General features: G+C 39.1%; 1 long non-coding RNA gene across 1 annotated transcript; it reads right to left on the bottom strand.

Moving 5' to 3' along the window:
* Positions 1-41,977: 41,977 nt before the first annotated feature.
* On the bottom strand, positions 41,978-42,849 carry LOC142173803 (uncharacterized). Its single transcript, XR_012703158.1, has 2 exons — positions 42,682-42,849; positions 41,978-42,301 (listed from the first exon to the last, which is right to left on the bottom strand). It is a non-coding gene; the product is annotated as an uncharacterized LOC142173803 (long non-coding RNA).
* Positions 42,850-72,089: the final 29,240 nt, after the last annotated feature.

Below are 72,089 nucleotides of genomic sequence, written 5' to 3'. Positions count from 1 at the left end.
TCAGTCAATACAAATTATAGGAATCGGTTCCATATGCAAATACAAATTTTCCAACAAAATCCAAAATTGCACTCAAAAATCGCCTGTGGGGCCCGCATCTCGGAACCCGACAAAAGTTAAAAAATATGAATGCACATACATTCAACCACGAGTCCAACCATACCAAATTTTCCAAATTTTGACATCAACTCGACCACCAAATCTTAAATTCTTATTTTGAAATCCCTTGACCCAAATCCTCTAATTTCTCCTCAAAAATACGTAATCTAGTCGAAATACTCAATGATAATCCAATATTATTGACTAACAATGATCACAAGTAACTTACCTCAAGAATCCCCTCAAAAATCACCAACCCCGAGCTCAAAATATTAAAATGAAACCAAAATCGCAAACCCTTGTTTTTAAACATTCTGCCCAGGCTTTTCGCACATGTGGAACCGCTATGCAGTACATTCTCCGATTATGCGGAAATCACTTAAATCCCCAAGGCCCGCATCTGCACTCCAGGTTTCCGCACCTGCATTGTTGCTTCTGCGACCTTCTATCCGCTTCTACGGAAACAAGCCTCTCCCTCCACTCAGCATCTGCGGAGCCCCACTCGCACTTGCGGGCTCGCAGATGTTGTTAATCCCTCGCACCTGCGCCCTGCACATGCCATCTCAGCTCCGCTTCTACGTAAATCCATCTACATCTGCGGCATCACACATGTGGCCAACCCCTAGCGGGTGCGATCACATCAGAAGAGCTCCAGCTTCAGCATTGCTCTAAGTCCCATTTTCGATCTGTTAACCATCCGGAATTAACCCGAGGCCCCCGAGACCTCAACAAAATATACCACAACAAGTCCTTAAATAGTATGCGAACTTAGTCGAGGCCTCAAATCACATAAAACAACGCTGAAACCATGAAACATACCCCATTTCAAACTTAATGAAACTAAGAAATTCCATCTTCTACATTCAATGCCGAAACCAATCAAATCAAGTCCGATAGATCTCAAATTTTGCACACAAGTCATAAATGATATAATGAACCTATTCCAAATTTCACAATCAGATTCCAACCACGATATCCAAAAGCCAACTTTCCGGTCAAACTTCCTAACTTAAATTTCTATTTTAACCATTTCAAGCCTAATTTAACTACCGACTTTCAAATAATTTTTCGGACATACTCCTAAGTTCGAAATCACCATACAGAGCTACTGGAATTATCAAAACTCTAATCTGGGGTCATTTACATATAAGACAACATCCGGTCAACTATTTTAACTTAAGCTTTAAACCTTGGAACTAAGTGTTCCAATTCATTCCAAAACCTACGGGTCCCAAACCAATTACCCCAGAAAGTCACATTATAATTGTAAAGCACAAATTGAGTGGTAAATGGGAAAATGGAGTTGTAATACTCAAAATGACCAATCAGGTCATTACAACACTCTTCCGTTGATTCCTCGGTGGAGTCATACATGACCTTTTAAAATGATATTTAGTTCAAATAATTATGATGATAATGCCGAAAAATGAAATTTCCCTAGTCTTTAGTTGTATCTAAGATGAGTAATGAATATCTATGCCTTGTGGATAGTGCAACAACTATAATGACCCAACCGATTATTTAGAGTTTTAGCATTTACAACTATGATGTGAGACCTTGAGTAGGTTCATATAATATTTTAGGACTTGTACGTATATTAGATTCGGGTTTGGGTCTCGGGTAGCCTGGGATTGATTCACCGCTTCTAGTCGAAAGTTAGAATTTTGAATTTACGAAAGTTTGAGGTTTTTGGTTTGATGCTTGATTCTTGGTATTGATATTGTTTTAAATTTTTCTAGCCTTTGGATTAGATTTTGTACGATATGCAAACTTATTAAGATGATTGGACGGGGTTCCTTGGGCACGATTGAGTTTTGGTATGGTTTCGAATCATTTTGAGCTAAGTTGAACTTTTGAAGTGTGGTGCAGTTGTGCCTGCGATGCTGATGTCACAGATGCGGAGGTTGCACTACAGACAGGGGTGCACATCTGCGAAAATGCCTGGCAGATTGTTTTAAGATGAGATTTAACTCACTTTCATTATTTTTAAACTTTGGAGATCGAAAAATGTAATTTTATAGAGGATTTCTCCCAAAACATGAGAGTAAGTTATAGTAACTTGGTTTTCGTTATATATCTTGATTTCCTGTGGGTTGTTTCACATAAATTATGGAATTTACAGAATAAAATTTGTGATTTTCGTCTATAAGTTAGGAGAATATATTTTGAGGTTTTGAGAAATGATTTGGACTTAGATTTAGAAATCAATTACACATTTAGACTTTCAGGTTATGGGTCGATATGGTTCGACCTTGGACTTAGGTTTTGACCATATGAGCCTGAGTTAACTTTTATTAACTTTTTGGGATTTCTTCAAAGATCGCAACTTTATTGATTGTGATTGCTTCTTTTAGAATTATTTGACTTCCGTGAATGATATTTGGTTAGGTTTTAGAAACTTAGAGGTCAAAAACAAAGGAAAAGATGTGATTTGGGATTGAAAACTAGTTCAAATAAGGTAAGTATCCTGCTTAACCTCAACTTGAGGGAATATTTTCTAAAATAAAACTATATGCTACATTCTATGTGTTTAGGGGGTGACATATATGTGAGGTGATGAGCGTATACATAGTCACTAAGGTTGTATAATGCTCAGGGTAGGTTTTAGGCTTCATTATGCCTTGTTTTTGTTACATCCTTTAGTTGTGAAATGCTTTAATTGTTTGTATGACTATTTGAGCTTTCTTATTCATGTTAGAGATCATGTCTAGGCTTTTATAATTTATTTGGATATGATGGCTTTACATTTTGGAGCTATAATCATACGTTGTACGCATTCATACATCACGCGTAGATGTCATTTTTTAGCACAAGCATACATCCCTGCATCGTTATTTCTCTATCCATGTGCATCATACATGTTTATCTCATATTTACAAGAATACATCCTTGCACATGGTTTTCTTATTTGATTCTTTTCATATGCTTAATTGTTATTATGTGACTTGGGGGGAATGGCTGGTTTTGTTTCAGGAAGGTTTTGGATTAAATTGGGAATACCTAGTTCCTTGTTTGGAAGCTTAAGTTATGAGAGTTGACAAAGGTTTGACTTTTGTGAAAATGACCCCGTAATGGTATTTTGATGATTCCAAAAGGTTCTTATTGTGATTTTGGACTTAGGCATATATCTGGAATTAAATTCGGAGGTTCCTAGAAAGATTTGGTTCTTTTGCGGAAAGTTGATAATTTGAAGGTTTAGAAAATGTATAAGTTTGATCAAGGGTTGACTTTGTGGCTATCGGGTTTGGATTGTTATTCCGGAACTTGGAATATTTTTGTTTGTTTCATTATGAACTTGTGTGCAAAGTTTAGTGTTATTCCAAGTTGGTTTGGAAGGAATCGAACTCTTGGTTGTGAATACTAAAGTTCTTGAGTTTCATAACTTGCATGATGCGTTTTGGTGTTGGATTCATTGTATTATATATTATTTTGATTTTTCGAGCATAAGAGCGAGTTCATATGATGTATATGTACTTGTGTGGATGATTGGCTGGGGCTCGAGTGAGTTTCAGAATGATGTTGGAGTATTTTGGTTAGCTTTAGGTATTGCTGGTGCTGCAGAGCTCGCATTTGTGAAAGTCTTCTCGCATTTGCAATGTCCGCATTTGCGGTGGTTTTATTGCATTTGCGATGGGGAGGGGAGGGGGACTGCCTGGGGGACCTTGCAGTTGCGGGGAAGATGGTCGCATTTGCGTTAGTGGGGAGGCAGTCGAGCCTTTGTATTTGGGATAAAGTATGGGGCAGTAGGTCTTTGCAATAGCAAAGTGCTTGGTTGCAATTGCGGAGGTCGAATTTGCGAACCTTAGGTCACAAATGCGATATCTGCAAGCTCGTTTATAGCAGGTTATTTCGGGACTTAGTCTTAATGTATCACATTTTGAGCCCTAGACTTGGTGGGGGGGCAATTTTTGAAGGAAATTTTCACGCATAGTTATTGGGTAAGTGATTTTCTCTTGATTTTGATAATATAACTTGATTCCTTATGGATTCTTATACCAAAATCACGGAGTTTGAAAGGAATTTTGGGGATATTTAGCTATGTTTTGAAAAATAAATATTAGGGATTTGAGAGTAGATTTGGTCTCAATTTTGAAAACTAATCATATGTTTGGATTCATTAAGTTATGGGTATTCGAGATCTACCCCTCCACTCGGGTTTTGACCGTGCAGGTTCAGGGTTCACTTTTTTGTCTTTTCGTGAACTGGGTAAATATTGGGTCCTTATTATTTGGAATTGATTTCTTTGAATTTTTTATATTATTGGGTCATTATTTGCTAGATTTGGGCCGGACGTAGGTAAACTTTGAAGGAGGCATTTTGAAGTATTGTATTAGCTTGTTTGAGGTAAGTATCTTACCTAATATTGTGTGGGGAATACCCTTTAGCATTTGACCTTAATTCCCTATTTGTGTTATGTGAGAAATGTCGTGTACACAAGGTGACAAGCGAGTATATGGTGTATGTGTGGTTTATGACCGGATTAGACCTTTAGGCTATTAATATGCCTTAATTTGGGGACTTATTCTATATGAAACATGCTTAATTACTTTGTGCCTACGTGAACATGATCATTACAATTGAATTAGTCATAGCACTGCTTTATATGTTGAACACCCTTCCGCATCCTTACTATGTTCATGTCCTTGTTCACCTTATTGATAAATTATGAGCTTATACCTTTGATGAAGTTTTGGTAGTACTGTATTTTTGATAATTGTGGCACATGTGGATATGTTGAGCGGATTGATTGGGGGTGTCAGCACGAGGTATTTGTAGTGCGATTATGTCTATTTTTGTGCGAGTGGGGTGAAATAAGTGTGGCATTTTTCTCGAGTTTCCCATGTGATAAAATAAGGGTGGTGATACGCGTATGTGGCGAAATAAGGGAGGCATTTTATTGTTATATTGACATGCGGCGAAATAAGAGTGGAATTGTTGATGATGTTATTTAATGATTTGGGGGTGTCTTTCTTGATGTTGTTTATGAGTTGAAGCGAGGTTGATGTTTTGATCGCATAATTATTTCTTAGAAGTTTCGTCTGGTATTTTTAATGAGTTGTTAGTTGAATTTGTCATGCCATCATATGCCCCGCTTCTATTTGCTGATTTGTTAACAAAGATGGATTTCTCTATATTGAGTTGATCACATGCTCTACGAGATGGTTGATATTGAGTATCTCATGACTTGAACCTCGTCACTACTTCACAGAGGTTAGTCTTGATACTTACTGAGTACCAAATATGATATACTCATACTACACTTTTACATATTTTTGAGCACATTCAGGTATTGGTGGCAGCGGACCCCTAAGAGTGAGAGCTTGTGTCACGATCAAAATCCCACTATAGGGGTAAATGGTACCTAGTCTATAGGATTAGGTAAGCTTATCACATAACGATATCAATCAGAATATAACAACTTCAAAATTTAATAACAATTGCGAAATACGATAAAACAACAAAACGTGGATACAATAATCAACGTCCCAAAACTCGGTAATACTGAGTCATAAGCTCTACATGGAACATATAACAAATCTCGAAGAGTACAAACCTGTTTGGAATATATAAACAATAGGAAATAAAGTAAAGAGGATGACTTCGAGGCCTGCGAACAGAACATCACGGGTATCTTGATGTCTTTGACATGCCCTAGCACGCCTCTTAATGATCTTCTCGATCCGAAGTTGCTGGATCTGCATAAAGAATGTGCAAAAATATAATATTGGTACACAACATTAGGTACCCAGTAAGTATCAAGACTAACTTAAGTAAAGTAGTGATGAGGGGCAAATCATGATACTCACTAGTCAAATAACCTTTGCAAGATGTCAAAAGAAAATTGACAAAAAAGTGTATAATAAAGTCAAATATCAACAACCTCGTAGAGTGTGTAACAACATCTCAATGTAGAATAACCCATCTTTGCCAACAAAGTATGAAATAACAGTGGGGCATGAGATAGCATGTAAAATTCAACTAACAATTCATAAAAATACAAGACATGGACTTTAATGAAACAAGTATGTGATTAAAATATCAACCTCGCTCCAACACATGAACAACATCAAAGGAACACCCAGAAATATCACATAACATCATCAACAATGCCACTCTTATGTCGCTGCATGCACATAATCAATGAAATGCCTCCCTAATTTTGCCGCATGCACATATCGCCATTGTTATCTCGCCACATGCATATCATAATTAGATGCCTTACTTATGTTTCCGCATGAGCATCTCTCCACCATTATACTCCACACAAAAACAATCAACCCACACAACATGTCCATATGTGCCACAATATCATAAAAGCAACAATACCAAAGGTTTCATCAAATACAAGCTCATACCTTAACAACAAAGTGCACAAGGACTTGATAATAACAAAGAAATGTTGAGGAGTGTTCAACAATTAAAGCATGGAGTCAGATCACGACCCGATCGGGTGGCTAACTCATTAGAGAAATCAACCACAATTACTAATAATACAAATACTACCAATGTAAGAAGGGGAAATCCATAGAAACAACAAGTCACAATCAATGATATTCAAATGCCAAGTTAAACGTAATTTTTGCACGGAGTCCGATCACGACCCCATCAGCTAGGATATCTCATTAGAGAATCAACCACAATTACTATCAATACCAATACCACCGTAATTTTAGCACGGAGTCCGATCAGGACCCGATCGGCTAGGCTATCTCATTAGAGAATCAACCACAATTATTATCAATAATAATTTCCAGCACAATCACCACCATGTGTGCGACATGGTGTCCAATCACGACCCGATCGACTAGGCTGTCTTATTCGAGACATCAACCCTTTTATATCAATCAATCTTATCCCAATTAAGAGGAATAATTTTATCACATCAATCTCATCCCAAATAAGGGGAATAATTCACAAAAATAACATAGGTGCAAATATATTTACCTTATCATCTTTCACATTGTATAAATCTCCACTAGTATTTTCAATCAATAACAACAACAATATTTCTTTGGCTCTTTTGGCCATTCACAAGATTCTGTATTCAAGGCACAGTGGCCATATTTGTTATTCCACACTTTTTTCTCCTCTCATGTATCATCATCATAAATAGCAACATACATATAATATTCCAGAAATCACAACTTTAAGTTCATTAGAAATGAACAATTTAAGCATCATAGATTTCTTTCCGAGAAATGGAGTAAAATGATTGGCAATTGATGAGCAAGTTAAAATCATCAGCAAATAACACACCATTTATTCTTGACACATTTTTTCCCACAAAGGGCAATACATAATTTCCACTCACGAATATGTAAGAACGCAAAACACATTGAAAATACTCACAAACCATAACGTTTGTGAAAACAGTCACATATGAGCATGACTTGAGTTTATAGGATTTTAGGCAATTCTATTTTTGAAGTCAATTCGGAATAGTTGAACTAAGGCTCATTTCATAACCTTTCTCACATCATTTCATTTCATTGGCTCCATTGGCCACAAGTATAACTTTCACTTATATCAATCATTGCATTTCGTACCTATTTCACATCTTTTAATTCCATCAGCACCATTGGCCACAAGTATAACTTTCACTTATATCAATCATCGCATTTCATACTTCTTTCACATCTTTATAGGTTATCAACAGTAAGACATTTCTAATCAAAGCTTTAGGTATACATATGAGCAATTAAGAGTCTTAAGCATATTGAGTTTTCTCACATAATTTGGAATCATAACCTTCATTTGAAACACAACTCAAAGACATAGCATTTTAATACACATATCATTCTTGAACATATTCCCAAAGGATAACATAATGTGTTACAAACACGTTTTAATGTGCTAGCTTGAATATGACCCTAAAACTTCCTATCCAATATATTTGATCACGGGATGATGCTTCTTCTTTGACATGTTTGAACCTTCAACCCCCATAGGTTACTAAAATATGAACAACGAGGTTCGAGATTGGATAGAACTATTCAAAAATCCATCAATGTTTTGAGCACGATATTTCAGGAGGTTATATCCTAAGAGACATGAAGGTTACTACTAATAGTATTGACATGGTTAACCATTGTGATAACTTCATTGATTCGACACATGAGACACAGAGTTGCCTAGTATGCATTGATAATGTAGGGACCATGTTCATGATTCTGAGATTTTAAAAGAAGTGAATCATGAAAAGGACATCAACAATTGTTTCATTCCATTCGTGCCTTATTTGCAATAGTAGGCCTCAAAGAGAGATAACACTTATGTGACACTAGTTGCCTCTTGGAATGTAGGAAAACCCAATTTAACTCGAAATGCGAATATTCTAGCACCCTGAATGCGATATGGATTTCAAGATACACAAAGTTGCACTACGCTCTTAACTGTATTTGACACAAGAAATCTATGCCACAAACCCATGAGGATGAAAAATAAGTTGAACATTTGTGAGATTATTATCATTCTGATAACTTAACCCTTCATGATAGTTGATTCTATATGAGAGTACAAGAGATACAACGAACTTTTCTTTCAAATCAATATGCTCCCATTTTACTAGACGGTGAAAAGGAGTCATGATAATATACACAAAGGAACAAAGTGATTGTTCAAACTATAGGTGCAACATACACCGGAGAGAAATAGAGTGGCTCAAGAAGGACCTCAACACTAGGCGTCTATACATTAGATTTGATACCACATAGGTAAATATTATGGTAGTGCGTGCATAGGCACAAGTGAGCAGATGTTATCCATTTGAATCAAAATGTTCTGTAAGAAATTCATAAGATATGGTCTACTGTTGAGAATTTAGGAAATCAAGTGGGGAGTATTACTCCTAGAGTTATAACTCAATTAAAGGATATAATTATATAGCTCAACCCCACAAGAGGTTGTAAATAAAAGAATTTTTGATATAGTGGATTCACGAATAACGCGTGTTGTTCAAAGAGTAGGTACATGCAGTATTTTGTGATTCAACATCTTGTTAAGACCATGTTTATATGATCTCTTCAATATGGGTGCATACAACAAGTAAACATTATGCGGTGTTCATAACGATATAGCAAGGAGTGACTTACTTAGTAACTTTAGATTAACATGGTAGTACCTTACTTGATGCCCTTCAACTTCAAAACCGTAACTTATTTCAAGAGTCATTCAACACGTCCACAAGTGGTGTTTCTTGCAAATCAAACATTTCGGCTTATTGGTACAAACAACCCTCTTTCGTTTCTTAGGCGCTCTTACCACATGATCCGGTGGCACGATACCATTAATAGGGACAAGTACACTTCCCTTAGAAACTGGTTCTCTCATTCCCTCCTCGTTGACACGAACCCGTCGGTTACTCATATGGAAAATGAGGCATGATGAGGAAATTATCTTCCTACCTTAATCTCTATCGCACGATCAGGAGTATCAAAGAAGTGAGAAATTACTAAATGTCCAAGTAGACTTCTCATTATAGATATGGTCGACAACACAACGATAAGAAGGACTCTACTAGACACTGCTCCGAGACATCCTAGGCCCAGCAAGCCTATTAGATTTTCTTCTACCAAAACTCATCCATGAATAAAGAGGAGATGCACTCCATAAATATAACATTGAAAATATTTTATTAACAACTCCCATTTCATTCCATTAGCTAATTCATTCATAATTTCCAAAGTATTACAAGTTTATAGATATAATGCAAAAATATATTTGCCAAATAGAAACATTTCTAGTACAATTCTCAACATCATACACCACCCACAACCTGTGTACAGAGGCTCTAAATATGACACAAGAATAGTATGGAAGTGCCGGCAAAAAGTCCCTAGCTATACCTCAAGATACAAAGTGTAACATCAAGTGACATCGGTCCCGGAATAGAATAAGGCTCACCAAAACATGTTGAATAGGGAGTAACTGCTAACGAGGACCAAAGTTGCACCGCTAATGAATCACCTACATCCATTGAAGATGCAGCGCCCCCGACAAAAGGGACGTTAGTACATATGGAATAGTACTAGTATGTAAAGCTAATTTTCCTCTTTCAAAATAGAATACCAATGTAAGAAGGGGAAATCCATAGAAACAACAAGTCACAATCAATGATATTCAAATGCCAAGTTAAACGTAATTTTTGCACGGAGTCCGATCACGACCCCATCAGCTAGGATATCTCATTAGAGAATCAACCACAATTACTATCAATACCAATACCACCGTAATTTTAGCACGGAGTCCGATTGGCTAGGTTGTCTTATTTGAAGACATCAACTAAAATATCAATTTCAATTACAATTTCTAGCACAATCACCACCATGTGTGAGACATGGTGTCCGATCACGTCCCGATCGTCTAGGCTGTCTTATTCGAGACGTCAACCCTTTTATATCAATCAATCTTATCCCAATTAAGAGGAATACATTTATCACGTCAATCTTATCCAAATGTATTTACCTCATCATCTTCCACATTGCATAAATCTCCCCTTGGTTTTTTAACCAATAACAACAATAATATTTCCTTGGCTCTTTTGGCCATTCACAAGATTCTTTATTCAAGGCACGGTGGTCATATTTGTTATTCTACACTTTTATTTTTTCCCTCTCATGTATCATCATCATAAATATCTACATATAATATTTCGAAAATCACAACTTTAAGTTCATGAGAAATGAACAATTTAAGCATCGTAGATTTATTTCCGAGAAATGGAGTAAAATGATGGGCAATTGATGCACAAGTTAAAATCATCAGCAAATAACACACCATTTATTCTTGACACATTTTTCCTCACAAAGGGCAATACACAATTTCCACGCACGAATATGTAAGAACGCAAAACACATAGAAAATACTCACAAATCATAACCTTTATTAAAACAGCCACATATGAGCATGACTTGAGTTTATAGGCTTTTAGACAATTCTATTTTCGAAGTCAATTCAGAATAGTTGAATCAAGGCTCATTTCATAACCTTTCTTACATCATTTCATTTCATTGGCTCAATTGGCCACAAGTATCACTTTCACTTATATCAATCATTGCATTTCGTACCTATTTCACATCTTTTAATTCCATTGGCACCATTGCCCACAAGTATAACTTTCACTTATATCAATCATCGCATTTCTTACTTCTTTCACATCTTTATAGGTTATCAACAGTAAGACATTTTCATTCAAGGCTTTTGGTACACATATGAGCAATTAAGAGTCTTAAGCATATTGAGTTTTCTCACACAATTTGGAATCATAACCTTCATTTGAAACACAACTCAAATATATACCCTTTTAATATATATTTTATTCTTGAAAACATTCCCAAAGGATAACATAATGTGTTAGGAACATCCAAAACACGTTTTGAATACTTAATTCTCGACACTTTGCTTATTCGGGACTATCGAATTTATTGGGAACAACTCGGAACATAGAATAAGGAACTTGATACCAACATACTTGAAACTTATGAGAACATCATTGAATTCAAAGAGAGTAGTTTAGTCAACATACCTTGCTTTGATCTTTTCTTAAATTACTACAACATCTCGGAAATTCTAGCAATCCCAATCTATTTTGAGACATAAAAAAATTGAACCATTATTAGGAAGATATTCATGATCTCAACTCATTTGAGCATTTTATCAAACACTAGGTGTGCAAATTTAACTACAAGATTCTTTTATAATATTTCCTTCTCTCCACAACCCAATATTTACTTATTTGAGCTCAACAATCTTCCAACAAACCTTATTAGTACAAGAATGTATAAATAGTACTCTTATTCCCAAGAAACATACTCTCAATCACCCATCTTTTACCCCAAACTCGAAATTGAAGACTAGGGGTTTGAATCTTACCTCTTAGATAAAGATCTTGTGAAATTTCCTTGTTGGATTTCAAAGCTTGGGCAAGGTCTTGATGAACAAACACTTCATCTACTTTCTCTCTCTAGAACACTCTCACTTCTCTCTAAAAAACATTAGATAATTGACCCAAAATAAACCCCAAAACCTATTTATCAAAATGGGGTCGGGTTATGAAAATAGAAAAATTAACCCTCCGAAAGCAGGTCTGCGGTCGCATAATGGACCGCAGAATGACTATGCGGGTTGCAAAATGTTCGCAAAAATTGGTGCCCAAAACTGAGCTATTCTGGTCCATTCTGCAACCAGTTTGCGATCGCAGAAGCACTTTCGCGATCGCATAATTATTCTGCGATCACAGAATTGTGGCAAAATCTCATTTTTCTAGCCTTTGGTAATTGGGTCATAATTTCTTGTAGGAATTTCCAAATGACGAATGGTTTGAAGAGTTGGAAACTAGACACATAGGACTTTCTGTTGAAAGGTAATACACCATATAACTCTTCGTATCAAGTATGCTATTTTGGAGTTAGGTCTTGTGCGAACTCACTTGAAACTTTATCCCATCATAAAATTTTCAACTTGACTTAGCCTTGGGGCTCTAATTTGATCATAAACCATTCTTAATACACATCATACATATATTATCATTATCAATTGATGTCATTCATATAATAGTCCTTTTCTACATATAAAATAATATAATTAGCGCACATCAACTTTCCTAATAGCGCTTAATTACTTCAAATTATTTTTTTCGTGGTGTTACAATTCGCCTGAATAGTGTGCTTGTGTCTATTAAGTCGGATCGAGGCACTTAATTTGCATCACATTTTTGGAGATTCATGCAGCGTGATTTTGGCATACAGGTCAATGTGAGTACGACATTTCATTCTTAGTCGGACGGGTAGTCCAAGAGTACTATTCAGATCATGGAGGACATGTTCTAAGCATGCGTCATTTATTTCAAGGTCCAGTAGGATCTGTTTCTAGCATTAGCAGAGTTCTCCTACAACAAAAACTACTAATCAAGCATCCAGATGGCTCCATATGAGTCCTTATATGGTAGGAGATATCGTTCTTCGATTGGTTTGTTTGAGCCTAGGGAGGCTAGATTATTTGGCTTTTATTTGGTTCGTGATAATTTGGAGAAGGTGAAATTGATTCAGGAGTGGCTTCGTACAATGCAGGCCAGACAAAAGTGTTATGCGGATAGGAAGTCTCATGATGTGGCATTCGTTGTGGGTGATAAGGTTCTACTCAAAATTTCACCAATGAAGGGTGTGATGAGGTTCGGGAAGAAGGACAAGTTAATCACTCAGTACATTGGTCCATTAGAATTGTTGGAGAGAATTAGTGAGGTGGCCTACAGATTTTCTTTGCCACCACCTTATCGGGAGTTCATCCGGTGTTTCATGTTTCCATGCTTCGAAAGTACTATGAGTATCCATCATATATGTTAGATTTCAGCTCAGTGTAGCTGGCCAAGGATTTGACTTATGTTGAGGAGCCGATGTTATTTTGGACAGGGAGGTTCAGAAGCTGAGGTCCAAGAATATTGCATCAGTGAAGGTTCAATGGAGAGGTCAATCGGTTGAGGAGGCGACTTGGGAGACTGAACATGATATGCGGAGTCAATATCCTTATCGACTTTATATCCTAGGTATGATTCTAGACCCATTTGAGGACGAATGTTTATTTAAGAGGGGGATAATGTAAAAATCTGACCGGTCATTTTTTGTATTTTATCCCCCATTTCCCTATTTTATGCTTTCCATATGCTTGATTGTGGTTGTGTGACTTGCGGGGATGCTTGGTTTTGTTTGGGGAACGCTTTGGATTGAATTGGATCACCTAGTTCCTAGTTTGGAAGCTTAAGGTATGAGAGTTTCACCGAGGTTTGACTTTTGTCAAAACCACCCTGGAATGGTGTTTTGATGATTTCAAATGATTTGTGACTTAGGCGTATTCTCGCAATTATGTTTGGAGGTTCCTAAAATAATTTGGCTCTTTTTGCCGAAAGATGGTAATTTGAAGGTTTAGTAATTTTATAAGTTTGACAATGGTTTGAATTTGTGGCTTTCAGGTTCAGTGTTGTTTCGGAACATAGAATAGGTTCGTTTTGTCATTTATAACTTTTTTGCAAAGTTTGGTGTCATTCCGAGTTGGTTTGGTAGGAATCAGATGCTTGGTTTTGAATATTTAAGTTCTTGAGTTTCATAGCTTGCATGAACTGTTTTGGTGCTCAATTCGTGGTTTATACATTATTTTGATGTTCCGAGCATGCGAGCGAGTTTGTATGATATTTATGTACTTGTGTGGATGGTTGGTGTGGGGACCGAGTGTCATGACTCGATACCTACCGTAGGGACCGTGATGGCACCTAGTCTCTAAAACTAGGTCAACCGATCACTTGTCAATATTTACAGTTGTAAAAACATGATAGAATAAAGCATATTTTAATATAAATGTGGACAAAATCTGCAGGGATACCTTGAAGTCTCCAATAAGCACAATGTTTCCCTATCGATAAGCCTGATCCGAAGTACCTAGATCTACACAAAAATATACAAAAGCGTAGTTTGAGTTCACCACAATCGGTACCCAGTAAGTATCAAGACTAACCTTGGTGGAGTAGTGACGAGGTTCTAGTCTTGTGATATTCATTAGTCAAATAACTTGTGCAGTATATCAAAATAACTGACAATAGAATATATAATTGAAAACAATAACAACAATCTCTTTAGAACGCGTGTTAATAACTCAATGTAGAAAAATCCATCTTTGTCAACAAGGCATTAAATAGGAGTGGGGCATGTGATATCATGTCAAATACAACCAATAACTCATAGAAGTGCAATATGGAAACCTTAAGAAATAAGTATATGATCAAAATATCAACAATGTCTCATTACAAAAACAACATAAAAAGTCACCCTAAAAAATATCACATATCATCATCAACAATGCCACCCTTATTTCTCCGCATGTGCACATAACGATGAATTACCTCCCTCATTCTGCCACATGCGCATAATGCCACCCTTATTTTTCCACATGGACAACTCGAGATAACACCACCCTTATTTAGCCTTATGTACAGATCAATAGATACAATTACACAGGTGCCACAATATTACAAAAACAATAACACCGAATTTTCATCAAGATATAAGCTCACATCTAATTAATAAAGTGCACAAGGACATAAAATATCTTAAGAGAGAAGGGGTGTTCAACAAATAAAGCATGACTATGGCTAAGTCAATGTAGTGATCAAGATCAAGTAGTCACAAAGTGATCTCAACATGTTTCATACAAAGATCATTATCAAATTAAGGCATAGGAATAGCCTATGGTCTAATCTGATCAAAATCCATACATAGTACCCGTATATACGCTCGCCACCTCATGTACACATTATTTTTCACATAAAAGAAATAAACAATTAAGGCTAAATCCAAAGGTGAATTCCCCCACATAAGGTTAGGCAAGATACTTACATCAAACAAGCCAAACCAGTACTCTAGAAATCCATTCTTGCGTGAATCAACTTCCTGGAGGCTCAAATCGACCCAAAATAACTTAATAATATCAGTAAAAGCCATAAAAATAACCCCAAACAATAAATATATTATCTTGATTCAAATACGCAAAGTCAACTCAAAAGGTCAATCCAGGCCCGCTCCCCGAAACCTAACAAAACTCATAAATTTTGAATACACATTCGAATATGAATCCAACCATACAAGTTTCATGCAATTCAAACACCAAGTTGGGGTTTGAATCAAGAATTTTTAATTTAGATAAGTATTTGCCAAAATCTCCAATTTCTTCACTTTGATTCATCAATTAATTTCTAAAATTAAGGTTGGAATCATGAATAATAATCAAATCCGAGTAAAAAATACTTACCCTAATCCAAATTGTGAAAATCCCCTCCAAAATAGCCCAGTTTCAAGTTCCCAGTCTCAAAATGTGATAAAATAACTCAAACCCACAAAATAGAGTATTTAATGGATCTGCATAGTTATACACTTCGTGATCACGGGACCACCTTTCTTCATGAACATGAGGACTGATCGCGAACGCAATTCCTTCTAGTGCGGAGCCTACACGAAGGCGGACCACCACACGCGAACGCGAATGTTAAAAGCCTGATGACCCATCTGACCTTCCCTTAATGCGAATGAGACTCCTTAGACGCGAACACGATGACTAATGTTCTAATGTCTCGTCCGGTTGTTTTGAGTGTTTGTCACGCCCCGAACCTAGGAGCGAGACAAGCACCCCGTGCCTCACCTAACCTGGCGTACCAAATTGCGACTAAGGGACTCTGAACACATAATGTCATACTTTGGCCATGGGGCCACCTTGCAAGACAATTTGCGAAGCAAAATATAAAACTGAATGGAAACTAGCACTAACTAAATATCAATATAAAGCTAGGCCGACAAGGCCGTCATAGCTACTACAGCTGACAAACCACCAATTTATACAAACCCAACATACTGCACTAACCAACAGGATATGCCTACAAGCCTCTACTGATAGATGTACTGTGATCGGAATAGGGCCCCGACCTACCCATAACATATATACAGATATACATAAGATGTACACAAAACTCTAGTCCTGGCAACTCCGAAAGACGTGGAGCTTACCGATCAGGCGGAACTCGGAAAACACCTACTGAGGAGGTCTACCCGTCTGTCTGTCTGAACCTGCACGCATGAAATGCAGCGCCCCCAAAAAAGGGACGTCAGTACAAAATAATGTACCGAGTATGTAAGGCAATAAAATAACTGAAATCTGAAAATGAACTGATAATATGATAACTGAAATTAACTGGGAGTCAAAGATGATCTGGAGATATACTTACCTGCTGATACTGACTCAACTCCTTCAATATAGTAAGTAAAATAATTGTACGGCCTTATAAGGCTCGGTATATATAACTGCTCTGCCATAGTAGGCTCGCTTATAGGCGCTCGGCCATACTAGGCTATGTATCTCGACCATGCTGGGCTCGCTCATAGGCGCTCGGCCACAGTAGGCTCGGTATATAACTTTCCATCTGATCAGAGGTTGCCCAATAGGGGCCTGCCCATCGATTATAGCTCGATGGTAATGAAAATACTGTAATACTGTATATATAGGCTTGCTGCTCTCTTGACTGAAAGAAGACAATACTAAAATTGAATATAGAGTCTCGATAAGGAATAATATTGTAACTTATGAGACTAGAATAGTGTGAATAAATTCATGAATATGAACTTCTCTTTTTGTCTCATTACTAACACATGTAGCTACGAGATCATGCCAAAATGAAGGAAGGCTTAGCCTTAACATACCTTATCACAATCTTTTCAATCACCAAGTTGAACTCACCTCTTCGCACCTTAATCTACAAGAATGATAATAATACTATCATTAAGTTACGAAAGGTACAACTATCGCACAACGAACGACAAACCTATTTTGTATTAAAACGGGCAGCATCTCCCCTATAATATGCCCTTCCTCCAACTTCAAGATAACACCAACAATACAAGGACAGAACAATAACAACATATATACATCATTTTCCAGCCCTATATACACCATCAAATACTACAAAATAGCCCAACACACCCCAATCTCTTCGTACACAAAACGACCACCGTAGTAGTGTCAAACGACCCGAAAATGTTATGACGAACGACCATCCAACCACCCTACATTTATATGGTGTTTATAAACCCCCTTCCTCCTCCAAAACTCCACAAAATAGTAATAAAACACGCAGCCCAGCAGCAACACAAAACAGTCCACAAAACAGTCCGCTACAAGTGAATAACTCGAACTCACGGCTTCCGATCACCATCCCGTGAGTTCTTACAAGTATAGAACGACTTACCATGAATTTACAGAAGAAAAAAATGGATGAAAGAGAGCAGTAAACTCACCTTATTTGTTGGATAACTCAGCTCCTATCTTGGTTCTTCAAACTCTAAGTTTTACCTCCAATTGGAACTTGAAAGGGAGAGAAAATCAATTAGGGTTTGTGGGAAATTTTTGGGAGGATTCTTTGCAGAGCTTATGTCTGGTTATTATGCTCTATTTTAAGTCTAATATATGAAGAAAATAGGCCCTTAAAAGGCCTCTTTGGACGACCCGAAATGGCCCATTTTTGGGCTTTCATTTAAGCAAGTAGGTGACACACCTACTTGTCACCTAGCAGCTTGCGCAGTATCGCAAAAATGCACATATCTCTCTACTCCGATGTCGTATTGACAAATGGTTTAATGCGTTGGAAAATAGACTCATAGATCTTTAATTTGATGGGTGGAACACACCATAACTCTAAGTATATTGGGAGAAAATTGCAGTTACATTTGACCCAAAGTTTCAGTAAAACTTATGAATGTAACTTGTGATGACTTTCATCGACTTTTGTTCCACAACTCGCTTGACTTAAAAACATAACACACGGATGTAATACGACTAATATAAATCATAACATAATCTCTTTATCATGTTAATCACCCTAGTCTCACCCCAAAGGTACATGTTATAACATTCTCAACTTGTCGACTTTCGATGAAACATTGTTTTATTTAATTGCTTTAGCTTCTGAACTGTCCAACCCTCTTTGTACTTGTTGTTCATGATCTTCAATATTTGTAACCTCAGAGGTAACATGATTAACTTACTTTATATACTTTTAAATATTATCTCATTTTTTTGTCCTACATTAGTTTGCTTACGACGCATTTTTACATACGAAAATATAGGGTGTAACATCACTCCCCCTTGGGAACATTCGTCCTCGAATGTTTACTCTTGGAGACTTTGGAAACTTTTTCCAGAGTATCCTTCGTACACTAGGTTAAAACCAACCTGCACGTAGCCAGAAACATACTATGCATGCCACACATGGCCAATCTTTATAAATAGCAGCAATTTGCCTCACCGACCGTAAATCATAAATATTGAAAGTGAAAAATAAAAGCTTACCTGATGACCTGCTAGCCTACATAGAGCTATGTTGTAGCGTCCTATCTCGAACCATATCTTCATTTTGAAATAGGTGGGGGTATTTAGACTTCATTTCTTCCTCCGATTCCCACGTCATCTCTTCTACATTCTTGCTCCTCCATAAAACCTTTACGGAAGCTACCTCCTTATTTCGTAGATTGCGGATTTGTCGGTCTAGGATGGCAACTGGAATTTCCTCATATGACAAGTCCTCTGTAATCTGTACATCATCCGTGGGCACCACTCGGGTAGGATCGCCAATGCACTTCCGTAGCATAGATACGTGAAAAACCGGATGGACAGACTCCAATTCTGAGGGCAACTCTAACTCATAAGCTAGTTGGCCCACTCTCCGAATGATCCTATAAGGCCCAATATACCGTGGGCTAAGCTTTCCTTTCTTGCCAAACCTCATCACGCCCTTCATAGGTGATACCTTTAAGAATACCCAGTCATTAATCCTGAACTCTAAGTCTCGTCGCCGCACGTCAGAATATGACTTCTGACGACTCTGAGCTGTCAACAGTTGCTCCCGGATAACCTTTACTTTCTCTATGGCCTGCTGAACCAGGTCTGGCCCATGTAACCCAGATTCTCCAACATCAAACCACCCTATAGGAGATCTGCACTTACGCCCATACAAAGCCTCGTACGGAGCCATCTGGATACTGGAGTGGTAACTGTTATTATATGCAAACTCGATAAGAGGTAGATGTTCATCCCAACTTCTTTTAAAATCCAACACACATACTCGTAACATATCCTCGAGCGTCTGAATTGTGCGCTCGGCTTGTCCATCAGTCTGTGGATGAAAAGCTGTGCTGAGATTCACCTGAGTCCCTAGACCTCTCTGAAATGACCTCCAAAAATGTGCTGTAAACTGAGCCCCACGGTCAGATATAATAGAAACTGCTACTCCGTGTAGCCGCACTATCTCCTTAATATATAACTTTGCATAATCTTCTGCTGTATATGTAGATCTGACCGGTAGGAAGTGAGCTGATTTCGTGAGCCTATCGACTATCACCCATATGGAATCGAACTTACGATTAGAACGAGGTAAACCCATGATAAAGTCCATGTTTATCGCCTCCCATTTCCATGTCGGGATCTCTATAGTCTGCATTAGCCCTCCGGGCTTCTGGTGTTCTACCTTCACTTGCTGGCAACTAGTACATTGGGCGACAAACTCAGCAATGTTCTTCTTCATATCATTCCACCAGTACATATCCTTAATGTCATGATACATCTTCGTCGATCCAGGGTGGATGGAATACCATGAATGATGTGCCTCTGACATAATCCTGTCTCGTAGCCCTGCTACATCTGGAACACACAAACGACCCTTGTATCTGAGAACCCCATCTCCCTTGAGCTCTAACAATGGCTTCTTCTGCTGCGAAACTCGCTCTCTCAACTCGACCAACTCTGGGTCCTCGTACTGCCTTTCCTTGACTTCAGCTATGAGGGATGATTTTGCAGTGTTTTGGATTACAACTCCACCATCCTCAGAATCTACTAACCGAACCCCCAACGAAGCCAATTGATGAATATCTCTAGCTAATTGTCTTTTCTCGGGCTCTACATGTGCTAAGCTACCCATAGATCGGCGACTTAAGGCATCTGCTACAACATTAGCTTTTCCTGGATGGTAGAGAATGTTAACATCGTAATCTTTCAATAACTCAAGCCATCGCCTCTGTCGCAAATTCAACTCTTTCTGCTTGAAAATATATTGTAGGCTTTTATGATCAGTAAATATATCAACATGAACACCATATAAATAATGCCGCCATATCTTAAGTGCATGGACAACTGCAGCTAACTCGAGGTCGTGGGTCGGATAATTCCTCTCGTGCTTCCTCAACTGCCTTGAAGCATATGCAATTACCTTCCCATGTTGCATCAGGACACATCCTAACCCGACACCTGATGCATCACAATACACGGCATAACCCTCTAGACCCTCTGGAAGTGTTAGAACTGGAGCTGAGGTCAACTTGTTCTTAAGCTCTTGGAAACTCCGCTCACAAGCCTCTGTCCATTGAAACTTAGTTTCTTTCTGTGTCAACTTCGTCAATGGTGCCGAAAGGGAAGAAAACCCTCTACGAACCTCCGATAGTATCCTGCTAAGCCTAGAAAGCTACGAACCTCTGTCGGAGTGGTAGGTCTAGGCCAAGATTTCACGGCCTCAATCTTCTGAGTGTCCACCTTTATCCCTTCATCTGATACAATATGCCCCAAGAATGCTACAGACTTCAACCAGAACTCACATTTAGAAAACTTAGCATACAACTTACGATCACGGAGGGTTTGGAGTACCGCTCGCAGGTGGTCCGCATGCTCATCCTCTGAACGGGAATAAACCAGAATATCATCAATAAATACTATCACGAACAGATCTAAAAATGGCCGGAATAGGCTATTCATCAAGTCCATAAATACAGCGGGTGCATTAGTCAACCCGAAGGACATGACAAGGAACTCGAAGTGGCCATATCGGGTCCTGAAGGCTGTCTTCGGAATATCTTTTCCCGAACTCTGACCTGGTGGTACCCCGACCTCAAATCAATCTTGGAAAAGCATCTAGCTCCCTGCAACTGATCAAACAAGTCATCGATCCTTGGAAGTGGATACTTATTCTTAATAGTTACCTTGTTCAACTGCCTATAATCGATACACATCCTCAGCGAGCCGTCTTTCTTCCGCACAAATAGTACCGGTGCACCCCAAGGTGAGGTACTGGGCCTAATGTAACCTTTCTCCAGCTAATCTTTTAACTGCTCCTTCAACTCCTTCAATTCGGCAGGTGCCATTCTATACGGAGGGACGGATATTGGTTGAGTTCCTGGAAGCAAATCGATGCTAAAATCAATCTCTCGCTCTGGAGGAATACCTGGAAGCTCATCTGGAAACACATCTGCATACTCTTTGACTATGGGAATAGACTGAAGTGTAGGTATCTCAGCATCTGCATCTCTAACTCGCACAATATGATAAATGCACCCTTTTGCGATCATTTTCCTCGCCTTCAGATAGGAAATAAACCTACCTCTGGGTGTTGGTGTATTACCTACCCATTCAAGGACTGGCTCACCCGAAAAATGAAATTTGGCTACCTTTGCTCGGCAATCAACTGTGGCATAGCAAGCTGCCAACCAGTCCATGCCCATGATAGCATCAAAGTCCATCATCTCTAGCTCAACTAGGTCAGCTGAGGTCTGACGACTACAAATTGTCACCGTACAACCTCTGTAAACCCGTCTAGCAATAATCGATTCTCCGACCGGTGTAGATACCGCAAAAGGATCACTTAGTATTTCAGGCACTATACCAAACTTCCTCGCGACAAATGGGGTAATATACGATAAAGTAGATCCTGGGTCTATCAAAGCATAAGCATCGTGAGAGCAAATGGTTAATATACCTGTCACAACGTCTGGTGAAGACTCCTGGTCCTGTCGACCCGCTAAAGCATAGATACGGTTCTGATTACCACTTGAACTGGAACCTCTACCTCTGCCTCGACCTCTACCAGCCGAAGACTGAGACTCACGCCTTGAAGGATGCACGGACATAGACGATCCTGTTGCTGAACTCGCTGGTTGTGCCATTCCCCCAGAATCTCTATTTGGGCAATCTCGCATCATATGCCCCGGACGCCCACATGTATAACAAGCATCAGAACCTGCTCGGCATTGACCCAAGTGTCCTCTACCACAGATGTCACACCGCGGAGGAAATGACCATGTCTGCGCAGAACCTCGTTGTCGCTGCAAACCCGACGCCCGTGAGCTCTCACCTGGTCCTGACTGAGTATAGCGGTCATACCCGTAACCCTGTAACTGAGGTGGCGGAGGCCTAGGTGGCCGTCCGAAGTACTGGGTCCTATAACTACCCTGAGATTGCTCCTGAGACCTGGGAAATCTCATCCTCTTACGTTGCCCTTGCTCAGCCCTTTCTGTACCCTGCTGCCGACGCCTACCCCTTTCTATATTCTGGGCGAATGCCTGAATCTGGGAGATATCCATACTATCCTGCAATGCAGCGGTGGCACATGCCTCGGTTAACTCTGGGGCTAACCCTGCTATAAACCTGTGAATCCTGTCCCGCATAGTAGAAACTATGGATGGTGCATATCTGGCCAATGAGTCAAAACGGAGACTATACTCTCGAACACTCATATTACCCTGCTTGAGGGCTAGAAACTGATCGACTCGAGCCTGTCGGATCTCCCGCGGTAAGTACTGGTCAAGGAAAGCATCTGAAAAATTCTCCCAAATAGCTGGAGGTGTATCACGTCCCCTGGACCTCTCCCATCCCTCATACCAAAGGATGGCTATATCTCGGAGTCGAAAAGCTGCTAGCTCAACTGCCTCTTTCTCCGTGGCATGCATAACACGAAAGATCCTGTGAAGCTGATCTATGAAATCCTGCGGGTCCTCCCTCTGATCTGTCCCCGTGAACTCTAGGGGACTCAAAGCAATAAACTCTCGGACCCTTGAACTCCTAGACCCCTCAGAAGTTCCTGCACTAGCTGATGCCCTAGCATGTTGCTGGGTAGCTACCAACTGTGTTAACAAATGCACCGCACTCCTTAAGTCCTGATCTGATGGAAGTGGAGGGGGAACTGGATGTGCGGTTTCCCTAGGAATCTCCGTAGTTGGTGGAGGAGCCGGTAATGGCTGAGTAGGGGTCTCCCCTTGAGCTTCAGACTGGGCCCCATCTACTGGGGGTACCATGTTGGTCCCCTCACCTACTACTGTATCTCTCCTCTGGCTAGCCGTAGTCTTCCTAGTCACCGTCATCTGTGCATGCAAACACCAACACATAAGTTTAATTCAAATTTCCTATAACTCAGTTCTATAGCACGATTTAGATTTCAAAGAAGTGTAACCAACTCCTAAATGCCTTGTAGTTCCTTGCTTATATAATGTGGTGCACAACACATCTATAAACAAGACCCTACTAGACACGGCTTGTAGACTCCCTAGGACAGAACTGCTCTGATACCAAGTTTGTCACGCCCCGAACCTAGGAGCGAGACAAGCACCCCGTGCCTCACCTAACCTGGCGTACCAAATTGCGACTAAGGGACTCTGAACACATAATGTCATACTTTGGCCATGGGGCCACCTTGCAAGACAATTTGCGAAGCAAAATATAAAACTGAATGGAAACTAGCACTAACTAAATATCAATATAAAGCTAGGCCGACAAGGCCGTCATAGCTACTACAGCTGACAAACCACCAATTTATACAAACCCAACATACTGCACTAACCAACAGGATATGCCTACAAGCCTCTACTGATAGATGTACTGTGATCGGAATAGGGCCCCGACCTACCCATAACATATATACAGATATACATAAGATGTACACAAAACTCTAGTCCTGGCAACTCCGAAAGACGTGGAGCTTACCGATCAGGCGGAACTCGGAAAACACCTACTGAGGAGGTCTACCCGTCTGTCTGTCTGAACCTGCACGCATGAAATGCAGCGCCCCCAAAAAGGGACGTCAGTACGAAATAATGTACCGAGTATGTAAGGCAATAAAATAACTGAAATCTGAAAATGAACTGATAATATGATAACTGAAATTAACTGGGAGTCAAAGATGATCTGGAGATATACTTACCTGCTGATACTGACTCAACTCCTTCAATATAGTAAGTAAAATAATTGTACGGCCTTATAAGGCTCGGTATATATAACTGCTCTGCCATAGTAGGCTCGCTTATAGGCGCTCGGCCATACTAGGCTATGTATCTCGACCATGCTGGGCTCGCTCATAGGCGCTCGGCCACAGTAGGCTCGGTATATAACTTTCCATCTGATCAGAGGTTGCCCAATAGGGGCCTGCCCATCGATTATAGCTCGATGGTAATGAAAATACTGTAATACTATATATATATAGGCTTGCTGCTCTCTTGACTGAAAGAAGACAATACTAAAATTGAATATAGAGTCTCGATAAGGAATAATATTGTAACTTATGAGACTAGAATAGTGTGAATAAATTCATGAATATGAACTTCTCTTTTGTCTCATTACTAACACATGTAGCTACGAGATCATGCCAAAATGAAGGAAGGCTTAGCCTTAACATACCTTATCACAATCTTTTCAATCACCAAGTTGAACTCACCTCTTAGCACCTTAATCTACAAGAATGATAATAATACTATTGTTAAGTTACGAAAGGTACAACTATCGCACAACGAACGACAAACCTATTTTGTATTAAAACGGGCAGCATCTCCCCTATAATATGCCCTTCCTCCAACTTCAAGATAACACCAACAATACAAGGACAGAACAATAACAACATATAAACATCATTTTCCAGCCCTATATACACCATCAAATACTACAAAACAGCCCAACACACCCCAATCTCTTCGTACACAAAACGACCACCGTAGTAGTGTCAAACGACCCGAAAATGTTATGACGAACGACCATCCAACCACCCTACATTTATATGGTGTTTATAAACCCCCTTCCTCCTCCAAAACTCCACAAAATAGTAATAAAACACGCAGCCCAGCAGCAACACAAAACAGTCCACAAAACAGTCCGCTACAAGTGAATAACTCGAACTCACGGCTTCCGATCACCATCCCGTGAGTTCTTACAAGTATAGAACGACTTACCATGAATTTACAGAAGAAAAAAATGGATGAAAGAGAGCATTAAACTCACCTTATTTGTTGGATAACTCAGCTCCTATCTTGGTTCTTCAAACTCTAAGTTTTACCTCCAATTGGAACTTGAAAGGGAGAGAAAATCAATTAGGGTTTGTGGGAAATTTTTGGGAGGATTCTTTGCAGAGCTTATGTCTGGTTATTATGCTCTATTTTAAGTCTAATATATGAAGAAAATAGGCCCTTAAAAGGCCTCTTTGGACGACCCGAAATGGCCCATTTTTGGGCTTTCATTTAAGCAAGTAGGTGACACACCTACTTGTCACCTAGCAGCTTGCGCAGTATCGCAAAAATGCACATATCTCTCTACTCCGATGTCGTATTGACAAATGGTTTAATGCGTTGGAAAATAGACTCATAGATCTTTAATTTGATGGGTGGAACAGACCATAACTCTAAGTATATTGGGAGAAAATTGCAGTTACATTTGACCCAAAGTTTCAGTAAAACTTATGAATGTAACTTGTGATGACTTTCATCGACTTTTGTTCCACAACTCGCTTGACTTAAAAACATAACACACGGATGTAATACGACTAATATAAATCATAACATAATCTCTTTATCATGTTAATCACCCTAGTCTCACCCCAAAGGTACATGTTATAACATTCCCAACTTGTCGACTTTCGATGAAACATTGTTTTATTTAATTGCTTTAGCTTCTGAACTGTCCAACCCTCTTTGTACTTGTTGTTCATGATCTTCAATATTTGTAACCTCAGAGGTAACATGATTAACTTACTTTATATACTTTTAAATATTATCTCATTTTTTTGTCCTACATTAGTTTGCTTACGACGCATTTTTACATACGAAAATATAGGGTGTAACAGTGTTGTAGCCCCATTCCCCCATTTACTACGTATTGTATGCTCAATTGTCATTATGTGACTTGTTGGGGTAGTCGGTTTGGTTCAGAGAATGTTTCGGAATGAGTTGAGACACTTAGTCTCAAGGTTGGAAGCTTAAGTTGAAAAGGTTAATCGGATGTTGACTTATGTCTAAATGGCTTCAGAATGGAGTTTGGTTACGATTGCTTCGTTGGATGATTTTAGACTTAGGAGTGTGTCCGGATAGTAATTTTGAGGTTCGTAGTTGATTTTGGCTTGAAATGGCGAAAGTTGGAAAATTAGAAGTTTTAGAAATTGAAATGTTTGACTGAGAGTTGACATTGTACTTACCGGGCTAGGATTTTGGTTCTGAAATTTGGCATAGGTCTATTGTGTCATTTTTGACTTGTGTACAAAATTTAAGGTTAATCGGACTTTATTTGATAGATTTTGGCATCGAATGTAGATGTTAGTAGTATATAAATTCATTAGTCTTGAATTAGGGTAAAATTTGTATTTTTGATGTTGTTTGATGTTATTTGAGGCCTCGATTAAGTTCATATAGTATTTTAGGACTCGTCGGTATTTTTGGTTATTGTCCCCGGGGCATCGGGTTAGCTTTGATGGTTAACAGATCGAATTTGGCTTAAGTGTTATGCTGAGGTGCTACATATCTGGTGTCATCGCACCTGCGTTGGGATTGGCTGCAAGTGCGGAGGTGCATAAGCGGCTAATCTTGCACAGCTGTAAAAAGGAGGAAGGTTGCTGGGGCTCATTGGCGCGGAAAAGTTTTCACAGATGCGGAAAAGTTTTTGCAGATGCGGATGCGCATCGGCGCGAGGTCGACCGCAGAAGCGGAATTGGGTAGGCAGCATGGGAGTCGCAAAAGAGAGGAAAGGTTCACAGATACGGTCCCGTAGGTGCAAAAATGGGACCGCATGTGTGCTTGGTCGGCGGTTATGTGAATTCGCAGAAGCGAGTTTTTCTCCGCAAAAGCGGGAGCGCATGTGCGGAAATGCCTGCTTAGTGTTTAAAATTTGAGGGTTTCGTGATTTTTATCATTTTGGACTTTGTAAACTCGGACTAAGGCGATTCTTGAGAGGGATTTCGAGGGTGTTTCTTGAGGTAAGTCACTCTTGATCAGTTTTATGCAATAATATTGTATGCCCGTTGAATTTTCCACATAATTTATGTGTCTTTGAGGTGAAATTTTGGGAGTTTTGGGCTAGGGATTGGAGAGTTAAATTTGGGGATTTGAGTGATGATTTTGGTGTCAGAATTTGGTAAGGTTGGTATGGTTGGACTTGTGGTTGAATGGGTGTTCAGATTTTGTAACTTTTATTGTATTCCTAGACGTGGCTCGGGGGTTGACTTTTGAGTTGACTTTTGATTAAGAACTTAACATTTTTATATGGAATTGATTCCTATAGCTTGAGTTGATTGTAATTACTTGTGGCTAGATTCGAGGCATTGAGAGGTCGATTCGCCAGGCAAGGCTTGTTGGAATAGAGATTTGTACGATTTGAGGTAAGTAACATTTCTAAACTTGGTTCTGAGGGTATGTATCCCTGAAATTACATGCTGCGTGATTGGTGTTGAGGTTACGCGCATGCTAGGTGACGGGCGTGTGGGCGTGCACCATAGTAATTGTGATTCAGTCAATTTCGTGGAAATATGTGGCTATCTTATCTGAATATTATTACTGTAGCCCATGTGTTAGAGCACTTGAGCTGTAATTTATGTTAGAAATCATATTTAGGCTACGTGCTGGTGCTATTGAGACCCATATTGGTCATTCTTATATGTTGAGTTATTTTCTTAATTGCAGTTATGTAATTAGTTGCATTCATCATTGCATATCATATCTCAATATCTGTTATCATATATTGTCACATCATATATCATTGATTTAGGCTGCCTAGCATGAGTGTTGTGAGCCCGAGAGACTGGAGAGATTGATGACTGAGTGAGGCCAAGGGCCTATTTGTGAGTGATATTTATGGGATCGGGATGCACGCTGCAGAAGACTGTATTGATTCATTCCATGATTGGCTTATTATAGTGCTTGGGCTGGATATTTCCCTCCGGAGTCTGCACACCCACAGTGAGCGTAGTTGGTATTGATTCACGATGTTATCGGACTGCGCACCGTAGCAGGATTTATTAGCATTTGTGGTGGATCTGCCATGTACAGTGCTGAGTGATTGAATGTGATGAGTGAGAATTGAGACACTCAGGTTGAGTACTTTGAGAGTGTGAGTACGCGAGGCTTCCATTGTATTGCATCACATACGATGTGCATATTGGCATGTAGATATATAGGTGTCATATTCTTCATTTCATTCAGACTTGACATATTTTATTTGTTTGAGTTTAATTGTTAAACTTAGAAGCATGTCTACATTCCTATACTGGGACCTGCAAATGATGAGTTCCTATGAGATATTATTGTCATATGTCCTGTAAATTTCTATACTGTTTAATTATGTGTTTGGACCGTATTGTCAGATTCATCACTTCTTTCAGTCCAAATGTTAGGCTTATTACTAATTGAGTTGGATGTACTCATGCTACAACATGCACTACATGTGCAGATTTAGGTGTTTTCGGGCACAAAGGTTGTTGATCTTGGAGTTTTAGCCGTTCAGAGATTATCGAGGTAGCTGCCTTGGCGTCCGCAGACCTTGACTCTCCTCCCCTATCTCTCAGTTTTACTTATCCTATTCTACTTTCTTAGACAATGTATCAGACTATGTTATTATATAGATTCTCAAGTACTCAGTGACAACCTGGTTTTGGGAAATTCTGTATTGAGCTGCGATGCTTTCATTCAGTTTTGTGAGACTTTTACTTACTTAAGCTTATTTTCGCATATTTTAAATTTCAAGATATTCATATGTGTGAGTTGTTGGCTTGTTTAGTATCATGATAGGTTCCATAACGTCATTTGGGATTTTGGGTCATGCCAAGTTGGTATCAGAGCTCAGGTTAAATAGGTCTCACGAGTCATGAGCAGGTTTAGTAGAGTCTTGCGGATCGGAACGCAGACGTCTGTACTTATCTTCGAGAGGCTACCGAACCCTTAGGAACACTTCACATTTTTGTATTCTTGTCGTGCAAATTTGTTGATTTTGTGAACTTAACTTCTGTTATTCTATTCTCTCACAGATGGTGAGGACACGTGCTACTAGATCAGGCGGACAACCAACAGTACCACCAGCTAGGGCCTCGACAGTCCTGGACCGAGGTGCAACTCGTACAGCTGCTAGAGCAGCACCTGGAGATCCATCAGTTGCTCCATCTAAGGAGCAGGTTCCATATGTGGTTTAGCCAGTGGGGACAACTCAGGCACCAGCTATGCCTATTGTGATTTCAGGCCTTCAGTATGCTTTTGCCCAGATATTGACTGTTTGCACTAGCCTTGCTAAGGTGATTTCTGTTCAGGCCGCGCCAACCACTTCTTAGGCCGGGAGAGGTACTCAGACTATTGCCGCCCGTACTCTAGAGCAGGTAGTGCAGGGACTTCAGACATCGAGGGTACTACTAGCCCAGCCAGTTGTAGTTGCTCAGGCCAAGTTGGGTCCCGTTATGAGTGATGAAGAGTAGAAAAGACTAGAGATATTTTGGAGGCTCCAGCCCCCATAATTTAGTGGGACTGAGTTAGAGGATGATCATGACTTCTTTAATAGATGCCAGCGGATTCTTTGCATGACGGGTATTTTGGAGACTATTCGAGTCTCCTTTACTACTTTTTAGATATTAGGGATTGCCTTCAGATGGTGGGAAGCCTATGAGAGGAGCATCCGAGTTAGTGCTGCACAACTTTCATGGCATGAGTTCTCCGTACTCTTCTTGAAGAAGGTTGTTCCACAGACTAGTAGGGAGAAGCTGCACATGCAGTTCAAGCAGCTACGTCAAGGGGGCATGTTTATCACCCAGTATGAGATGAGATTTTCAGAGTTGGTTCCTCACAGATCTGGTTGGTTCCCACAGAGAGGGAGAGTATTAGGAGGTTCAATGATGACCTCGACTATCAGTTGCATTTTGTTATGACTAGGGATAGTGTATCAAGTGCTATATTTGATGAGGTGGTTGATATTGCTCGGCTGCTAGAGTTGGTCTGTAGTCAGGAGTATGAGGATATGGAGGCCAAGAGGCCTCGTGGTTCAGGTGGTTTTAATAGGGTTTCATCTAGGGGTTAGTCCCACCACAGCAGGGGTCGTCCTTATAGGCCTGCTTAGATGGATAGTCCAGTTCATCGTGGCACATTAGCTAGCCATGATTCATACAGTGCTCGACTTAGTCAGTCATCTCTGAGTGCACTCCCAGCTCAGAGTTCATCTCGTGCTCCTTCCATTTAGGGTTCATCTGCACCAGGATCCTCTAGTAGTTATTCTGTTTCTCGGGGTCGGCTTCTGTACTTGCCACCATTTTCTGAGAGGGTTTGTTATGAATGTGGAGAGTTGGGTCATGTGAAGAGTCATTGTCCCCGTCTTTTAGGAGGTCCAGTTCAGTAGAGGAGTCAGGCTGCGACTTTCGCTCTAGTTACTTCACCACCCGCTCAGCCAGCTCGGGGTGGGGCTCAGACAACTTGGAGTCGCCCTAGAGGGGGAGGCCGATCAACTGGAGATCATGCTCGATTCTATGTTATTCCTTCCAGGACAAAGGCTGTTGCTTCAGATACAGTGAGCATAAGTATTGTGTCAGTATTCCACATGGTTTCTTCTATATTATTTGACCTTGGTTCCACTTATTCGTATGTATCACCAGGTTTTGCTCGCTATCTGGATATGCCCCGTGAGTCCATCATTTTATCCATTTATGTGTCTGTGCAACTGGATGATACCATTGTTCTGGACCGTGTCTATCAGTCGTGTGTAGTGACAATTGGGGATTGGAGACGAGAGTTGATCTCTTATTGCTTAGTATGGTCGATTTCGATGTGATTTTGGATACAGATTGGTTGTCTTCATGTCATGTTATTATGGATTGTCACGCTAAGACCCTGACGTTTGCGATACCGGGGTTGCCAAGGATCAAGTGGAGAGGTTCTCTAAATTATTTTCCCAGCAAGGTGATTTCATATTTGAAGGCCCAACAGATGGTTGGGAAGGGGTCTCTATCATATTTGGCCTTTTTGCGGGATGTTGGTGTTGACACCCCTACTATTGTTTCTGTTCTGGTAGTGCGAGACTTTCCGGATGTGTTTTCTGCAGACCTGCCAGGCATTCCACCCAACAGGGATATTGACTTTGGTATTGACTTGGTGTCGGGCACTCAGCCCATTTTTATTCCCAGTATCGTATGATACAAGCTGAGTTGAAGGAATTGAAAGAGCAACTTCAGGAACTTCTTGATAAGGGATTTATTAGGCCTAGTGTGTTGCCTTGGAGTGCATCGGTTTTATTTGTGATGAAGACGGATAATACTATATGGATGTGCATCCACTATAGGCATTTGGACAAAGTTACAATCAAGAACAAGTATCCTTTGCCGAGCATTGATGATTTATTTGACCAACTTCAGGGAGCGAGGGTGTTCTCTTAGATTGGTTTAAGGTCTGGGTATCACCAGTTGAAGATTCGGGACTCGAATATTCTAAAGACGTCATTCAGTACCCGTTATGGTCACTATGAGTTCCTTGTGATGTCTTTTGGGTTGACCAACACCCCAACAACATTCATGCATCTGATGAACAATGTATTTCAGCCATATCTTGATTCGTTTAATATTCATTGATGATATCCTGGTGTACTCACGCAACCAGGAGGAGCATGCCCATAATTTGAGGATTGTACTAGAGTGGCTCAGGGAGAAGAAACTTTATGCCAATTTCTCCAAGTATTAGTTTTGGCTTAGTTCGGTAGCGTTCTTGAGGTGTGTGGTGTCCAGTGAGGGTATTAAGGTGGATCCAAAAAATATAGAGGTAGCTTAGAGTTGGTCTAGACTGTCCTCAACTATTCAGGTTCAGAGCTTTCTCGGCTTGGCCAGTTATTATCAATGCTTTGTGGAGGGTTTCTCGTCCATTACAACTCCTTTGACCAAATTAACCCAGAAGGGTGCTCAATTTAGGTGGCCGGATGAGTGTTAAAAGAGCTTTCAGAAGCTCAAGACTGCCTTGACCACAACTCTAGTTCTAGTTTTCCCTTCAGCTTCTGGCTCTTATACAGTATATTGTGATGTTTCTCGGATTGGTATTAGGTGTGTCTTGATGCAGAAGGGTAGAGTGATTGCTTATGCTTCACGTAAGTTGAAGCCCCATTAGAAGAACTATCATGTTCATGATTTGGAGTATGAAGCCATCTTTTATGAATTGAAGATTTGGACGAATTATCTCTCTACGGTATGTCTTGTGAGGTTTATTTACGGATCATCGAAGTCTCCAGCACTTGTTCAAATAGAAGGATTTAAATTTTAGATAGCGGAGATGGTTGGAGCTGCTAAAGGACTATGTGTTACTATTCTGTATCATCCCGGTAAAGCCAATGTGGTGGCTGATGCCTTGAGTAGGAAGGCGCGGAGTGTGGGTTGCCTTGCAATCATTCCTATTGGTGAGAGACTGCTGGCATAAGATTTTCAGGCCTTGGCCAACTAGTTCATGAGATTGAATGTTTCAGAGCCCAGTCGGGTTCTTGCTTGTGTGGTTTCTTGGTCTTCCTTATATGATCACATCAGAGAGCGCCATTATGATGTTCCTCATTTGCTTGTCCTTATGGAGATGGTTCACCATGCTGATGCCGAGGAGGTTACTATTGGGGATGATAGGGTGTTGAGGATGAAGGGTCGGATTTGTGTGCGTAATGTGTATGGGCTATGTGAGTTGATTCTTGAGGAGGCCCACAGTTAGCGATATTCCATTCATCCGAGTGCTACGAAGATGTACCAGGACTTGAGGCAGCACTATTGGTGGATGAGGATGAAGAAGGATATAATGGGGTTTGTAGCTCGGTGCCTAAACTATCAGTAGGTGAAGTACGAGCATTAGAGACCGGGCAGATTGCTTTAGAGGCTTGAGATTCCGGAATGTAAATGGGAGCGTATCACCATGGTTTTTGTAGTTGGGCTCCCACAAACTTCGAGGAAGTTTGATGTAATTTTGGTGATTGTGGATAGGTTGACCAAGTCCGTGCATTTCATTCCAGTTGGGACTACTTATTCCTCGATACAGTTGGCTGAGATCTACATCCGTGAGATTGTTCGCCTTCACAGTGTGCCGATGTCCATCATTTTGGATCGGAGAACGCAGTTTTTGTGAGTATAGTCTTCCACCGTCATACGGATAGACAGTCCGAGTGCACTAATCAGATATTAGAGGATATGCTAGGCGTTTGTGTCATAGATTTTGGGGACTCTTGGGGTCAGTTTCTGACGCTTGGAGTGTATGCCTACAACAACAGCTAACAATCGAGCATTCAGATGGCTCCGTATAAGGCTTTGTATGGGAGACGATGTCGGTCTCCGGTGGGATGGTTTGTGTCGGGTGAGACTAGGCTATTAGGTACTAACCTGGTTCAGAATGCTTTGGATAAAGTTAAGTTAATTCAGGATCGGCTTTGCACGACGCAATCTAGACAAAAGAGTTGCACCGATCGGAAGGTTCATGATGTTTCTTAGATGGTTGGGGAGAAGGTACTACTCACACATCCATCGAAATTGAACGGGACCACCCAACTTTGCCTCAATTGCAAAATAAATTGCTAAATGAACCATAACATCAAAGAACGTTGGCAAAAATACATGCTCTAATTTAAAAATGGTCACCCATATACTTTTATCTAGTTACTCTTTAGCAGACAAATCCCTAAAGAATAATGACAATTCAACTAATGGATCATATGCATCCTTTGGCAAAATCCCTTTGATGATTAGTGGAAAGATACGTTGGAAAAGAACATGGTGATCATAACTTTTAAGTCCAAAAATCCGGGCTTCCTTAACATTGACACAACGACTAATGCTAGAAGCATAAGCATCAGGAAACTTGACTTCTTTGATGAGCTGATAAAATTGAATCTTCTCCGTTTTAGACATCGTATAGCTTGCTAGAGGAAGTAGGTACTTATTCTCACTTTTTATTGGATGGAGTGATTTTTTTATTTTCATCTCTTGTAAGTCTAATCGAGATTTTAATGTATCCTTTGTTTTTCCTTCAATATCTAATAACGTTCTTACAACACTTTCACTGATGTTTTTCTCTATATGCATCACATCCAAATTATGTCTCAACAATAAAGTCCTCCAATATGGGAGTTCAAAGAATATACTTTTCTTCTTCCAATTGTCACATCTTATGGTATCTCGTTTTCTTTTTCTTGTACTGCCATCGCCTAACCCTTGTGAGTATGTATTAAGTTGTGCAAGCACATCATCTCCACTCAAAGCTTGTGGTGTAAGTCTTTCTTCCTTTGTGTTATCAAAAGAACTTTTATTCCGATGATAGGGATGATTTATTTTCAAAATTCTACGATGACTCATATAGCATTAATTTCGACCATGTTTCAAGTAAATGGAACAAGTATGTATATGACAAATTGGACAAGGTAATTTACCTTTAGTGCTCCAGCCGGATAAAATATCATAAACTGAAAAATCATTAATTGTCCACAACAAAGAAGCACGCAAGCAAACGTTTTGTCTCATAAAAGCATCATAAGTCTCAATTCCACTCTCTCATAAGATTTTTAAATCATCTACCAAGGGTTGGAGATACACATCAATATCCATACTAAGGCCTTTTGGTCCAGGAATAAGCAAGGACAATAAATTATTTGATTGTTTCATGCATAGCCATGAGGGGAGATTATATGGGATCAAGACTACTGGCCACATGCTATAGGCATTACTCATTGAACCAAAAGGATTAAAGCCATCTGAAGCAAGCCCGAGCCTTATATTACGTGGATCTGAAGCAAAACTTGGATGCTTTTCATCAAAATATTTCCACGCCAATGAGTCAGCTGGATGTCGTAAAACTCCATCATCGACACCCTTATTTTTATGCCACCTTATATCTTCAGCGGTACGTTTTGTCATAAACAATCGCTGTAATCTTGGTATTATAGGAAAGTATCTAATAATCTTTCTAGAAATTCCTTTATTTCTCTTATTCAAATTCCCTGAAGCAACATTTTCATCAGTATATTCTCCTTTTTCTCATAATCCATCTTTTCTCGCCACATTTAGGGCATTGCTCAAGATCAGTATATTCCTTTCTATATAAAATACAATTATTAACACATTCATCTATCTTCACATAATCTAAACTCAGGCCTTTAATTATTTTTTGAACTTCATAGATAGAATTCGGAAGCACATTTTTTTCTGGTAAAACATCACTCAGTAATTTCAATAAAGACTCAAATGAGGCATTACTCCAGCCATGCAGACATTTCATTTGAAAAAGACGCATTACAAAAGAGAGTTTGGAGAATTTTTCACAATCAGGATATAGCTTTTGCTCTGCATCTTTTAATAATCTATAGAAAATTTTAGCTTATGTATTAGGCTCTTCGCAATTAGACTCACTATTCTCATCAAACTCATGACTATTAGTGAAAACACCACGATATAAGTCATGCAACATTTCAAAAGTGGAAGCATTATCATTCCCTATATTTGAATCTGTACCAACATTTGTTCCATTATCTGAAGATGAATCTGATTCGCCATGATAAATCCACCTATCATGTGTTGAATCTGTTCCTCGCCTAAGTAAATCTGTCTTTACTTCTTCTCGCGTTTTCCAAAGAACATTGTTACACTTAACACACAGACATTGGATTCTTACACCAACATTAGGATTAGAAAATGCGAAGTACAAAAACTGTTCCACACCATTCAAGTATTGAGGTAACGTCCTATTCTTAATGAGTATCCAGCTCTTATCCGTCATGTACTTACCTACAATAAAATATAAATGTAAAATTATATGTTTAACTTTTTCTCTATTTCTTATTATCTATTGTATCCGGAAAAACTAGAATAGAGAAAGGCTTAGAAACATAAGCCTTTGAGTTGAACTGGAAAGCCAAATCATTAGAGAAAAATTGGATATTATTGGACAATATTAGGCAAACAAAAGGTTCACTTTTAGCTATGTATATTAGGCAAACAGAATTTCGACTTTGAGACTCCTGTTTATTGTGGGAGTCACAGAAGTATTAATGTCTAAGACTGAGTATGTGCTCTTCTTTGGAAAGAAAAATTGCATAAGAGTGCCAAGGTGAATCAATTCAGCTACGATTGGATAATATTTTTCTTTAGCACTTTATTAGATGTAAATCAAGTGTAAGGTAACGAGTTACTGATTTCTAAGATTTTTCTTTTCTGAAAAAGTAAAATAATATAATACTCAGTAAAATAACTCATTCTTCCCAAAGTTGGAAATCATCTACCATTGTAAATCAATTGTACTGCAACCAGACTCTAGTAATAATTCTATGCATCTAATGATTAATCAAAAATTTACTTTACTTTGGATTCAGCGAATATCCATATACATGAATAAAATATTCAAAGAACTAAAATTGGACCGGGGATATAAAGCAAACTTTTTATGAACCAAACAGATCCAATACCAATAACAGCAAGTAATTGATAAACTTCTCATGAAATTGGTATTTAAAACTAGAAGTGTGGAATGATTGACCTTCAATTTAATCTCATACCATGGAATTCTTCGACCAAAACAATATTTCACATAAATTTCTGATTGACGCCATGGTTTATTTCTGTTTCCAATTTCCCCTCACAAGATCGTAGAATTGAATGGTAAGAAACATAAAATTGAACTGATTACATCAAAGGATAAGTTATTCAACATATCTTTTATTTACTTTTTATCTAATGAGAGATATTTATACAATCCAATTGTTTATTAAATTAAAAAGGATAAGTATCTACACTAAGCATAAATTGATAACCTCGAAATGATGGCCTTTGGAAATTGATCAAATTATATGTTTGAAAAATCTCTTTGCAACTTATAGTTTTACCAATCAAATTTTCACGAATAACAGAGAAAAACTTTCATGTTCAGTACTAGTTTCATTCTGTTATTATGCAGAGAACATGTATAAAAACGTTAGCAGAAGATGAATTGAAAAAAAGGAACAACAAACTAGACAACAATAAAAGAAAAACCTATGCAAAGTTTCTTTCTGTAGCATAAGGAATTAGAGGAGAAAACATTGCAAATCCTTCTCTGGCATAAAAAATTTTAAGATACCCATACCCATTAAGTACTTCAATGATAAAAGACAACCACAAACATTGGTATTTCCATAATTTAGTGAAGCAATCGGGTAAAGCAATTAAAGATTGAATTCTTACCGGTTCTTCTCCGATCAGCTGCAACACGAAGCAACAAAGAGGATGCAGCAGGGGAGGAGCTCTTTCAAGTAGAACTGATAAGAAAAACCCTAGCCAGAATGGTTATTAGTGAGTGGGCTAAAAAACCGGAAAAACTGGAAAAGTTTGCCGTGTTTGATTTTGGCGGAAAATCAAAAGTTTTAGGCCACAACACACGTATGTCAAAATAATATTTATTGCCAACAAAAAAAAAATTATTGTTGCCAATTCTGTTTATAATTTAACTTTATTATGTTAAAAGTTTTATTTTTTGCAACAACTAAAATTAGTTGTTGCCATTTATTAAAATTCGGCAACAATACTGTAGTTGTTGCTAGAACGTTGTTGTCATTTTTAAAATTTTAAAGTTTATTATCTAAACTATAGAATATGGCAACAAAATTAACATATTTGGCAACAAGGAAATTTTGTTGCCAAAAGATCTATGCTATAGCAATGCCATTTATCCATTTTAGCCAACAATATTTCAATTGTTGCTAAAACGTTGTTGCAAATTCCATACTTTCTTGTAGTGTACAACTATCAAATTTGACGATAAAGACGCAGATGGATTAACAATACCACATAATGATGCACTGGTAATTATATTACTATATATTTTAGATACTGATGAAAAAATATTTTTGGTTAATCTTGGTAGCTCGACAAATATAATCTAACTGTGACTTATCGAAGAGATGCAATTGGCAGATCAAATCATTCTGAAAGCACGATCACTTTTTGGGTTCGATAACTCTAGCATGATCAAACAACGTGAGATTACATCAACAACATTTGCTGAAGGAGTGGTGAACGATACCCCATTTACTTCTAGGGAGGTCGTGGATTCACGTCATGGATGCGGTAGCATCTGTTCCTATCAAGTTATCAAGTTCGTATCCAAATGGAATATCAGGCAGATTAAAGGAGATCAATGAGCTCCCAACACTAATGGGTTACCGTATTTTTCTATTCTATCTTCCATCACTAAAGTCGGCGGTAACGAAAGCTGGGGTAAGGGGCGAGAAACCAATTCTAATTAACGCTTTCGCTTCGTGATATTGGCTTACGATTCAGGTATGTTTTTTGTACCAGTTTTATGTAAGATTATCATGTTCAAGATCCTGATATGAATTAAGTTTATGTTTACAGCGGTAACATATGTTCCTATCAAGTTATCAAGTTCCTATCCAAATGGAAAATCAGGCAGATTAAAGGAGATCAATGAGCTCCTAACCTATTAGAGTTACCGTATTTTTCTATTCTATCTTCCATCACTAAAGTCGGCGGTAACGAAAGCTAGAGTAAGGGGCGAGAAACCAATTCTAATTAACGCTTTCGCTTCGTGATAAAGGCTTATAATTCAGGTATGTTTACGTACCAATTTTATGTAACATTATCATGTTCAAGATCCTGATATTAATTAAGTTTATGTTTACAGCGGTAGCATCTGTTCCTATAAAGTTATCAAGTTCCTATCCAAATGGAAAATCAGGCAGATTAAAGGAGAACAAAGAGCTGCCCTGGAGTTAAACTCTGTGGCTATTGAAAATGGTCTTTCCAAAGAAGGAGGTGCCAAATAGCAATTAAATCAACGAGGGTCACGAGTCGTCGAAGTTCCTTCAGTTGAAGGAAGTTCGAGTACAACTGAGTAATTGGATATAGACATCTATGACTCAAATATTCCAGATGCAATCACTGATCCAGAATATATGGACGCAACCAAGTTGCCTGCCGAGGAGTTAGAAATCCTTATATTCTTCGTCAACTTCCCGAAAAGGAAAGTTTATATTGGTTCGAGACTCGACTTTGAAGTCAGAAGTAAGTTAATTGAATTTTTATGGGCTAATACAAATTGCTTTGCTAGGTCTCATGCTGATATGACAAGTATTCCACCAAAAGTAATGACCCACAAACTCAACATAGACCCGTTATATACCCAATTAAGCAAACAATGGAGAAAGTTTGGATCATTTCTGTAACAAATCAATCCATCGTTTTGAGTTATAGCATTTCGTTATTGAAACTTCTTATACGTTTATTTTGTAATTTATAACTTGCATGGATAGTGGTTTAGGTACCGAGAGGTTTAAAAGTAATTTGGTCACTTAGTTCCTAACTAGAGGCCTTAAGTTAAAAAAGTTGATCAAAATCAATATTTTGAGTAACATACTTGAAAAGTAGAAATCATGACCTAAACGTTCTTGTAGGTTTGCATGACAATTTTAGACTTGTACTTATGTTCGAATTAAGAGCCAAGTGGTTTGTGTAGAATTCGGCGCTGTTGCTTGAAAATAGAAGTTTAAGGTTCACAAATTTGACCTTAGAGTTGACTTTATGTTGCAACAATTTCATTCATGTTTTGAGATTTTAGACACGTCTACATCCTATTTGGACTTGTTGGGTTATTTTGAAGTGGACTCGAGGAGTTTGCTTGAGTTTCAGTGTATTTGGAGCAAGTATGGAAAAGATTTGAACTACGAAAAGGAGGCCTTTTTGCATATTTGAACTACTAAGGTTCACAAATTTGACCTTAGACCTAAACATTCTTGTAGGTTTGCAAGTATGGAGCAAGTATTATAGTCTTTTGGATCAAGATTTCAAAAATTCGAATTGTTTATCATTTTAACATTACAAAAAGTTATGACTATGTTAGTAAATAGAAATAATACTAGTATAATTTTTGAAAATTTGCACTTTTGTATATAACCTTATTTCGTACTTGGACTTATTTTATTATTTTGGGAGGTAGAGAGCTTGGATTTGAGATGAGTTTTGAAACAATTTTCATCTACTTTTTGGAGCAATTAATCCTAAGTTGGATTTGTATGGTTTATACATAAATCTATCATTAAATCAACATCAAAACATGATTTTGATTAAGAGAAATTGAAGTTTTTTCCGAAAACTTAAGAAAGTTTATTTTATAGTTTTGAACATTCATTTGGACTCGAATTTGAAAACTAATCATATATTTGGACTTGTGATGATGGGTCCATAGAATATGACTTTTGTTTCGGGATTTAACAGAGTTTCCTATCCATATATTGTATGCGATCAATTTAATAAACAGGAATGCAAGATTCGTATATATGCAGTTATGATTAGAAGACAGAGTAGAAGAAAAAGAGAATGGATAGAAAACTTATATATAGATAGGAGATTAGTCTGTATAGTACAATTTTTTTTAATTTTGGGGCTTGCAAAGTTTCGGCTGCCCTATCTAGTAGGCAGGAGTGGAAAATGGTTAAAAGAAAACAGTTAATCACCCATATTATCCGCTAAAAAATAGGTTGGATAATGAACTTTTTAAAAATAAGTCAAATATAGATAAGAACCATATTATCCATTTAGAAAATAGATAACTAATGGGTTTAACTTTTACATCTGTAAAAGCTCAAATTGGGGGTTCCTCAAGTTTCAGAGACTCCCAAAAATGATTATATTCATGAAGTCATGAATAATATGGTTATACATATTATCCGTCGGTTAACTCATTTTTTATCCGTATTAAATATGGACCGGGTTGGATAATTTATCCATTTTTCCATTGAGCTTTTATCATTGTTGGCCGCTCGGGCCAAACTTTTAACAGCCACTAGCCAGAAATTAATTAATTACAATAGCCAGCTGATGAAACAAAAAGCTCCATCAGTTGCATCCCAAACCCGACGCCAGATATTTCAAATGTTTTTTTTTCTTCTAAGAATCTCATTTTTAGAAATGAAAAATATATCTTTAATCCCCAAACAACGTGAAATACAGAACTATTTTAATTTTCTAACCAAATCAAAAAAAATTTCAATTATAAAAAATAGAGTAGTGTACAATTATAAAAAATAGAGTAGTGTACTATAGAGGATAGTTTACCCTTTTCCATTACCTTTTTTCGGCACGTCCCATATATATATATATACCCGACTCTACCGACCCGATCCGACCCGACCCGCATATTTGCCACCCCTACCGGTAGGTATGCCTAGCTTGTTATTCTTGTTCTTGTTTTGTCTTGTATTGTCTTGTTCGTGGTGATTAATATTTTTTTCTTCACAAAAAAAGAGTAAATTATCATGCGAGAGTAATATATACTATGGCTATAATGGTTTTTGTCATATAATTTCATGTAACTGTTTCACATTATTACAAATCTGACATTATTCCAAAGTGCAGACGTAGGTTTTATTCATTGGAAACATAGATAGCATCAATCAAGATGATGAAATACGACAATCATTGATCAGCAAAAGTAGCAAAAGCAGGCGGCAGAAAGAAATCCATCCGCATGACAAGCTCCGTGAATAGCTCCCTCCCAATTAATGCATTGGTTGTTACAACCATCACTATTTAAGCATTCACCGTGCCATGTTGTGCTTTTCCTTTTACAACCTATTGCTTCTGCCATTTGCATCTCTGTGCAGAAAAGAGGGTAAAATCTCAATAGTGATGCTATTATAGTGATTGTCTTAAGACATTTAGCGTTGGTATGGCTAAAACAAAAATAGCCTACAGATACTCTTAATATGATATTATATTATCCGTTTTAGGACAAGCTCGTACGTTTTCTACAAAAGTACTCATATTATTAAGAGTATTCAACACCTTATAAAGAAGTTTTTTTTTTCTACATTCTATGTTAGACTTTATTCACAGACGCCCAACATTTAGAACTAGATAGTTCATCTTTTGTTGTCAAACAGATATTTAAGTTTACTGTAATTCGATTTATATATTATTATATTTGGATAATCCCAATAATTTGATGTGGGATTTATAATATGTTGGCTACTCACCAGTTGATGCGATAAGGAAGCAAAATAAGAGAGCAATAAGAGCAGCACACTGAACTTGAGACTTAGCCATATATATCTCTGAACTATATATTTTGATGATTCTTTGTGACAAAGTGAGTCTTTTAACTCTCACATTTTATAGAGAGGGATAGGGTAATCGTTGAGACAAGAAATCACCAGCTAATAATGACTTATGAAACATACTAGAAAAGATACAAATTAATAATTGTTAATTAGCCTTGGAAATGTCAGAATACTTATGGAAACCCAATCAAATTATTCACGTGTAGAATCTTATATACAATTTCTTCCGCTATTTCCAAAGGTATAGAATTCAAAATTTGTGTATTTTCTTGTATGTTTCACAAGACATCGTTACCTGCTGATTTCTTATGTCCACATTGAATCGTTGCCTCCCTCCCTTTCTCTAACGTATATCGGTGTCCTAATTCTTACTCTCCTATTCAGTTTTTAAGTTAAAATTAGCTTAGGTAATATCGCATGATTCATAAACTCCCTTTAATGCATGGAAAAATAAAATATTTAACTAAATTGAATTACTACTTTTAACTTTAACACAATATGAAAGGTCATATACTTTTAACTTTGTTCAACTAATTCTATATCTCATCATGTGCTCCTTAGTAGTAGTACTGTAACCAAGGATATAGAGACTTGATTAACGTACTTCTTTGCAATTCAGGAGATACTAAGAACTTTCTACTTGGAAACAAATTCAAATATTACATCATGGTATAGTTATCGGAAATATCGTATATTTAAGAGAGAAATTCATTTATAGCCCATCGGGCTAAACATATATCACCTGGTAGTCACAAATTGACCCATACAACACATAACCTAAAAACAATAACAACTGCTAGTAACTGAAAAACGTGAAAGTGGTACCACTGAGGAAAGTCGGATTCTTCAAGCCGAATAAATCTATTTTGCTCTTCGTCAGTGAACTTCTCTGGCAAATCTCAAGTTCCCAATCACATTTTTACATCTCTCATTTTTTAGAGGAGGGATAGCAGTCGCCTCCCATCCCCATCTTCTTTACTATCTCTCTTCTTCTCTCTCACGCTAGCAACCCATGGTTGTTACTTACCACTGTCAACAGAATAGCCAGATGTATTTTGATTTCCGGTGTATCATAGTTATTGCTTTCATATGTATTTTAATTTACCTTCAAGATCTTAAAAAAAGAGAAAAGAAAGGGAAAACGATTCTCCCACCGGAGGTCGGCCGGAAGTTGCCTCGGTGTCCTCGTCGTTGAAGAAGTAACTCCGCCAACCACGACTCTTATGGCCTTGTTTTCTTTCTCTGATTTTCTCTTATAGTTTTTGTGAATATGAGGTTAATATTTTGAAGATCTTTGGCTGAAAATTTAAAACTCCGGCGATCTTGTTATCATTTTCGGCGACTGTGAGGCCATGGACGTCGGTGGCTGGCCTCTCAATGAGAGAAAGATGAGAGGAGATAACTATGCACAAAGTTAAAATATATACAAAATAGACTGTCACTATACAAATATTATACAAAATATAGTTTCACTATACAATTTATATACAATAGAGTGTCACTATACAAAATAAATACAAAAATATAATGTCATTATACAAAAAATATACTAAATAGACTGTCACTATACAAAATATAAACAAAATAGATTGTCGCTATACAAAAATATACTAAATTGACTGTCACTATATAATTTATATACAATAAACTGTCACTATACAAAATATATACAACATAGACTATCACTATACAAAATAGACTATTACTATACAAATAATATACAAAATAGACCGTCACTATACAAAAAATATACAAAATAGACATTTCGGGCTACTAGATGCAATATGTTTGGGCCTTTCACGACCCGAAATTTTCCACCGACGGGACCGTGATGGCTCCTAACATTTCACTTGCTAGGCAAGCCAACGTTAGAAAAAAAATCGTTAAACCAATTCCTTATTTCCATTAAGTAAATAACAATAATTAACTAAGATGAAATATAATAAGTGCGGAATATCATAGAACTGTATTAATTACTACCACCCGGATATGGAGTCACAATTCACGAGCATTCTAGAATTTACTACAATTAATAGTCTGAAATAAATACAATTGTCTGAATGAAAGAAACAGTAGGACATAAAAGATAGACGGTGAATTCAAGATCTTTGAACGCCGATAGATCTACCTTGAGTCTCCGGACAGCGGACTAATAGCGAATATCGACGGACGATCTCACAAATATAAATCTCTGCTATCCGTTCCGAGGAATAGGCAACTGCCACATTAATGAAGTGCGCTGACTTAGTCATCCTATCCATAATGACCCAAACTACATCAAACTTCCTCTGAGTCCATGGGAATCCAACAACAAAATCCATAGTGATACGCTCCCACTTCCACTCAGGAATCTCTAACCTCTGAAGTAAACCACCAGGTCTATGATGCTCACACTTCATTTGTTGGCAAGTTAGGCATCGAGCTACATAGGCAACTATGTCCGTCTTCATTTGCCTCCACCAATAATGCTGCCTCAAGTCCTGGTACATCTTGGCAGCACCCGGGTGAATAAAATACCGAGAACTTTGAGCCTCCTCAAGGATCAACTCACGAAGTCTATCCACATTAGGCACACAAATACGACCTTGCATCCTCAAAACTCTGTCACCTCCAATAGTAACCTTCTTGGCACCACCGTGCCGCACTGTATCTGTAAGGACATGTATATGAGGATTGTCATCCAGCCGATCTCTGATGCACTCAAACAAAGAAGACCGAGCAACTGTACAAGCTACAACACGGCTGGGCTCAGAAATATCTAACCTCACGAACTGGTTGGCCAAGGCCTGAACATCCAATGCAAGCAGTCTCTCACCAACTGGAATATATGCAAGGCTACCCATACTGACTGACTTCCTACTCAAAGCATAGGCCACCACGTTGGCCTTCACGTGATGATATAATATGGTGATATCATAGTCCTTCAATAGCTCTAGTCACCTTCTCTACCTCAAATTGAGTTCCTTCTGCTTGAACAAATACTGCAAGCTCCGATGATCGGTGAATACCTCACATGGCATGCCGTAAAGGTAGTACCTCCTAATCTTCAGCGCGTGAACAATGGTTGCCAGCTCTAGATCATGAACATGGTAATTCTTCTCGTGAACCTTCAGCTTCCACGAAGCATATGCAATAACCTTGCCACTCTGCATCAATACCGCACCCAGACCAATACGAGATGCGTCACAATATACTGTATAAGATCTTGAACCTGTGGGTAACACCAATACTGATGTCGTGGTCAAAGCAGTCTTGAGCTTCTTAAAGCTCGCTTCACACTCGTCTGACCACCTCAACGGGGCACACTTATGGGTCAATCTGGTCAACGAGAAGTAGGAGATCTGCACAAGTCTCAAGACTCCCAATGGTGACCACACATGAACGATAAACACGACCTACAAAAATAGCATCTCCCACTGGTGTGGACACATACACATGTGCACTCAAAGAATCATGGGGCATAACCAAATAGGAAGCAAATTAGGATGACACTTAGGAGTAAGTAGATCCTAGATAAAATAGAACTGAAGCATCTCTACTGCAAACTGAAACAGTACATGTGATAATAGCGTCAGATGACTCAGCCTCAAGCCTGGCTGGGAAAGCATAACACCGGGGCTGGGCCCCACCACACTGAACTATGTCCCTGGGATGACCTTTAACTGGCTAGTGTCCACCCTTAATGGCCTGACCTCTACCTCTAACAGTCTGGCCTCTACCTATGGCTGCCTGACCCCTGCCTCTGGATGGCTGAGCAGGTGGTGCAGTAACTGGTGCCGGAACTATGGCACGAGACCTCAAATGCTGTGAGGTGCCCGTTGCCCAAGGAACAAATCTAGCAGTGTGCCTCGGATCACCACAAGTATAACAAAACTTCGGCTGCTGTGACTACTGACCCAGAAATAGACCTTGTCGACCTGAATAACCACCCTGATAACTCTGGAGTGGAGGTGCACTAATAGGACCTGGTGGTGCACTATAGGCTAGCTGGTTGTAATAATGCATCTGAGGGCCATGACCACCTGAGGCACTGTGGGATGCCTGGAGCACTGAATGAAACTGCCTGGGAGGATGGCCTCTACCAAAAGTACTCCTGCCTCTAGATGAGGCACCGCTGAACTCACTGGAATGACGAGGTCTCTTGTCCGACACTTGACCTCCTTGAGTAAGAACCAGTTCGACTCATCTGGCGACATTAGCAGCCGCCTGAAAAGATATCTCACTCCCAGTCTCCTTAGCCATCTGCATTCTGATAGGCTGAGCAAGTCCATCAATGAACCTCCTTACCATCTCTCTCTTGGTGGGAAGCAGAAGAATAGCATGACATGCCAAATCCACAAAATGGGTCTTATACTGAGTAACAGTCATACTGCCCTGCTGGAGACGCTCAAGCTGACGGCAACACTCCTCTCTCAATGTGATAGGCAAAAACTTCTCTATGAAGAGCTGAGAGAACTGGTCTCAAGTAAGAAAAGGCGACCTAGCTGGTCTGGTCAACAAGTAATCTCTCCACCATTTCACGGCGGAACCAGTCATCTGAAATGCAGCAAAATCGACCCTATTGGTCTCCACTATACCCATGTTCTATAGAACCTCGTGACAACTGTCAAGATACTCTTGGGGATCCTCTGAAGGAGCACCACTGAAGTGAACAGGAAAGAGCTTGATAAACCTATCCAATCTTCATAAAGCCTCAGAAGACATAGCTGGCCCATCTCCGACCTGTGCCGCAATAATCGACTAAACTAATCTGATTGGCTGAGCTGCTGGAGCCTGATACTGGGTAGTTATTTTCTCCGTAGCGGGAGTGGTGGGAGTCTGGACTCCTCCTCCATCCCGAGAGACTGCTGGTGCCATGGGAAATGCACCAGTATGGGCCACACTCTCCATAAGGCCCACCAAACGGACCAAAGTGTCTTGAAGTACTGTGGTAGCAGTGAACCCCTATGGAACCTGAGCTGGTCCGGTAGGAACAGTCTAGGCTGGATCCTCCTCTTCAGGCTCTATCTTAGGCTCTACTGCTGGGGCTGCTGCTTGGGCCCTAGGCTGAGCCCTGCCCTTGCCTCAGGCACGGCCTCGGCCTCGACCTTTGCCCCGCGTAGGAGCTGTCACTGGAAGCTCTGGCTGCTGATCAACTGAGGAAGCGGTACGTGTTCTCTCCATCTGCGAGAGAATAAAGTAGAAGAGTTCAATCAGTATTGAGAAAGAAAAATAGCATAAGAGAGAAGAATAGAAGTGAAACTTGTTCCTAAACTTCATAGCCTTTGGAAGATAAGAACATACATCTCCGTACGAATCCTCCAGACTCTACTAAGCTTGCTCGTGAATCGTGAGACCTAAGCAACCTAGTGCTCTGATACCAACTGTCACGACCCAAAATTTCCCACCGACGGGACCGTAATGGCGCCTAACATTTCACTTGCTAGGCAAGCCAACTTGAGAAAACAAATCGTTAAACCAATTCCTTATTTCCATTAAGTAAATAACAATAATTAACTAAGATGAAATATAATAAGTGCGGAATATCATAGAACTGTATTAATTACTACCACTCGGATATGGAGTCACAATTCACGAGCATTCTAGAATTTACTACAATTAATAGTCTGAAATAAATATAACTGTCTGAATGAAAGAAACAGTAGGACATAAAAGATAGACGGTGACTTCAAGGTCTGTGAATGCCGACAGATCTACCTTGAGTCTCCGGACAGCGGACCAATAGCGAATCTCAATCAACCTGAACCGAAATAATAATAAGTGCAGAATGCAACATCAGTACAACCGACCCTATGTACTGGTAAGTGTCAAGCCTAACCTCGGCTAAGTAGTGACGAGGCTAGGACAAGACACCCACAGATTATGTTAACAATATAATCATGCTAGTGGCAACAATAGTAAATAAAGAAATAACATAGATATAATAGGAAGGGGAAATACAATGAGGGAGTACAATATAAAGAGTGAGAATAATGAAAAGAAATAAGTACACCGAAAATCCTTAAACGAATTGAGCCATCCACATTAGGCACACAAATACGACCTTGCATCCTCAAAACTCTGTCACCTCCAACAGTAACCTTCTTGGCACCACCGTGCCGCACTGTATCTGTAAGGACATGTATATGAGGATTGTCATCCTGCCGATCTCTGATGCACTCAAACAAAGAAGACCGAGCAACTGTACAAGCTATAACACGGCTGGGCTTAGAAACATCTAACCTCACGAACTGGTTGGCCAAGGCCTGAACATCCAATGCAAGCAGTCTCTCACCAACTGGAATATATGTAAGGCTACCCATACTGACTGACTTCCTACTCAAAGCATCGGCCACCACGTTGGCCTTCACGTGATGATACAATATGGTGATATCATAGTCCTTCAATAGCTCTAGTCACCTTCTCTACCTCAAATTGAGTTCCTTCTGCTTGAACAAATACTGCAAGCTCCGATGATCGGTGAATACCTCACATGGCATGCCGTAAAGGTAGTACCTCCTAATCTTCAGCGCGTGAACAATGGTTGCCAGCTCTAGATCATGAACATGGTAATTCTTCTCGTGAACCTTCAGCTTCCACGAAGCATATGCAATAACCTTGCCACTCTGCATCAATACCGCACCCAGACCAATACGAGATGCGTCACAATATACTGTATAAGATCTTGAACCTGTGGGTAACACCAATACTGATGTCGTGGTCAAAGCAGTCTTGAGCTTCTTAAAGCTCGCTTCACACTCGTCTGACCACCTCAACGGGGCACACTTATGGGTCAATCTGGTCAACGAGAAGTAGGAGATCTGCACAAGTCTCAAGACTCCCAATGGTGACCACACACGAACGATAAACACGACCTACAAAAATAGCATCTCCCACTGGTGTGGACACATACACATGTGCACTCAAAGAATCATGGGGCATAACCAAATAGGAAGCAAAATAGGATGACACTTAGGAGTAAGTAGATCCTAGATAAAATAGAACTGAAGCATCTCTACTGCAAACTGAAATAGTACATGTGATAATAGCGTCAGATGACTCAGCCTCAAGCCTGGCTGGGAAAGCATAACACCGGGGCTGGGCCCCACCACACTGAACTACGTCCCTGGGATGACCTTTAACTGGCTAGTGTCCACCTCTAATGGCCTGACCTCTACCTCTAACAGTCTGGCCTCTACCTATGGCTGCCTGACCCCTGCCTCTGGATGGCTGAGCAGGTGGTGCAGTAACTGGTGCCGGAACTATGGCACGAGACCTCAAATGCTGTGAGCTGCCCGTTGCCCAAGGGACAAATCTAGCAGTGTGCCTCGGATCACCACAAGTATAACAAAACTTCGGCTGCTGTGACTACTAACCCTGAAATAGACCTTGTCGACCTGAATAACCACCCTGATAACTCTGGAGTGAAGGTGCACTAATAGGACCTGGTGGTGCACTATAGGCTAGCTGGTTGTAATAATGCATCTGAGGGCCATGACCACCTGAGGCACTGTGGGATGCCTGGAGCACTGAATGAAACTGCCTGGGAGGATGGCCTCTACCAAAAGTACTCCTGCCTCTAGATGAGGCACCGCTGAACTCACTGGAATGACGAGGTCTCTTGTCCGACACTTGACCTCCCTGAGTAAGAACCAGTTCGACTCATCTGGCGACATTAGCAGCCGCCTGAAAAGATATCTCACTCCCAGTCTCCTTAGCCATCTGCATTCTGATAGGCTGAGCAAGTCCATCAATGAACCTCCTTACCATCTCTCTCTCGGTGGGAAGCAGAAGAATAGCATGACATGCCAAATCCACAAAATGGGTCTTATACTGAGTAACAGTCATACTGCCCTGCTGGAGACGCTCAAGCTGACGGCAACACTCCTCTCTCAATGTGATAGGCAGAAACTTCTCTATGAAGAGCTGAGAGAACTGGTCTCAAGTAAGAGAAGGCGACCTAGCTGGTCTGGTCAACAAGTAATCTCTCCACCATTTCATGGCGGAACCAATCATCTGAAATTCAGCAAAATCGACCCTATTGGTCTCCACTATACCCATGTTCTGTAGAACCTCGTGACAACTGTCAAGATACTCTTGGGGATCCTCTGAAGGAGCACCACTGAAGTGAACAGGAAAGAGCTTGATAAACCTATCCAATCTTCATAAAGCCTCAGAAGACATAGCTGGCCCATCTCCGACCTGTGCCGCAATAATCGACTGAACTAATCTGATTGGCTGAGCTGCTGGAGCCTGATACTGGGTAGTTATTTTCTCCGTAGCGGGAGTGGTGGGAGTCTGGACTCCTCCTCCATCCCGAGAGACTGCTGGTGCCATGGGAAATGCACCAGTATGGGCCACACTCTCCATAAGGCCCACCAAACGGACCAAAGTGTCTTGAAGTACTGTGGTAGCAGTGAACCCCTATGGAACCTGAGCTGGTCCGGTAGGAACAGTCTAGGCTGGATCCTCCTCTTCAGGCTCTATCTTAGGCTCTACTGCTGGGGCTGCTGCTTGGGCCCTAGGCTGAGCCCTGCCCTTGCCTCAGGCACGGCCTCGGCCTCGACCTTTGCCCCGCGTAGGAGCTGTCACTGGAAGCTCTGGCTGCTGATCAACTGAGGAAGCGGTACGTGTTCTCTCCATCTGCGAGAGAATAAGAGTAGAAGAGTTCAATCAGTATTGAGAAAGAAAAATAGCATGACAGAGAAGAATAGAAGTGAAACTTGTTCCTAAACTTCATAGCCTTTGGAAGATAAGAATATACGTCTCCGTACGAATCCTCCAGACTCTACTAAGCTTGCTCGTGAATCATGAGACCTAAGCAACCTAGTGCTCTGATACCAACTGTCACGACCCAAAATTTCCCACCGACGGAACCATAATGGCGCCTAACATTTCACTTGCTAGGCAAGCCAACTTTAGAAAAAAAATCGTTAAACCAATTCCTTATTTCCATTAAGTAAATAACAATAATTAACTAAGATGAAATATAATAAGTGCGGAATATCATAGAACTGTATTAATTACTACCACCCGGATATGGAGTCACAATTCACGAGCATTCTAGAATTTACTACAATTAATAGTCTGAAATAAATATAACTGTCTGAATGAAAGAAACAGTAGGACATAAAAGATAGACGGTGACTTCAAGGTCTGTGAACGCCGACAGATCTACCTTGAGTCTCCGGACAGCGGACCAATAGCGAATCTCAATCAACCTGAACCAGTATAATAATAAGTGCAGAGTGCAACATCAGTACAACCGACCCCATGTACTGGTAAGTGTCAAGCCTAACCTCGGCTAAGTAGTGACGAGGCTAGGACAAGACACCCACAGATTACGTTAACAATATAATCATGCTAGTGGCAACAATAGTAAATAAAGAAATAACACAGATATAATAGGAAGGGGACATACAATGAGGGAGTACAATATAAAGAGTGAGAATAATGAAAAGAAATAAGTACACCGAAAATCCTTAAACGAATTGAGCCATTAAAACAGCAAGGAAAAATTTCACGGCATCACCCTTCATGATTTTACTCTCAACCTCACCAATTAAATAAATAGAACAACATGGCATCACCCTTCGAGCTTTTACTCTCAACCTCACCTAAATAAATAAATAGTACTGCACGGTATCACCCTTCGTGCTTTTAATCTCAACCTCACCAAATAAATAAATAGAACGGCACAACATTACCCTTCGTGCATTAAACATCTCATAATATACACGGCATCACCCTTCGTGCTTTACACTCTTCCTCACAATATAAATAATGCATGCACGGATCACCATTCGTGCTTTACACTCCTCCTCACAAATCACAGAATCAATAAAAACGGATAGGTAAGAGTATCACAAAGAAACCAATATTTTTCCCATAATAAATAGCACAATGTAATCTCAACCTTGAATCAATATTCGAAAATTACCAAATCTCAGTGAAACCAGATATGAGTCACCCAACATTTCAAATAACCCGCTAAGCATGGATAGTAGAATTTAAGGCTACAAAATAGACAAGAATAGAATTTCACTCGCATGCTATGACTCGACAACGACGCATAGATGCTCGTCACCTCACATATACATCGTATTTAACAACCAAACACGTATAAAATGAACACATAATACCTATTCCCTCAAGCCAAAGTTAGACACGACACTTACCTCGCTCCGAAGGCCACTTAATTCTCAATCATAACTTTTCATTTGGAATTCACCTCCAAACCACTCATATCTATTCAATAATGACTCAATAATATCAAATATTGCTAAAGGAATCAATTATATTTCATAAATTAAATTTCCCTAATTTTCCTCCAAAAAGTCAAAAAATCGACCCCGGGACTGCTTGGTCAAAACCCAAGGTTCGGACCAAAATATTTTTACCCATTCATCCCCAAACCTTAATATATAATTGGTTTTGGAATCCGACCTCAAATTGAGGTCTAAATTTCCAAATTCCCGAAATCCCTAGTTTCTACCCTAACCCCTAACTCTACCATGAAAACTCTAGATTTTAGGTTGAAAATTCAAGAAATGTAATGGGTAATTGAAAGAAAATGGTTTAGAATCACTTACCAACAATTTGGGGAAAAACTGGCTCTTGAAAAATCGCCTCTCACCGTTTGATTTTTGAGAAAATAAATTTTTGGCTAAAATCCCGTTTTTGGATTCTGTTATTTGTTGGGCGACAGTATTCATCGCGTTCACGAGAGCACTGTTTCGTTTGCGAACGGTACTGGCTATCAAGCCTATGCGTTCACGAGACCCAGCTCGCGTTCGCGATGAACACTCCCCTGGCCTTCGCGTTGCCGAGGCATTGCTCGTGTTCGCGATGAAGGAACGGCTGACTCCCCCTCTCAAATGCCTAACACTACGCGTTCGTGATGGGCTTGTCACGTTCGCGAAGGGTAACACCCCCATCGCTTCGCGTTCGGGACCAATCGTTCGCGTTCGCGAATAAGAAATATTCAGCTGCCCAGTTTACTCTTCGCATTCATGAGAGTACCTTCGCGAACGTGAAGAAGTAAATGCCAAAACAACTGCTACAGCAAAATACCAGATTTTCAAAGTCCAAAACATCCCGTGGCATTTTCGAAACTCACCGGAGCCCTCGGGGATCTAAACCAAATATGCACACAAGTCTAAATACATCATACGAACTTGCTCGCGCGATCAAATCGCCAAAATAACACCTAGAACTATGAATTTAGCACCAAATCAAATGAAATTCTTGAGAACAATTTAAAATTTCTATTTTCTCAACTGGACGTCTGAATCACGTCAAATCAACTCCGTTTCTCACCAAATTTCACAAACAAGTCTTAAATATCATAATGAACCTGTACCGGGCTCCAAAACCGGAATACGTATCCGGCACTAACAATGCCAAACATCAATCAATTCTTAAAAATAATTAATTTTTAGACTTTAATTTTCATAAAAAATTCATAACTTGAGCTAGGGACCTCCGTATTCGATTCCGGGAATACGTCCAGGTCCCATAATTTGATATGAACCTACCGGGACTGTCAAAATATGGATCCGGGCTTGTTTACCAAAAAAGTAGACCGAAGTTAATTAAAATCAATATTTAAGGCAAAAGTTCTTATTTTCATTAGTTTTCCACATAAAAGCTTTTCAGAAACCTGCCCGGACTGCTCACGTAAATCGAGGAGGGTAAAAATAAGATTTTTAAGTCTTAAGAGCGCGTATTCAAGTTCTAAAATATAAGAAGACCTTTTGGGTCATCACAGGGACGAAGGGCCATTTCGTGTCAATGGGGAAAACCATGGGCTATTAAAATTTTGAGGGGCTATAAAGAGTATTTTTCCTTATATTTAACTTTGTGTTCACAAATATTAAATATATCATATAGACATCCATTATAGAGCCATTTTGGATTAGCTGATTTGAAGTAGCTGATAAGCATTAGGTGCTGAAACTGATTTAATAAATAAGCAGTTACGTGTTTGGATACAAGTACTGAAATTGATAATAAACTGCTGGAGTATTTGATAAAAAAGTGCTGATAAGCTCTTTTTCTGTTAAAATGACTTAAATAACCTTAGAAGTGTTTACACTTATAAGGGCGGAATTTCTTCAAAATTTTAGATTCCAAATCGATCCAAATACAAAATATTTTATTTGTCATTTTATTTTAAATACAACTGTGCTTAGATAAGATAAATTTTATGATAAATATAATTTATTTTATGATAAGCATATAATCATAAGTTATAATAATTAATAAATTGATAAAAGTTTTTCAGTAAAAAATAAACCTAAATAGGACAAAATATTTGAAGAGAAACAAACACTGTCTTTATCACCACAACAATTAGAAAGCAACATACCAAAAATTTGATATGTCCTCATTTATTACATACAGTTCAAAGATTAATATACAATCACATAGATGTAAATATGCAAAGGAATAGAGAATTTGCTTATCTTAAATAGTCAATGAGCATGCAGACTTGAATATTAACTCTCATCAGGAAATAGGACTGCATTGAGACATCATAGGGAGCACACATTATGACAAAACCACATGTGGGAAGAGTCAGGCAAGAAACAAGTTTGCAGTCACAGATGCACAATACAAACAAGTTAAAACCTAAGAGACTATGCTAAACATACATCCTAGTGTCATGCTAATCAGTATTTAGACATGATGGGAGATGCACATTGTGACAAGCCAAATAATCACTAAAAGAATAGGATATCAGATGAACCAAAGACATGCTGGGGAACATATTAGCACAGAAGCAAGATCATAGAGAATGGTCTTAATACAAATTGAAACATATTGTACATGCAAGACAAACATTGCAGAGATTCAGAGCAGTGTGAGATAGCAAGTTCATACCAAATAGCACATGTAGGGATTCTGGGATTGACACAATAGACTAATTAACTAAAGAAGATCTAAGTTATTCCATAAAACAAAATGGTTTAAACAGGGCAGGGAAAACAAGTTGAGGTAACTGTTAAGATATCAGTCAATCACTAATGGGTCATGGGGATCATGCTGAGTGACACAATAGCAGGGGAACATGTCATAATTAACACAGGAAGTTCTAGCACAAGTATGAAGCATTCATTATAGAGAATAAGGACAAAGCAAATAAGCATATTTTAGGGAACATTTAGGCACCAATACGCTGGCTAAACGACTTTAAGAGTGTCAGATTATCCAAGTTAGCCTTAGGCAATATCAGAACTAGTAGCATTAGGAGGAAGTTAAATGCTAAAGAGACTTAGAACAAAGTAGAATTAACAGAATCGTGCACAAAAGTAATCCAGAAAACATATTAAGCTATGGATTTCAGAGGTGAGAACACATGTAAATCAAAGACATATGGAGATGAAATTGGAAAAGTCAAAGTGTCTTACCAGTTAAACAGACAACAATAAAGAACAAAAGATCCACAAGAACCCAGAAACCTCGAAGTGTCAAAGTTCCCAAGAGATTCGAAAGAACCCCGGGCAATGCTCGCACCAAGAGAAAGTTAGAATAGTAGACTCTCAGTGGCCTTGGCTTTCAGCCGGCCAACACAAAACACAGAACAAGATAATGAAGGAATTAATAGAGCAAAGCTTCAAATTTTAGTGAGATTATATCGATTTCCCCCTTTTCCAAAGGGGGGTAGGGAGGGGTTTATATAGTGACAGAAATCGAACAAGTAAACAAGGAAAACTGTAAAATCAAACATATATAAGGAAGTATTAACATGTAGAATCAATGAAAATCGTATTAGGAAAAAAATAGGTAAACCCTAGCTGACAGAAATCAATGATTGGCTAATCGGGCCCATATAGGCATGGTCTTGCTGTATATGGACTAGATATTGTCCACATTCAAATGGTTGAAGTGAATGGGAAGAATCGTAGAGATGGCACTTGCCATGTTTAGGCAAGTATTAAGTAATACCATGGAGAAACACCTAGTAGCGAAGAAACACTAGTATAGTAAGTGAATGATGGGAGAATCCCATTATCGATGGGATTAGGGAAAGATTTGGAGAAGGCGGCGATTAGGGTTTTCTGGTGGGAGAAGGAGCGTTTGAGGGTGGCTGGGTAGATACAATGGGTCTCTAGGATTAGGGGGTCGGTTTTAAGAGAAGGGGTTAGATTATTAGGGGCCGTTAATCATTTGAGATCAACGGCCAAGATGAAAGAATGTGGTTGGACGGGTCGTTTAAACGGGTTACCGGCCGGGTTATTTTAAAAGGGTGATTTGGTTTTGGGCTTGGGGTAATTGGGCTAATTCTGGTCCGAAAATTGGTTAAAATTGGGCAATTATTTGAATACCCAAAATTCATCAAAACGATTTATAAACAATGCTTGATAAATAAATAAAAAATATTATCTATGCACTAAAATGATAAAAAATAATAAGTTTGTATTATAAAAATATAAAATGCTATTTTTACTCAACTAATATAAATAAAGAGCATTTTTGTACAGATATAGGCTATTACTGCAAAATTGCGCAAATAGATTAAAAATATTAATGTAATTACATAAAATGAAGTAAAACATTTGAAACATGTATTATAGGTGAACGATTAATAACTTTAAGTAGTTAAGTCATCATAAAATAATTTGAAGGAGTAATTAATAAATATTCAAGCAATTTAAATATAGAAAAATCAATTTTAAAGCTCTAAAAATTATAGGAAATTATAGAAAAATGATTGTATAGATTTGTAAACTAAATAATGATGTAAACATGATGTTTGTGTGTGTGTGTATATATATATATATATATATATATATATATATATATATATATATATATATATATATATATATATTTGATAAAATATGAGGGCAAAATTGGGTATCAACATATAAAACCTAACTTAGCATGCTTGTACCATGACCCACATGATCTGATTCCATATCAATTTCCAAATAACAAGTTCAAGAGAACATTTCAAGAATCAAATATATTATTTTTTGACGACAACTTCCTTATCACGTCAATTCGATACGCTGCCGACAAGTCAACAAAATATGAGATATCGACTGCACATAGGTAAATCCATCTTGACAACCAAATCCTCAAATAATAACAGAGGCATAGATTAACATGTTAGATTGTCAAGAGCCAGAATTCCCAACCTCAGGACAGTGATGGCGCATAACATCCACTTGCTAGGCAAGCCGGCGTTAATAAAGAAATTAATCAATTTTTAACATTTAAAACAAAGAAATGATATTTAATGAGAAATAAACTGTGAATTTAACAAAGTGTGAACATAAGCAGCTTGATACTAACTACTCTCAGAAATCCGGAGTCACGAGTACATGAGGAACTAGAAGTCTACAAGCATAGTCTGAAATAAATACAATTATTCGAAAGAGATAAACAATAAAATAGGAAATGGAAGGGGATTTCAAGGTTTGCGAATGCCAGCAGATCTACCTCACGTCTCCGAAGTGAATGTGACCCGAGCCGATGGACCTATAAGCACCGCTGGGACCAATACTAGTATCTGCACAAGATGTGTAGAAGTGTAGTACGAGTACAACCGACCCAATGTACTCCATAAGTGTCGAGCCTAACCTCGACGAGGTAGTGACGAGGCTATGACAAGAAACCTGCGTAAACCCCTGTGCAAGAATATATAAAGCCACAAAATAAAAAGAAGAACGATAAAATATTAACTAGGAGGGGACACGCGAAAAGGAAAATATCATAAAAACGGCAAGTACGAAATCACGAAATAATATCTTCCAAAAATAAACAACAATATAACCAAGTAAATCACCAAAACCGGAAATAAAATATGGAAATGATATGAAAATGGCACAGTATCACCTTTTGTGGTTTTACTCAGCAGCACGACATCACCCTTCGTCATTCTACTCTCAAATCTCTCAATAGATGATAATGAATGTAAATAAGGCATGACACTACCCTTTGTGCTTTTCTCTCTTACTCACCAAGCAATAACACAAATTCGAATAATAAAAATAAGGTGGGAAATAATTTACTTCAATTATAGTGCCACGATATTAAACTCAACTTTCAAAATATCCAACATCTTTGAAATAAACAATAAATTAATGCTTTTATCTCTTCCTCACCAATCAACCATACAAATCCGAATAATAAAAATAAGGCAGGAAATAATTTCACTTCAATTATAGTTCCACTATATCAAACTCAACTTTCAAAATGTCCAACATCTTTGAAATAAACAATAAATACAAAATGAATAATTAAAGAAGTAATAATCTAACCTATGCATGGACAACATAATTGACGAAACAATATAAAAAATTTCCACCCACATGCTTTAACCCAATGATAATGCATAGATACTCGTCACCTCACATATACGTTGTCCCCACACATAAAACATGTAGCAAATAGACCAACAAGTCATAATCTCTCAAGTCAAGGTTAATCACGACACTTACCTTACTCCGCAACTAGATTATTGCTCAACAACGGCTTTTCCACTAAAATTAGCCTCCAAACAAATCAAATCTAACCAAATATAGTTCAAATATTTCAAAATAGGCTTTAGAAACTATCCACGAGTGAAAATGATTCAATATGTAATAATTTTGGGAAAAGTCAATAAAAGTCAACCACAGGCTCGCTTTGTCAAAATCTGTGATTCGGACCAAAATCCAATTACACATTCACCCCGAGCCCGGTTATGTGATTAGTTTCAAAATCCTAGCTCATTTTGAAGTGTAAATCTTAATTTCTCAAAATCCCCAATTTCTTCCTAAATCTCTAATTTTTACCATGAAAAAGCATATGTTAAAGGTTATAAATCAATGGGTATTTATGGAAATGTAAGGAAACATGTTAAAATCTACTTATCTATGATGTTGGGAAGAAATATCTCTTCAAAAAAATTCACCTTTCGGCCGAGCTCAAATTTAAAAATGGTGAAAAATGAGAAAAATCCCGATTTTTAGAAGTTTAAATCAGTGGGCGTCAAGTGATCCTCGCATTCGCGAGGCACCTGACGCGATCACAAAGCATTAGAGGCCAGAAGGCCTTCGCATTCACGGGAAACCATTCGTGTTCGTGTAAGCTTGCTTCGACTGCCTTCGCGTTCGCCAGCCGAATCCCACGTTAGCGTAGGGTAACCACCCTCCACTACTTCGCATTCTCGACCGGTTCTCCGTGTTCCACCCCTGTCCCTATTTCCCTTTCGCGATCGCAAGAGAGGCTTTGCGATCACGAAATACATTGCACCAAACATCTGCAACATTCGAAAACCAGAAATTTTTCTAAGTTAAAATGATCCGTAGCCTATCTGAAACTCGCACGAATCCCTCGGGCTCTAAACCAAACATGTACACAAGTATAATAACATTATACGAACTCGCTTGCCCGATCAAAACACCAAAATAATATCTAAAACTACGAATCGGACATCAAAATGCATGAAATTTTCAAAGACACTCAAGAACTTCCAAATTCACAACCGAGCGTCTCAATCCTATCAAACCAACTCCATTCTGCACCAAATTTTGCAGACAAATTTTAAATAGTAAAATAGACCTATACCAAGTCCCCGAACCGAAATTCGAACCCGGTAGCTATAAAGTCAACCTACGTTCAAATGTAGGAAATATTTAAACCTTCAAAATACTAGTTTTCAACAAATCAAGTCAGGGACTTCCGAATTTCATTCCGGGCATACACCCAAGTCCAAAATCACAGTACGGGTCCACCGTGATCGTCAAAATACCAATGCGGGGTTGTTTAAACAAAATGTTAACTGTAGTCAACTCAAGTCATTTTAAAGCTAAAAATCATATTTTCTTTAAATTTTCACATAAAATCGTTCTAGAAAAATATACTGACTGTGCACGCAAATCAAAAAATACTAAATAGAGCTAATAGAGGTCTCGAAACACAAAAATAAGGGCTAGAACTCAAAATAACCAATTGGGTTGTCATATTCGCCACCTCTAAAAGAAATGTTTGTTCTCGAACAGACATAGAAAAGTACCTGAACCGATAAAAAGGTAGGGGTATCTACTCTGCATATTGGACTCAGACTCTCACGTAGCTGCCCCGATCAGCTAATCACTGCACTCTAACAGAAGGATAATGCTTAGACCTCAACTTCCGGAACTTCCGTGCTAGAATAGTCACTGGTTCCTCCTCGTAAGTCAAATCATTGTCCAATTGGACAAAGCTGAAATATAATACTTTGGACGGATCACCGTGATACTTCTGGAGCATGAAAACATGGAACACCGGTGAACTGGAGATAAGCTAGGTGTCAATGCAAGCTTGTAGTCCACCTCACCAACTTTCTAAAGGATCTCAAAGTGTCTGATATACCGAGGGCTCAACTTGCCCTTCTTTCAAAACCTCTTCACACCCTTCATGGATGAAACGCGGAGCAAAACCCTCTCTCCAACAATGATAGAAACTTCATGAACTCTCTGATCCGCAAAACGCTTCTTCCTAGACTGTGCTGTATGAAGCCGATCCTGAATCATCTTGACCCTTTCTATGGCATCCTGAACCAAATCAATACCCAACAACTAAGCCTCTCATTGCTCAAACCAAACAACTGGAGAACGACACCGCCTCCCATATAAGGCCTCATATGGAGCCATCTGAATACTATATTGGTAGCTGTTATTGTAGGTAAACTTTGTGCTATGTCCCACTTTCATACGTTAAAGTTTCGCCGTAAGTTAATTGACGTAAGCTCGAGAATGAGATTATTTTTGAGGTTATAAATATTTATGCTATTTTTATAACAAGTGGTATGTAAGTACCGTCAAGGTTAGAGGGTAAACAAATCAAAGAAGATGAGTTTCGTTGAAGGTTGTCAATTTGGGAAAAAATATAGTCCAAGCTATAATACCCCATATTTATGGACTGGTGCCATACAAGGTACCACATGACCATGATAGTAAGGTATATAAAGTGTGTTAAAAGTGATTAATATTTTATGTAATATGATATATTACCTAATTACGTTAATAATGGGTTAATTATGAGATTAGGTGGCATATTTAGAGGAAATTGTTGGCCAAGTCATCATACAGAGTAGGGCCCACACCAACTAAGATAAACGATCTCTTTAATTCACAAAGAGAGATTCTTATATCTAATCTACAATGTAATGGATCCTATTTAGCAAGTATCATTCAATTTTTTCAATAGCAACGTGATTTGCTTCAACAATTCATATGAAACTGGTTATTACTATAGCAGCATGAAATTGCAATTCTAAGGGAGTATGGTACAATATTTCTCAAGAATATCACACGGATATTTCCCTATATCGATCCGCCGTTACGTGTTTTTCGCAAAGATATAGATTAGAGGGATTGTTAAGAGAATCGGCTCAGGTATCCATATGTTACAAACGAAATGAGAAAATGATACAAACAAAATGAGCAAATATGCAACTTTCATAAATGACTCTATTCATAGAAGTGCTAGGGGTTCCTATGTTCTTGATTCCCCATGTGTCTTATTATTATATCTTCTGTTCATGGATCTCAGAAAAAATACGTAGTTGATAAAGTTTATCCGAAGACATATTGATCTTATGACGTTCCGAGAAATATTATTAACGTACTTCTTATGCATTTCATTCATTTATATATGTACATTGACCCATGAACAAATGGCGTTATATACATGTATATTATATGTATATGGGATATGAGAAAAGGTTACGGCGTTATATACGCACCACCACTTGATCAGTTGGTATATGTTGATGATTTTGCCCACAGTGGCCGAGATGATATGATGGGATGCCCTCAGAGGCTTGATGATGTTATGTACGCATATATCTATGCATGATATGAAATTTATACGCATATGCACGACATTATAAATATTAAACGATTCACAGAGCTATTCAGACTTATATGTTGAGTTTTTACTCCATGTTTCTCTCTGTCTTTTATTTACTGGTTTTCATTCCTTACATACTTAGTATATTATTTGTACTGACGTCGCTTTTGCTTGGGGACACTGTGTTTCATGCCCGCAGGTCCTGATAGATAGGTTGTGAGTCTTCCAAGTACGCTATCAGCTCAGCAGAAAGTGTTGGTGCGCTCCATTTGCTCCGGAGTTGCTTATTTGGTCAGTATGATTTGGATATGTATTGATTGGTATGGCGGGGCCTTGTCCCGACCTTTATGGTATTTATCTACTCTTATAGGCTTGTAGACAGGTGTTACGTATATGGATACTTGTATGGCCTTGTCGGCCTATGTTTTGAGTACATAAAGGACCGTGCTGGCCTTATAGGCTTGTATGTCATATGCATATGTCGGTACATCATGTCGGGTCATCCTATGTCGAGTATTTCCTTATATTTTATTCTAGTTATCTCACGATAGCCTTTCCAGCTCATTTACCTATGATAGTATGATACAAATATACGTTACGTTGGTACTCGATTGAGTAAGGAGATGGGTGCCCGTCGCGGCCCATCGGGTTGGGTCGTGATATTTCGCAAGCGGCAAGAATTGATTACAAGAACCTCAGAAATCCATAACATAGGTGCGAATCATATCCTCTAAGATTTGTATGGTGTGCTCAGACTGCCCATCATTCTGCTGGTGAAATGTTGTACTCAACTCAACTCGTGTGCCTAACTCACGTTGTACGACCCTCCAAAAATGTGATGTGAACTGCCTACCCCAATCAGAAAAATAACACTGTGAAGACAAACAATCTTGCGGATATAGATCTCAGCCATCCCCTATTAAGAATAGGTAGCCGCCACCGGAATGAAATGCACCGACTTGGTCAACCTATCCTCAACGACCCATATTGCAAAATTTTCTTCAAAGTCCGTGGGAGCCCAACAACTAAATCCATGTTAATATGCTTCCACTTCCACTTGGGAATCTTAAGTCTCTGTATCAAACCGCCAGGTCTTCGATGCTCGTACTTCACCTGCTGGCAATTCAAACACTGAGCCACATACTCAACTATATCTTTCTTCTTTTTTCTCCACCAATAATGCTGCCTCAAATCCTGATACATCTTAGCGACACCCAGATGAATGAAATACCGAACTGTGGACCTCCGCAAGAATCAACCCACACAGACCATCCACATTAGGCACACAAATCCGACCCTGCATCCGCAACACCCCATCATCTCCAAAAGAAACCTCGTTGGCATCAGCGTACTACACCATGTCCTTTGGGACATTCAAATGGGGGTCTTCATACTGACACTCTTTGATGCGCTCATACAATAAAGACAGAGAGACCGTGCAAAAAAGAGCCCGACTAGGCTCCAAAACATCTAACCTCACAAACTGATTGGCAAAGGCCTGAACATCTTATGCTAGTGGTCTCTCACCAACTGGAATATATGAAAGGATACCCATACTCACAACCTTTCAACTCAAGGCATCGTCCACCACATTGGCCATCTCGGGATGGTACAAAATGGTGATATTATTGTATTTTAACAGCTCTAACAGCCTCCGCTGCCTCAAATTTAGATCCTTTTGCTTGAAAATTTGATGTAAACGTCGATGATCTGTGTATACCTCAAACAACACGCTGTACAGGTAGTGCCTCCAAATCTTCAATATTTGAATAATAATTGTCAAGTCTAAGTCATGAACATGTAATGCTTTTCATGAACCTTCAACTGCCGGGATGCATATGCAATCACTCTTCCATCCCGCATCAATACAGCACCAAGCCCAATATGCGATGCATCACAATACACAGTGTAGGATCCCGAACCCACAGGCAACACCAACAGTGAAGCTATAATCAAATTAGTCTTGAACTTTTGAAAGCTCCACTCACACTCGTCGGACCACCTGAATGGGGCATCCTTATGGGTCTGCAATAGATGAAAACCCCTGCACGAACCGACGATAATAACCCGCCAAACCCAGGAAACTCTGAATCTCTATAACTGGAGTAGGTCGCCCAGTTCTGAACTACCTCAATCTTCTTAGGATCTACCTTTATAAAATCGGAAGATACAACATGCCCCAAAAAAGAAATCGAATCCAACCAAAACTCACACTTCAAAAACATAGCATATAACTGACTATCCCTCAAGGTCTGAAGTACAATCCGAAGATGCTGCTCATGCTCCTCTCGACCATCAGAGTATACCAAATTATCATCAATGAAGATGATCACAAAAGAATCTAGATAGGGATTGAATACTCGATTCATCAAATCCATAAATGATGCTGGGGCATTTGTCAAGTCACATGACATCACTAGAAACTCATAATGTCAATACCGAGTTCGAAAAGTTGTCTTAGGGACATTCGATGCCCTAATCATGAACCGATGGTAGCCAGATCTCAAATCAATCTTCGAAAATGCTTTGGCACCATAAAGCTAATCAAATAAGTCATCAATCATCGGCAAGAGATACTTGTTCTTGATAGTGACTTTGTTCAACTGCTGGTAATAAATACACATCCTTATCATACCATTCTTCTTCTTCACGAACAACACTAGTGCACCCAGGGCAAGACACTAGGTCTAATGAATCCCTTCTCAAGCAAATTTTGCTCCTGCTCTTTCAGTTTCTTCAACTAAGATGGGGCCATATAGTATGGTGGAATAGAAATAGGCTGAGTTCCCAGAGCAAAGTCAATACAGAAGCCAATACAGAACTCACGCACAACTTGTACTGAATTTATGGACGGAAACTCTGCATTAGGATCATGAATATAGGACAAGTATACTAGACATCCCTTCTCGACCATATGCCGAGCCTTCATATAAGAAATAACCTTGCTAGTAGAATGGTTAGGAATCCATCTCCACTATAATCGAGACAACACCGACATGGCTAAGGTCACCGTCTTGGCATGACAATCCAATATAATGTGATATGGTAACAACAAATCCATTCCTAACATAACTTCAAAGTCTACCATATCAAGAAGTAGGAGATCTACACTAGTCTCAAGTCTGCCGATAGATACCACACATGAGCGATAAACACGATCTACAATAATAGAATTACCCACATGTGTGGACACATATACATGAGAACAAAAATAATCACGAGACAAAACCAGATATGAAGCAAAATAGGATGACACATAGGAATAAGTAGAGTCTGGATCACATAGAACTGAATCATCTCTATGGCCAACTAGAAAACATGTGATGATGGCGTTAGATTACTCTACCTAAGGTCTAGCTGCAAATGCATAAAAATGGGCCCGGGTCCTACCACTCTGACCTTCGCCTCTCAGAAAACCTCTTGTTGGCTGGCCTCCACCACTAATGGCCTAATATACACCTTTAATGGCCTGACCTCCACCTCTAGCAGCCTAACCCATGCCTCTAGCTGGATGAGCGGGTAGTGAGGCAACCAGTGCCAGAACCATGGCATGAAAACTTTGTTGTGGCATGTCACCTTATGACCTACGGCAAAATCTAGCAACATGCCTTGGATCTCCACAGGTATAACAAGCCCTCAAATATTGTGACTTATGACCCTAGAATTGGCCCTGTTGACTTGGATATACACCCTGATAACTCTGGATTGGAGGTGTACTAATAGGAGATGACGGTGCGCTGTAGGCTAGCTACTTAGGATGAGACACATAAGGACCACGACTACCCGAAGCACCGTGGGATGCCTGAAGCATTAACTGAATCGTCCTGGGAGGATAGCCTCTACTAAATGAACCTCTGCCTACAGATAAAGCACCACTGAAACCACCGAAATGACAAGGTCTCTTCTCAGATACTGCCCCTATCCTGACCATAAACCATCTCGATTCGTCTACCAATCTCTACGGCCCTCTGAAAAAGAAATATTATTTATGGTCTCCTATGCCATTTGTAATACTGAAAGTAAGTCCATCAATGAATCTCGTCACTCTCTCCCTCTCAGTAGGAAGTAAGATAATTGCATAGCGAGCTAGGTCCACAAATTGGGTTTCATACTGGGTAACAGTCATGCTACCATGTTGAAGGCACTCAAACTGCCTACGGTACTCCTCTCTCAAAGTGAAAGGAATGAACGTCTCCAGAAACATCTGCAAAAACCTCTCCCAAGTGTGTGGCGGTAAACTAGCTGGTCTACTCCGCACATGCTTCTGCCACTGCAAAGTCTACTCCATTGGATCGATCATCCGAAACACTGCAAAGTCTACTCCATTGGACTTAACAATACCCATGTTTCTCAGTATCTGGAGGAAACGACTCAAATAATCATGTGGGTCCTCATAAGGTGCACCACTTCTGTTGAACAGGGAAGAGCTTTGTGAACTTAACAACCTCATCAATCCCTCAGAAGACATCGCAGGCCTCTCCCCCGTCTTTATAGCAACAACAGGATGAACTACCCCAACTATCTATATTGATAGAGTATGATATATGGGAGTCATCTGCTCCGGAGTGTTCGCAGCGGAAGTCTATGTTCCTTCCCCAGCCTGAGAGACGTTGGTGCTAGTGGAAATGCATCGGTCTGGGCCACACACTCCATAAGACCCACTAAACAGACTAGAGCATCCTCAGGCCCGAGAGTGGCTATAAATCACTCCAGGACATGAACGGGTCCGACTGGTAGAGTCCGAGCTGGTATATCCTCCTCATGGTAAATCTGAGGCTCCATAGTGGGTGTTGTTGCACGAGCTCTAGGCTAAGATCTATCTCTGCCTCTGCCTCTGCCTCTGCCTCTAGCTCGACCTCGGTCTCTACCCCTGGTAGTGGTAGCAAAAGGGGGCTCCGAAACCTACCTGACTGTAGATTTTGTGCATGTTCTCACCATCTATGAGAGAACAAGAATTGAATGATTCAAACATCAATGATAGAATAAAATCGAACGATAGGGATACAATAAGTGGAATTTTCCTAAAATTGCATAGCCTCATGAAGATAAGTGCAGATGTCTCTGAACCGATTCTCCACACACTACTAAGCTTATTCATGACTCGTGAGACCTAATCAACCTAGTGCTCCGATACCAACTTGTCACGACCCGAAATTTCCAACCTCCGGACCGTGATGGCATCTAACATCCACTTACTAGGCAAGCAGGCATTAATATAGAAATTAACCAATGTTTAACATAAGCAACATGATACTAACCACTCCCAGAAAGGAGTCACAAGTACATGAGAAACTATATGTCAAAAATCTTAGTCTTAAATAAATACAACTGTTCGAAGGAGATACACAGTAAAGATAGGACATAGAAAGGGATTTCAAGGTCTGCGAACGCCAGCAGATCTACCTCATGTTTTTGAAGTGAATGTGATCCGAGCCAACGCACCACTGAGACCAATACCAGAATCTGCCCAAGAAGTGCAGAAGTGTAGTATGAGTACAACCGACCCAATGTACTCCTTAAGTGTCGAGCCTAAGCTTGATGAGGAAGTGATGATGTTATGCAAGACACCTATGTAAAAACCCTGTGCAACTATATGTAAAGAAGCAAAATAACAAGAAGAACTATAAAATATTAACTGGGAGGGGACATGCGAAAGGGGAAATATCATAAAAACGGCAAGTACAAAATCACAAAATAATGTCTTCTGAAAATAAGCAACAATATAACTTAGTAAATCACCAAAATCGAAAATAAAATTAGGCATTGATACTAAAATGGCACGGCATCACCCTTCATGCTTTTACTCTTGCCCTCACCATGTAATTTCGTGAAAAGGCATCGCATCACCCTTCGTGCTTTTACTTACCAGTACGGCATCACCCTTCGTGCTTTTATTCTCAAATCTCTCAATAGATGATAATGAATGCAAATAAGGCACGACAACACCCTTCGTGCTTTTCTCTATTCCTCACCAAGCAACAACACAAATTCGAATAATAAAAACAAGGCAGGAAATAATTTCACTTAAGTTATAGTGCCACGATATCAAACTCAACTTTCAAAATATCTGTCATCTTTGAATTAAATAATAAATATGAAACAAATAATTAAAAGACGTAATAATTAACCTAAGCATGGATGAAATAATTAGTGAAACAATATAATATAAAGAAACAATTTCCATCCGCATGGTTTAACCCAATGACAATGCATAGATACTCGTCACCTCACATATACATTGTCCCCACACATAAAACATGCAGAAAATTGACCAACAAGTCCTACTCCGTTAAACCAAGGTTAACGGCGACCCTTACTTCACTCTGCAATCAAATAAATGCTCAATTGTGGCTTTTCCTCTAGAATTAGCCTCCAAACCAATCAAATCTAACCAAATATAGTTCAAATAATTCAAAATATGTTTTAGAAACAACCCACGAGTGAAAAAGATTCAATCTTTAATGGTTTTGGAAAAAGTCAACCCTATGCCCATTTGGTCAAAACCGAGATTAATTCGGACCAAAACCCAATTACCCATTCAACCCAAGCCTGGTTATGTGATCAGCTTTGAAATCCCACCTCAATTTGAGGTAAAAATATCAATGGGTGTTTATGCAAAATGTAAGGAAACAAGTTAAAATACACTAACCTATGAAGTTGGGATGAAAAATCTCTTCATAATAGCCTCTAGGCCGAGCTCAAACTTGAAAATGGTGAAAAATAACATAAATTTTGATTTTTAGAAGTTTAAATCACTGGGTGACAAGTGTTCTTCGCGTTCGCGAGACACCTGACGCGATCGCGAAGCATTAGCGGCCAAAAAGCCTTCGCGTTCATGAGAAACTTTTCGTGTTCGCAAAGCCTTTCTCCCACTTTCCTTTGCGTACGCGAGCCAAAGCCCACGTTCACGTGTGAACGGTTGCGTTAACGAAGGGTAAGCCCTCTACTGCTTCACGTTGCGACTGGTTCTCCGCGTTCGCGTAAACGAACTCCACCCGTATCCCAGTTTCCCCTTCGCGATCATGAGAGAGGCATCGCGATCATGTAGCATATTGCACCAGACATCAGCAACAGTCAAAAACCAGAATTTTTCTAAGTTAAAATTCTCCAGAGCCTATCTGAAAGTGTAATAATATCACACGAACTCGCTCGCATGATCAATACACCAAAACAACACATAGAATTACGAATCAGACATCAAAATGCATGAAAATTTCAAAGAAACTAAAGAACTTCCAAATTCCCAATAGAGCGTTCGAATCTTATCAAACCAACTCCATTTTGCACAAACTTTTGCAGACAAGTTTTAAATAGTAAAATAGGCCTATACCAAGTCCCGGACCTAAAATGCGAATCCAGTAGCCATAGCATCCACCTACGGTCATACCTAGGAAATATGTAAGTTTTCAAAATATAAGTTTTCAACAAATCAAGTTAAAGACTACCGAATTCAATTCTGGGCATACGCCCAAGTCAAAAATCACGACACGGACCAACCGGGATTGTCAAAATACCGATCCGGGGCCGTTTACACAAAATGTTGAATGTAGTCAACTCAAGTCACTTTTAAAGCCAAAAATCATGTTTTCTTCAAAATTTCACATAAACTCTCTTTGGAAGACGGCACAGACTATGCACGCATATCGAGAAACATTAAATGGAGCTAATAAAAGTTTTGAAACACAAAAATAAGGGCTAGATGCAATGTAAAACATGTAAACATGCACGACAAATCGTAAAGAATTCACCTACATAATAATGATAACGCCCAGCTTTGACAATAATTCGTCAAATAGAAACACAAACATATGGCACCTTGTGCCCTCAATTTTGCCACAATATCAATATCCACATGTATCGCTCCACACCTAACATAATAAAAATATCCACCCTTATCGATTTGCCTTGACAATGTAAAATATCCATATTTATTGCGGACCCTGGCAATATAACAATATTCATCCGTATCGCTCCACCCTGACAATATAAAAATATCCATTCGTATCGCTCCGCCTTAACAATATAACAATAATCACAATCATACGGCAAAGACATCATGCCACAATATCAATCACAATCCCATGACAAAGATATGGTGCCATCACTCCTATCAATCAGCCCAATATGTCCACATTTGCCACAATCACAACAATGCAAGATAATAAATTATCCTCAAGAGGCATATCCTCATAACTCATCAATAAAGTATATTGATAACAACAAAAATGCAGATGTGGTTCAGCATATAAAACATGAATATGGCTAAATCAATTATAGAAACAAAATTCAAGTGGTCATACAAAGGATCACATATGTGTCACAGAGTACACACTTCCAAATAAAGGCACAACATAAGAATAAGTACGGATGTGTGTTCATAATATACATGTATCTACCTCTGAGGCAAGTTTAGCATACATCTCATGATTAGTTCATCATGTTTAAACTAAGGCACCATTAGCCTTAACATTATCTCTAGCCTGGTTTATTACACTCAAGTAGTCAATTAATTTAATAATACATAGAATCAAGTGGAATACACATCCAAACAAGGCATAGAGTTATATAAATTCTACCCCGAGCATACATACCAATAGAACATGTATATAGGCTCGTCATCTCACATATACATCACCCAAACATGTAGCAAATAATACCAATTATTAAGAAAAATTCCCTCAACCAAAGCTAGGTAAGAGAACCAACTCCAAATCGGGGTTGAAATCTCCAATTTTCTCTTTTAGATTCACCAATAAGATGCCAAAATCAAAGATAGAATCATGAATAATAGTCCAATTTGAGTCCAGAACACTTACCCAATCCAAGTGGGTGAATACCGCCTCAAATATTGCCTCCATCCGAGCTCCAAATATCAAAATATCGTACAATGAGCTTAAAGTCCCGAAAATGAAAACTTAATACACCGCCAAGCAAGAAAATTCGTGATCGCGTCATAGCACTCCGCGATCGTGAAGCACGAAATGTGAACTTCCTAAGAGCCCTACTTTTCGAATGCAATGCTTCAATCGCAAACGTGATGAATCAGTTGCCAAAATCTAGGCGAACGCGACAGCATCCAACGAACGGGACCAACAAGGACCCAAGCTCCAATCCCTCTATGCAAATGTGACATCCTCCGTGCGAACGTGATTCCTCCCATGCCCAGAACCTCATAAACTCGATCCATATCACGAATACGATGAACAACTTCTCAGCAACTAGACTGCATTGCACGAACGTGATGAACAATCAGTGATCGTGAAGCTCATCAGAACAACAGCATATCAGCAGTACAAAAACCATGCAAAATGATCTGAAACCTCCCTGAATCACACTTAGAGCCCCGGGACCCCATCCAAACATACAACAAGTCCAAATACATTATCCAAACTTATCCAAAATCTCAAAATACCATAAATAATATAAAAAACAAGAATCTAAGATCAAGGTCATTCTCTTAACTTTCAACCCTTTAAACTTTGCCGAACGAGTCTGAATCCTACCATATCAACTTG

Source organism: Nicotiana tabacum, chromosome 19 (genome assembly GCF_000715075.1).
Source record: "Nicotiana tabacum cultivar K326 chromosome 19, ASM71507v2, whole genome shotgun sequence".
In the NCBI taxonomy this organism is placed as follows: Eukaryota; Viridiplantae; Streptophyta; class Magnoliopsida; order Solanales; family Solanaceae; genus Nicotiana; species Nicotiana tabacum.
This window is presented reverse-complemented; position numbering and strand designations above follow the sequence as displayed.